At 39.1% G+C, this 72,089-nt stretch overlaps 1 protein-coding gene and 1 non-coding gene across 2 annotated transcripts; one reads left to right on the top strand and one right to left on the bottom strand.

Moving 5' to 3' along the window:
- Positions 1-23,128: 23,128 nt before the first annotated feature.
- On the top strand, positions 23,129-54,547 carry TBX18 (T-box transcription factor 18). The gene is made up of 8 exons (XM_032275346.1): positions 23,129-23,420; positions 24,566-24,770; positions 26,936-27,037; positions 30,081-30,252; positions 39,121-39,288; positions 42,840-42,904; positions 48,585-48,679; positions 49,778-54,547. The coding sequence occupies exons 1-8, from the start codon at positions 23,129-23,131 to the stop codon at positions 50,500-50,502; spliced, it is 1,824 nt and encodes a 607-aa protein (XP_032131237.1). The 3' UTR covers positions 50,503-54,547.
- Positions 40,495-40,600, bottom strand: LOC116549789. The gene has a single exon (XR_004268070.1). It is a non-coding gene; the product is annotated as a U6 spliceosomal RNA (small nuclear RNA).
- Positions 54,548-72,089: the final 17,542 nt, after the last annotated feature.

Below are 72,089 nucleotides of genomic sequence, written 5' to 3' on the forward strand. Positions count from 1 at the left end.
CAACTTTGTTCTTTTTGCTTAGGATTTTCTTGGCTATGTGGGCTCTTTTTTGGTTCCATATGAAATTTAAAGTAGTTTTTTTCAATTCTGTGAAGAAAGTCAGTGGTAGTTTGATGGGAATAGCATGAATGTATAAATTACTTTGAGGAGTATGGCCATTTTTACAATATTGATTTTTCCTATCCATGAGCATGGAATGTTTTTCCATTTGTTTATGTCCTCTCTTATTTCCTTGAGCAGTGGTTTGTAGTTCTCCTTGAAGAGGTCCTCCACATCCCTTGTAAGTTGTATTCCTAGTATTTTATTCTTTTTGCAGCAATTGTAAATTGGAGTTCACTCATGATTTGGCTCTCTGTCTGTTATTGGTTCATAGGAATGTATGTGATTTTTGTACACTGATTTTGTATTCTGAGAGTTTGCTGAAGTTTCTTATCAGCCTAAGGAGTTTTTGGGTTGAGACGATGGGGTTTTCTAAATATACAATCATGTCATCTGCAAACAGAGACAATTTGACTTTCTCTTTTCCTATTTGAATAGACTTTATTTCTTTCTTTTGCCTGATTGCCATGGCCAGAACTGCCAATACTATGTTGAATAGGAATGATGAGAGATAATATCCTTGTCTTGTGCCAGTTTTCAAAGGGAATGCTTTCAATTTTTGCCCATTCAGATTGGTGGTGATATCCCCTTTATCATTTTTTATTGCAACTATTTGATTATTCCTTCCTTTCTTCTTTACTCCTGGATTCATTCATTTTTTTTTTTGGTGGCATTTAATATAATTCACCAACATCTCTTTCTTGAAATTCTGTTTTCTTGAACACGTTTTTGTCTGGTTCCCCCTTCTGAAACATCCTCTCACTAGTTTTTCTGTTAATTCCTAAACGAGATTTCCTAAGGTTCCTAAATTTTCTTTGTACCTGTGCTCATGGTTTTAATTGTTCATTTCACCAGCTCTCGCAGCTCTAAGCATCATACATATATGACTGACTTCCAAGTCCCATCTTCTCCCCAGAACTTTCAATTAGTAAATCATTTTGTCATTAACACCATTTGTTAGGGACACTACAGGAAAAAAGATAAACATACCATCAGGAGCAGATAATAGAAATTTACAAAACACTTGTATGACATTAAACCTTCATGTTTTATGGGCATTATCTCAGCATTCCCCAACTTACTAAAATCACCTTTCTTCCTAAACTTTATTTGCTTTTTGAGTCCAGTATCAGTTAAAAGTATCATCATCTACATTGAAACTATCTGACTCCTCATTTTCCTTTATCCCACATACCTGCCCAATACCAAAGTCTTCTGTTTTCTATAAAAACATGTCTCACATGCATCTCCCTTCCTCATGGCTGATATCTTGTGTCCCGTTCTCAGCTATGCTGTAGTAGATTCTAGTATATAATGGACTGCAGGAGATTACTACCTGTTTTTCCATTCTTTTCTCCATCTAATATATCTTTCACAGTGTTGTCTGACATATTTCTCATATTTAAGTCCCTAATATTTAAAGTCACATCATTACTCTGCTTAAAAACACCCAAATAAACAAATGAAATACTTTAATGCTCCAAAGTGCCCACAAAGACAAAATTCATAAATGAAATGCTTAAAGTTCTAAATGTAGCTTTAAATTCTCCTTTCCTTTCCAACCATGTGTCCCAGCCTCCCTGGGCTACTTCTTGGTGCCCCAATATGCCATGCACTTTCACTCCCCCATGGCTCTCCTAAGCTCTGTCCCTGCATGAAGTGACTTCATCAACACTTCTGGCAGTATCCCACATCAGGACCCACCTCCAAAGTCATCTTTTCTGTGAAACCTTTTCCACCTCTCCTAATAATGATGCTCCAGTAGGAGATAATAGCTCCTCTTTCATGTTCGCAGACTGTGTTATTGATGTCACTAATAATACCTCACTGGATTATACACAACTTGAGGGCAAGGATTGTATTAATTTACCTGTGTACCCCTGGCAGCTAGCTCAGTGCTTGGCACATTAGTAGGTGTTTAGTAAATAGAGCTTGCATTGATTTATCCCAGTTTAAATATGTTTGGTTTCCAGATTGCAGCCATCTGGAAGCAGAAAAATTTTGAAGGATACCTTTTAGACACAGGCACACTGAAAGTAGAAAGAGGCAGAGCTGACAAGGAAAACAGAACCTAGAAGGCACAGTCCTCAGAAGCAGGTAGCTGTGGGGAAGCCAGCCTTTTATGCCGCGGTATACTCAGGTCTCTAGGATGAAGACACTATGTAATTGTGACTCCTCATGGTGAGGCTTGTTAAGCATTAAAAGATTAAACTGCATTTTCATCCTGTTTAAGGATTAGGGAAATAAACCATGTCTAGTCAAATAAATATTAATTGAAGTATCAGGATTTTAAAATTGGTCTTTATTTCACTTAGGATCAGCTTTAGCAAATAAATGAAATACCAAATTAACATTGGCTTTAAAAATATGGAAACTTACTGCTTTCCCACATATACACTGGACTGTGGTGGAAGGCATCAAGGCTCCATATATCCTGTTGCTGTGCTTTACATGGCCTCCATTCTCAAGACACCTAACCATATAAAGCTGGAATGTCCACATTCCAGTTATTTTCCTTTCAGGAGGCTTCCCAGAAGTTTTCACACTGAGGTAGCTTAGAGAGGGTAGTCATAGCATCCCTTAAAGGGGCACAAGCTTGCATATTGATGGAGAGAACAAACTGCTCAACAGTGCACAAATTGCACCCTGGATTTATGGCTAGAACTTCCTGCAACAAGAAAGTAAAAGGGCAGAGGGAAATCCTCATATTCATTCAAGGGCAGAAACCCATGATTAGCGTCCTTGGACTGACCTATGTTCATTATAATAATAAAAAAACAGACCCCTGGGTGGATAATTAAATGTTAATGAGACATGTGATGTATGTACTAGTATGTACAGCAATAGCATGTGCACATCCAGGAGACCACCCACAATATACTTAACAACAATAACCATCCTCATCTCTTTATGAATAATCATGCAAGATTCCCATAAAGGAAGTATCCTCAGTGCCGGATGGTGTTCTCTCATTCTAGAACAGTCTGCCCTGACCCAGCTATCAGAGTGTATTTTGACTTTGCAATAAACTTCTTTACCTATCTTCTCCTTGGACTGGCTCTCAAATTTCGTGTGGTGAAGTCAAGAACCTGAACCAGCCCACTGAAAACACCGCTTCTGCTTACATCCTATTTTCCAGAATTTAGCACATAACTGCACCGACTGCAAGGAATCTGAGAAATGTAGTTGTATTCCAGGAGTTATGAGTCTAGCAAAAGATTATGGGTTCCAATACTAAGGAAGAAGGAGGGATAAAAGCTGCAAGACCATCAGCATCATCTTCCCAATGTTTCAAGCTTCCATTCTTGGAGAAATTCCCTAATACACAGTCTCAGTCTCATTCTCCAACAACAATACATAAAGGAAGCATTTCTGTATTTTAAAGGAAAGTGCCCCTCCCACATCAGAATGTTAGTGTCAGAGTAGAAAATACCTTAGAGATCATCTCCAGTGATAGTCTATGAACAGTTTGTTACTAGTCCATACAGAGAAAAGATCATAAATTGGGAATAAACACTTAAAAATTCACAGAAAATTTATAGTTCTGTAACATCTTACATGATCAATATACTCACTTCACTGAATACAGAACAGTTTGAGTGTAATCTAATTCTCTAGGTATATCATGTGGCACAAGCTATGGGCAAGTCATGTATACTAGGACCATGTATCAGTCCAAAAAGAATTGGAAATTTTTAAATTAGCCCTTGACAGAGAGTTTGAGAAGCATGGATCTATACCAATTTAAGGGGCTATCTGGAACCAGAACATGGTGTTTCTGACTTCTGGCCCAGCATTAGCTACGAAGTTCTTAATTCCTCAAATATTGACACTGATGCCACCAATCCACATATCTGACCACCTGGGGGGCTCCAGAGCCATTCCTTATTAGAGCCCTAAACCTACTGCGGGTACTTCTGAAATCCGATTGGCTTCTTTATATCCAGACTTCAGTGTTCCTGGGATGGGTCTTGTACACCTGCATTCTATGAGATACATTCCCCAGCATTTTCTTCCGTTCCTATCTCTTACCTTCAATATCATTGTAGATCCTTTTCCAAATTTCATAAATTGTAGAAAACTGTGACTCTAACTCTTAACCAGTTTTAAAAATCTCCACTGCCTAAATGACATCACTGCAGTATGCTCCCTTCTCTAACACACACACACACACACACACACACACACACACACGCGCGCGCGTGAAGAAAGCAGTTTGGACATAACCCACTCTCATTTGAATCAATAGTCACCTTTACTGGTCTGACCGAGTTGTTAAATAACTAATTCACTGAATTGTTATTGATTTTTTTCAAAATGTTAGTTTTAGTGATTGTTCACATCATTAGTTTTCACAAATGATTTCACAGGTCTGCTCAATTCATTGTAAATTTCCCATGTAATTCACATTTCAGATGCTGAAGCATTTTTCCAGGATTTAACATTTAAAATATGAGCAGACAAACTTTCCTTTAAATACACTTGACTGCCTTCTCTGCTCCCAGTGGCATATGCCCCATCCCTACCTCTGCTTCTGCTAGTGAGAAAGCTTTTAAAACTCTCCTCTTTCTGGTAGAAGGTATTTGCTGGATGGTTAACCTGCAACTGCTAATTTGGCAAACTGATTTTCAGACAACTGATCTAGAGCTACCACCAAGGGCTACCTCCTCTCATAGTTAAATTACACCTTTATTCACAAAGCAAATGTTTTCAACAGCTGGAAGCAAATGTTTGGTGGAAAAATTATTCAGCAAAATTACTGTTTTTACATATACTCAGGATGCTAAATAGCATATCAAAAAATTCCCACCCCCATCCTACCTCTTCAAAATGTATTGCTTCCTGTTGGCTTCTTTCCATGTGCTGAAATGAAGGGTCACAGCAGTTTGTGTGTGGATGTGGGGGTGTGGAGGGGAGAAAGGAGAAAGCAGAGAGGAGAGAATGAGGAGAGGGAGTACAAGAGTAAGGCCTCTCCTTGACTTTACTATGTGGCACTTTACCATCCTAAAGCACTTTCAAATAAATAGTGTCATCCAACCTGCACAATCAGTTAATACATTTGCCAGGGCCCACAATACTCTCTTCATTTTTTGTTTGAGGAAATGGAAGCTCATAAAAGTTAAATAACTTACCCAAGTCATACAGGCAGTAAGTGAGAGAATCCGTACCAGAAACAACCTGTCAATTCTTATGCTTTGCTTTGTCCTGGCTGCTACTTGGACACTTTTTGACATTTTTGCTTAAAAGAATATTAGCCAAATATTTTTACCTCCATTTCTTTTAGATATTATCATTGGTTTGCCTCTGCCTATGCTTTCCTTGCCTTATTAATAGAGCTAATTGATTTTTGATTTGCCACACAGTTTACTCGGCTATAAACTCCTGAAGGCCAAGGGCACATCCACATCTTCTCTGTGGTCAGTATAGTTTGTAGCATATATCTCCTGTCACTCAGTGGGTAGCCATTAAATTATTTTATTTGGCTAGAGGCTTCCTTGGGTACTTTCAACATGGCCAGTGAAGATTAGCCAGTCAAACAGTTTCTAATATTCTGGAGGACTTCTAAGACTCCCATACAAGTTCAGAAATGAGAATAATGTTAAGCTATTTTAAACAATAAATGCAATTGTTCTAAGAACAGACAACACAGATGTTTTTCTAGTCTCTGTGACCCCAAACAGATTAGCCTGCAATGCCCATTGTCTCTCCTAGAATAGAAAGATTTCTGGTTTTTTTTCTCTGCTATACTTATCATCTGGAAAATTTTATGGTACTGGTGTTGAACCAACTATCCTAAATGGTATTACAATATGATGTTCAGTGAGAAGGTAAAATGCAAGACTGTGATTAAAAAAAAAAAAAAAAAAAACAAGAACACTGCAACCACTTTAGAAGTGTAAAACTCCTTCCACAGGGTAGTAGGGACACTAAAACGTCCATCAAAGCACATGAAAATAACATCAGTGGTCTGTTATCCTCTCATAAATTAACCAGACCCGAGCAAAGACATTAGAGAAATGTCAGCCCTTGTCAAACCAATGACAAGATTTGACATCTGTTAAATCATTAAAGATACACATAAAGTGTTAACTGAGACACAGTATGGAGGGAGGGTGCTGATGGCATATATTAGGACAAAGCAAAAGACCAGAGAAGAGGTGATCAAATCCTGGATTTTGGAATATCACTACAGCTTGTTGGTAAAACTTTCCCAAGTTTCAAGTCACTGGCAACTACTGTGGTCATAAAAAGACTATGGAAATCATCTGTAATAGAATGGCTTTGCGGCTTTTAACTCTGATATGGCTGTTACCACAATAAATGGGTATCCCTTGGTTTTTCACATCCTCATCTTCCTGCAGGCACCTTGTTTCAATTCCATGAAATATAATTCTCCCTGACCTCAAAGAGAACTTTGTCCTTGAACCAGTTCCATAAGCGCAAAACCAAATAATGGCCTATAGTATTCAACCTAGTTTTTACACCTGATTAAACAGTAGATTCTACTTTCTCTGTCATTTGAGTCCAGGGGAATACTGGCCTTGGTGTTTCTCCAGCACAGAAAAAATTTTCCCTTCAAAACTCATGACAGAGAGAAAGCTAGATAGTCATCAAATTGTTTTATTTCCTTTTTTTCTGGGCACAAAGAAATGCTACATTTCCCCAGATTCTTCTGCAGGTACATGGAACTTTGTGGATGATGTGTTGCCAGTAGAATGGGAACAGAAGTAACAGTGTCACTTCCAGGCTGAGGTAATTAAGAAAAGGTGTGCTTTCTCTGTACTCTCTCCTCCGTTTCCACTGCAAACATGGAAGTCAAGTTCCAAACAGCATAGCTACAAAAAGGAATTAAATTCTGGGTCCCTGAGTTACCAATTAAAAGAAGAATGGACAGAAGAACCATCTGATCCACTCAAGGCTCTTACATGAGAAGAAAACTACTGAGTTATTTCAAAGTTATTCAGGGATTGTGTTATATTGCAGTTAGCATTAATTTTCATACTAATAACTGCTAGAATGTTGATAGTTTCTAGAATAAATAATCCTAAGATTTTCTTTCTTTCTTTTTTTTTTTTTTTTTTTTTGAGATGGAGTCTTGCTCTGTTGCCAGGCTGGAGTGCAGTGGCGCAATCTCGGCTCACTGCAACCTCTGCCTCCTGGGTTCAAGCGATTCTTGCGCCTCAGCCTCCTGAGTAGCTGGGACTACAGGCGCGTGCCACCACATCCGGTTAATTTTTGTATTTTTAGTAGAGACGGGGTTTCATCATGGCGAGAATGGTCTCGATCTCTTGACCTCGTGATCTGCCCGCCTCGGCCTCCCAAAGTGCTGGGATTACAGGTGTGAGCCACCGCGCCTGCTATCCTAAGATTTTCAAGATTAATGTACTGAAAATCTATCATATAAAGATTTAGATGATTCATGGATGGGAATAAATATACATCCTATTGAGCTCAAGGAAACCTAACTGGCCTGAAGGGAAACAGAGATCAGCTTTCATGTGTGGATACATGGGGACTCCTACAGCTACAAGGAGAGGTACAAAGGAAGGACTATTTCACACCCGCCCCCACCACACCCTTGGACCTGGCAGTAAAGGAAACATCTTCAGCAAGAATGGCCAGAGTGCCTTAGCTCACTGGCAAGGACTTTCACTGCTGTTTGGGGATGGGGATGGGAAGGGAGAAACAGGAGAACCCATAGCAGCAGGAAAAGGCAAGAAAACTGGATCACTTCAGCAGGGTCTCCAACATGCAAGATCCTAGCTTGTACCCAGGCTCAGCAATGGGAAATTGGGTTGACCATGGAGATAGCATCAGTAACAGAGGCAACAGCAAAGCTCAGCAACTTGGTGGCAGTCAGCAGTAGCAGCAGAAGCTCCAGAAGCATCAGTCTTCTAGGGAAAAAGTGTGAATTCTGGGCCAGCTGGCCTAGGCTGATGCTCCGAGGTAGCCACAGCATAAAAGGCTGCTTGGAGGAACTTCAGTTTAAGGTGAGCACAAGGGCCTGATGGAGGAGACAGGGCTGCAGTCCCAAAGACCTCACTGGTAGAAGCAGGAAAAAAAAAGACTCTTTATAGGGATTTATTGTATCCTTTTCTCATTAGGATTACTCTAGAGAGCAGTCTGCTGGTTCTGCCTAAGATTCCGGAATCTGTTACAGGAGATGAATCTAGAGGCATGTCTTCTCACTCCTTTTTTTAAAATCTCCATTTCCAGGCAAGAGTTTTACAGAGTTGGTAAATATGGCCAAGGAAACCATGACAGGAGAAGGCAGGCCTCTCTGGCCATACTGGAGACTAGAAGACATAACTCAGTACTCACTACCTATCTTCATCAAATAAGAAAAAATTTCCCCACCCTCATGTGCCTTTCTCTTTTCTGCCATCATAAAGCCTGGCTCTTTTCTGCCACATTCTATACATTAGCTAAGGGAAAGAGCTGAATATTTGTTCTGGAACATTCAGCCTGTACTCTCCAAACAAAAATAATAAGCACAAGCATTTCTTGGATGTAGCCCGGCTGACATGGAAACAAGACAGTAAGACTTGGCAGAGAAGGAGCTTAGGTACCAATGCCCCAAAGTCTAGCAGTCTGCCAGACAATGGGAGCGAGCTAGCTTGCCCTCTATTTATTTTTATTTTTTTGAAGCAGGGTCTTGTACTGTCACCCAGGATGAAGTGCAGTGGTGGAATCACAGTTCACTGCAGCCTCAACTTCCCAGGCTCAAGTGATCCTCCCCCTCAGCCTTCTGAGTAGCTGGAACTACAAATGCATGCCACCACAACCAGCTATTTAAAAAAAAAAATCAGAGATAGGGTCTCACTATATAGCCCAGGCTGATCTCCAACTCCTGGCCTGAAGCAATCTTCCTGCCTCAGGCTCCCAAAGTACTGGGATTACAGGTGAGAGCCACTGTGCCCAGCCACTGCCCTCTTTTTATATCAAATTAGTGTATATTATAAATAAAGGGTCAGATTTTATTCACTCAAAAGTATTTACTGAGCACAGTTGTGCAAAACACAGAGCTAGCTCTTTTGGAAACACTGATACAGACACCTGTCCTGAACTCATGGGGCTTATGTATAACGGAGAAGATAAGAAATAGTTTGCAGTCACTTTAATACAAGGTAGGAGTGCTATATCTCTTAAAAGAAGAAGACATAAAATGCTATGGCAGTTAATTCAGAGAAAGATTAAGTTACTTTCAGCTATAAGGTAGATTCAGGATAATAAAATGTTGGTGCTATGTGTCACCATTGGGATCATCTTGTCTAAATACTTCAGGTAGAAGCTCAGGATGTTGAGTAGTTACTCAAGTTGATAGAGCCAGTGATACAGCCAACAAGCCTTGGGCACCCTCTTCTGACTCTAAGTCCTTGCCCTCTCTGCTATGTCGCGGCTTCTTGGCAGTTTAGTCATGGGGCTGCATCAAGCTGAAACAAATTGTCTGCTGTTCTACATTTGACCAATCAATAAATAAACATCATGAGGTTTCTGACTGTAGGAAGCTTACAATCTAGTAGAATACATCAAACATGCATGTATACTTCATACTTTTCTAAGATACAGCTGACCTTGGGAAATAAAATATAGAGTCTTAGATACACTAGATTGATATTTAATCCATTATCAACCCATAGTTTTAGCAGGAAGAGAAGGGTAAGAATTTAGTGCTTAGCAGGTAAAAGAAGGGAAGACAGAAGAGGAACAAAAGCATAAGACCTCTCTGGAGGCCAATTGTCTGGATAGTCTTAGGTGGTGGATTCAGAACAGAGAACTTGTCATCATAAAACCTAGCACCAGTGCTGGATCTTTGCAAATACTCAGTTTAAAAACACTGCACAGGAAGTGGCAGGACAAGGAAGGATACGGGGAAGAGAGTGTGACCATTTTTAGGCTGCCCAAATCCCCAATACTTAATACTTTAAAAGAGTACTGACTTTCCGTAGTGACCTGCAAAACCTCCCCCTCCAAAATAATATACTTTACCTCCTTTTAGATATACTTATCTTTTTTTGGAACTAATTTATGCCATGACTCATCCCAATATTAAGGTGATCCCACCAGCTGCGACTCCCACTGGTGACTAGGAGTGGGGCTGCTACAGAGAGCAGCCAGGAACTGGCCCACTCCTGTACTTGCCGGATCCAAGACCCATTTTACCAGCACACACTTCTCTCTCCCAGAAACTGGCTCCACTCTTTAACCACTACAGACACACAGGGAGGGTGAGGGAGCTCAGAGATCTTGCTCATCTGACTGTACTGACATGTCTTGGAGTTCAAATTTTGGCATTCTCCTTTGCTCCAAGGCTCAAAATAAGAAATGCCTTTGAATGCTATGAAATTGTGGAAAAGTAGGAACGAAAGTAACATTTGGGGTACATTGACGGCAATTAAAACAGCAATAATAGCCTAACACTTATAAAAAGTTTCTGATATGTCAGGCTATAGAATCGTCTCTCCTTAAGCTTATAGGATAGATTTTCTCCATTTTATTTAAAAAAGAAAACTGGGTCTCAGAGAGAGAGACTAAGTCCCTTGTCAAGGGTTATAGCAGAGCACTAAGTGGAAGCTGGTACTCTGTACAGATCTGTCCGATTCCAAAGTTTAATTACCAAACTGCCTCTCTGTAGAGAGGCAGCTTTAATCTATGTGTAACAAAGTAAAAATAGCCCCAGGAAGAATAGCTGTGTGTGTTGAGGTGAGGCAGGGACAGTTGGTTTCCCAAATAGAGCAGCATGTTGAACATAATATTGCTACTGCAGCAAATGTCATCATCATCATCATCATCATCATCATCATCACCATCATCATCATCATCATCACCTTAGGGAATATATTACTTTCTGTAAGTAACGGATATGATTTCTTCTTGCCTTTTGATAAGGTCATGTTTTGCTTTTTACTTTTGCTGCTAGGAAGCTCTGAGACAAATTTAAAGTTCCTCTTTAACAACTGTCTGGTATTTCCACGCATATCAGAGTTCTTATTTTTTTCTAATCTTGACTCTGGATTGTGATTTCAGTTTTACCTGGTTTTAATCTTATACCCACCATTTACATATTTATTATATGTATTCTTCAGGGACTTCTCAAAACCTTTGTGGAATAAGGTAAGGTATGCATGAGATTAAAAAGAAAAGTAATTTACCTGGGTAGGGCTTTCATCTGTAGCATCACACAGATTCTTTAACCTTTGAATTCTATTGTTAAAAAAATTCTGAAGAAAAATCAAGACACCATCTGGCTGCCTTTAGAAAGACAGAGGTAATTCGGGTCTTTGATCTGTTCCGCACATGGATTGGGAGAGGGAGAGAGGACCAAATCTCCCTGACACAGACAATCATTTGCTTTATTAAACAAGTGTCTTGTATTACACACAGAGAGTATGCATTATGTGGATGCACACGAAAAAAATATGATGAAAAGTAGATACTGAGCATACTGAGTGCTTTGGGTTTTGAATCATTAACATTGCAGCTGTTTCTAATAATTTTTCTCTAAATGCAAGCTTATTTCCACAACATGTACTAGTGTAACTGTAACTGCCTCGAAATGTTTCATTTTGTAAAAAAATGGAGTTTTAGAAATAACTATGCAACGGAGAGTCCGTAAGCTCTTTAGATCACCACCCTATATACCCTTCCTTTGCATTTATTTATTTATTTATTTAGGCCAGCTGTCATTCAAGATGGGGGCCGTTTGAAACAGTTGATCTATTTACAAACTTGTAAAACGTACCTTTCTAAAGAAAAAAAGGAGAAGGCAAAAATAACTACACTAATGAGAGAAGTCAAAGAAAGTTATAGGTGGTGTGCCCTGGGATTTTAAGTGGAAATGCAATGGAGTTGTTCATTCATCACCCACTGTATGCGGTGATGATAACGGTAACAGGTCGTGGGAACTTGACTGGGAAATATCCCTTAGCTGGCCAGGGCTTGGGGATACTTGGCATTTTGTTTGTCGGTTGGTTCGTTTGTTCCATTAAAATTCTGGGGTTTAGACAGACCTCTTCATCATAAAATAAGATCTGGGGTTACCTCACACTCAAGAGCAAAGAACATGTACGTTAACGTTCCTTTCAGGTCCTTCCTCCTAATTACCTTTATTTTTAATTGTTTCCCTCCATCCACGTGGATGCTCCCTTTTCCAGATGGCTTCGTATTTTTGTGAACGGTTGGGAGACTTAGAGTCTCTCTCGCGGAGGTTTGGCACATGGAGGCCAGTGCCTTCTTTAGGTCGCTTCTGAGCGACTGGAGATGGCCTTCCTCGAGTCCGCAGCAGTGAGCCATCGACAAGGCTTCCCTCTCAGTATGGGTTCCCACGGGGCAGCTCCTGCTCCGGCTCAGAGTGCCGGAGTCTCCCACCGCTGCCGCCTTCAGCCAGGTGGAGGGGTCAGCGCTGAGCCAGGTACCGCGCGCCGCGCCCAGCCTGAGGCTGCGAGAGGTGCCCGGCGAAGCTGCGCCTTCCCAGGCAGGACGCTGGGCAGTACGGTGGACGGTCCCCAGAGGGCGCCACATGTCCCGCGCTCGGTGCCCAGAGGCGCTCACCCGCCCGCAGCCCGCGGCGTACGGCGGAACCTAATTGCCCACGAACGCCTTTCTGCGGGGTGGGGAGATGGGGCGCCGGCCGCGGCCTGAATACCTCCCACCCCACCCCTAAATCTGGGTGGGTTGTGAACAACACAGCGGGATAGTTGTGTCTCTGCCAAGCACGATCCTTCCCCCACCGGGATGTAGTATCCCGCCACCACCCAGCAGGCCAGCCGGGCAAGGATTATTATCCCCGTGGTAACGCAGAGGAGGTTACGGTCGGGACGCGGTCAGGGTCACGAAATAAAAACATGTGGAACCGCGTCGCGAGCTGAGCTCTGCCGGCCTGCCCCGCCCCCGAGTGCTCTGGAGCCGGGCGGGCTGCCTGCCCGAGCGAGGCCGAGGCCCGAAGCCGGGACGTATTCGGGTTTACATCTGCTGGGGAAGGCGGTGGGCGGTGCGGCTGGAGAAGTCAGTGAAGGCCCGGAGACAACCGCGTCCAGATAGAGTCGGGGTGCAGGAAACGCGGAGCCTTGGAGCCGCAAGGAGGCCCAGGCGCTCTGGGACGCGGCCACCGGACCTCCACAGCCAAAACGGCGGGCACTTAGTGCCAGAGCGCTACTGGCAGGAAAGCCGGGACCGCGCCGCCCGGGAGCTGGAGCACCTCGCGGGGACTTCTATTCACTGAACCTATTTTTTAAAAGCAATTTTTTATTCACATATCTAGAAGACAGTGACAACTCCCTCTCCCCTACACCATTCCTGCCGCAGCTGCCCGAGTACTCGACATAGACCGCCTGAGGCGAATCCCCGCGCGCACGCAAGTCCGCGGCGCGCAGTCTCCGGGTTGGCCTCGCCTCCCAGGCTGCCGGTGCAGTGTGGGACGCCGTTTGCGCTGTAGTGCGGTCTTACGAGTTCCAGGGTTTCTGAGGCTTTTGGTGAGCATTACGCGCTCCCCTTAGAGAAGCTGAGAGCCTTTCGGGGCTAGTGGCGTGTGGTGGTCCGGGCTGCGCTCCCTTCTCGGCCGGCGCTGGGAGCCGCAAGCGCAGCGCGCCAGCACTAATCTGTAACCTTGACGGGCTCTGAAACGCAGGGGGGCTGAGAAGCCTTTTCAAGAAAGCCGCCCTGGGATATGATGTATATTTTCTTCCCACTTACTGTGCACTTAGCACCGAGAGGGCTGTGCTTTGCACTTATCAACAGAAACCCGCGTTCCGAGGCCCCTGACTCCCCGTGGCCGCAGAGTGACGCGCCGCAGCCTCAGGCGCGGTTCTTGGGCCTAGGCCTTCCAACAGGTGGCGAGAGCTGGAGGCAACCGGTCGGACGAGCCCCACTTAGCCTGACACCGACGCCTCGGGGGTTCGGGGGCTCCGCCGGCCAGGTCTTTCAAGGGAAGGAGGCGAAGGCTGGGCTGGAGCTGGGATTTGGGGGTGGGGGCTGTACACTGGGAAGTGAATGCCGGCAGCCTCAGAACTCCAAGAAGCTACCCCGCGGTGGTGGAGACCTTCCCTAGGCGTCTTCTTTGATCTCTCTTAAAAGGGCATCATTGTTAATCGCTGAGAGCAATCAGTGGACTCCTCTAGGATCCAGATAAATGCCAAATTACTGCGCTTTTCTTAACCCTCCTCACCCAAGTTTGCCTCCCAAGTCTTTTTTGATTTTACATATACACGCGCCCCACTGGAGAATTCTCGATGATGAATTAATTAGGACGGTGCAGTCTAGCCTTTCTCTCCCAACCCGGCTTTTCCCCAGATGACTCCGAACCCCTGGCCAAGTCCAATTCCTATCCGGGCCCCAGCGACGAAGCCCCGCACGCCCAGGCCCGGCGAACCCAGAGTCTACTGCTCAGCTTTCCTACGCCAACATGAGGCTGATTTACAGTCCGGTCGCTCGCTTGAACCCCAACGCTTTGGCTGGGTTAATTTTTGTCGATTGTTCCTCATCACAGTCAGATAGTTTGCAGCTTGAGACGGATTTTATTTATCACCCTGCACATATGAAATACAGTCAGACATAAAAATAACTGACTCTGGGACTTTGGCGCAATATTGGAGTCGTCGGGGAATAATTTGGCTAACCGATTTGGACATTTCACCTTCTAAACAGAAATGCAACTCTCAGTCAAACTGTAAATCAGATTGTCTTCGGCAATGTTTAAAAAAAAAAAAAAAAAGACACCAAAACCAGAAAGAATGAAACCTAAATGAAAGAAAACGGAGATATTGCCCAAAGCAATATGAACTTCAGAAACCCAGACTGGATTTTAATTTCAGATGTGGAACTTCGTCAGAAATATGAATCCTTAGTATTTTACCAGTGGGAACTGCCCTAGTGATTTTAGGGTGTCCCCGAAAACTGGACCTACTTCTTTCTTTTTTACTGTATTGCGAGTTTTGTTATTAAATAATATCAAGTAATAAATGCTACATAAATTTTTTTAATAATCCCGAACTAAGCTTACTCTTGGATGGAGTCAGGTTGGGGTCCCCTTTACAAAGTTCTAATTATAAATGGAAACAAGGGGAAGCAGCATGGCCCGGACAGGGCTGAATGGGAGCTCAAAAAGCAACGAAAACTTGGAAAATAAGGAAATTCGAAATTTCTGCAGCGCTCTCCTTGTTTCCACCTTTCCGTAGACAAATGGAAAAGAAACGGATAGGTTTTTCTACACCTCATTCGTCTGCCTCGTCTTTCTGGAAGCCCAGAGTATTAAATGCTCTATTCCTCACTGACTCACGGGAGCTGGGAGCCCTGGGCAAGGCAGGAACTGAGAAAGAAGAGAAAACCAATACAGTCGACCGCTTAACAATTGGTGGCAAAGGGGAAATTCAAAACACAACCAAATAAAACTTCTGCATGGGTAGGGAGCATCTGCTGTAATTTTGCATTATTCTTCCCGCAAATCCATTTCATTCTTCTACAACAAAGCGTAGACCAATCTTACGTGTTTCCCTTTGGCTCCACGGGAAATCTAAAGATGGTTTTCTTGAAGTGAACTCACAGCGGACTTACCTGTAGGCACCTGTCTACTTTCAAGATATTTAAGCAGGTATATATTTGGTTGAACCCATTTTTTACCTAGATCATTCAGATAACTTAATTCAAACATTTCTCCCAATAAACTAAAACAAGAGAGCTCTGACTCTTAAAATCTGCAAAATTAAATGTAAATTTAAAGATAACACAGGGCAGTTCAGGTAGAAAATTGGAGTGATTATTTTAAAATCACTTTTAAGGTGAAGGGAAGATATCTTGGTAGTTGATAGTACTTGATATCCATTGATAATACTGAATATGTAATATTACTTTATTATTACAATCAAAATGTGGTTTCAAATGTGTTAAATGAAATAATGGAGTATTTTGATGGAAAAAAATCAGCAAGTACTTGGAATTTTTTTTCTCGAAAGCAAGTTTAATTGGTGTGTTTTTGACATTTGCATGGTCCAATTCTTAATCTGATGGTTTTTATATCAGTCCCAAGCTGGCTTTTCTCAATTGATATCTCTGCTTCTTTGGCTAGGGTACTCAATAAATACAGCATGTCCTGCTGACGTGTACCTCCTGTGTTGTGAGTAATTACTTGCCAATAGATGGCACGATGTCCTTTTCGGTATAACCAGCTAGGAAATAAAAGAAAAATGTTTGCCTTTCCACATATTTATTTTTATTTGTTAGGGTTTTTTTCTTGATTTTTTTTAATAACAACAAGATGAGTTCTATATCTTAGAATCTCAAACCACAAATATCTCCAAAACATATATTTCAAAAATTAAATCTACAGATGTAATACATACTGTGAACCCTATAAAATGCGTTTACAATGCTGACTTGAAGAAAGAAATTTATAACTTTCATATGTACCTTCCTTGTGCAATAGGCAACTGCCATATGTTTCCGACTTCCATAATTCAGTTTTCCTGGACATCTGTAGCAGGTAGTGAGTGCTTCTTAAAGTACATTTTATGTAATTTGAGAAGGAACCCACACTGAAAACTAGAGGTGAACATTAAAAAGCACAAAACTTTCTAGAAATGCTAGTTATTCTAAATTTACATCACCTGTTATGCATAGCCTGAGATAGTTTTTTTTTGTTGTTTTTTTCATTCCCTTCTCTTCCTGTGACTGAAGTTGGAAATTCCAAAACATGTAATTGTTTTGGTGGAGTTTTATTACTACTATTCTTTAGCCTTTTACTTGAAGATTCTTATTTGACTATTTCTGAAAATTCAGCTTGGTCAATATATTCCAGTATGATAAGTGTATTTAAAATAAATCTTAAGAATTCTACATTGAAGTGGGGGGAAAAAAAACCCTAAGGTCTTTCATTTATTTTCATTTTTTCTTAATTGTTTATGCTACACTTTTTAAAGGACAGAAGAATTTACACAACTAAAAGTGCAGACAAAACCAAACCAAAAGTCATGCTGAAAAGTCATAACTTCTTGTCAAACTTTTGCTCATTTGTTTAAATGCAGGGTTCATTCCCAATGCTAATACTATTTTTCAATAGCTTATTTCTTTTTGCACAATTCCAGTGCTGGCTTTAAATTAATCTCTTAAAAGTCCTTTCATTCAGCTGAAACTGAAATGCCTCATCCGTCAATACAAAAATATGAATAAATTCCAGCCACGTTTTTCGTTGTTTATACTTTCAGCAGATTATATGAATGTGCACAAAATTTCCACTGTTTAAGACTGTCGTTATCTACAGATGTAAAATATGAGAACAAGACTTAATTTACAGCCAATTAGAGGGTGTAGTAATTTTTATTAAAAGCTAAACACTAAATCTAGTGACCCTTAAATAGGGCCTAAATAGGAACATTTAGTTCCATTTCCAATTCATTTTGTAAAACCAGCAGACTCAAGGTAACTTTCTGTCTATAAGAAAAAAAAAATAACATTAAATATTTAATTCTAAGAATAGGAAGCTGTGTATTTTAAATACCAATTTAAATATGATTTTATATAGCATAGACTATTAAAATGCTTATTATAACTAATTAGAGAATATTCCCGTTCAGTAGTGTGCTTTAGCTCCAAATCGATCTGTTGCAGCGTTGGTATCAGCAATGTCTAGTTAGGCATCTTCGGGTATTCATTTACATCTGGGTCTTAATTTCAGTACCTCCTTCAAGCCATCCTGTATATCACATATTAGTGACAGAGACAAGTGTGGCCTTCTTGAACATTTCTATTATTGATCCCTCAACACTGTAGTGCTGTGGGAGAAGTGTGAGTCAATAAATGAGGAAGATAGGACAGTGGTTTTTCACCCACGAGGTGAAAAAAATAATTGCAGTATTGTATGGAGGTAGAGCAGATACTACTAGAGAAACACCATGCATGCATCAGGAAGCTCATTCTCTCAGAGGGTGAATTTTCTTCTGGACGCTATCACAGATTCATTACTTCCTCAAAGTCCCTTGACTTGGTGGACCAGAAGCCCCCGTCTCCATTTTCTTTCTTCAAGCTGGAAAACTGGGGGTGGGGGGAAGAGAGGAATGAAGGCAAGCTTACCCTGGGAGTATACTCTCATTTGACACGCCAGAAACCGTGCACCTCCTTTGAGCCCCAATGAGAAATGATCATTGATTGAAAAAAAAAATTAACGCTTAAAGAGAAACTCCGAGGGCTCAGACCTGATTGTGATTCTTCGACCTGAGAACTGCAGAATTGTTTCGTGAGCTGCACAGGTCCTTTGTAGAGGACCTCAGCCTTAGCTAATCGGAATTGAGAAGGACGAATTGTTCAGAGGCAAGGATGGAAAACAGTCGCCAACAAGTGGGGAGGCCAGGTCTGTGTGTGCAAGTCGGCGACAGCAGTTTCGGGGAGGGGGGGTGCGGGGCGCGGGGGAACTGCAGCTCTGGATCGCTTTCTACTTGGGGCCTGAATTTCCAGCTGCAGCTCCAGATCCGGCAGAGAAATCCACAAGAGTGCAGTTGTTGAGCCCTGGGACGCCTGAATTTACTCCTGTAGCCTTTGTAAACTTGTACAGGTTAAAATATTTTCATTAACCCAGATCAGAGGGAGAGGCGAGAAGCAGGGAGAAGAAAGAGTGGGAATGAGTAGTGGCAGGAATGGAGAGGGGAAGCCCTAGCCCCGACGTGCGGCGCTGCTTGGTGACTCCGAGCGGAGGCTGATGTTCAGGGTCCCCAATTAGGCTATGGCTCCTTCCCAGATTAAACTATAGAGGAACACAGCCAAATAAGTATCCCTCTTGGTGTTTGGATTTAGCCCTTGTCCACCCCTACTCTCCCTCCCATTTCTGTTTCTATCTCACTTAATCTTTTACTAAAAATAAACTTCTTTTTATGCCGTGGCAAGGAAGTCTGGATCCAGATTATTTGGAGACTCGGGGCCTATTTAATGTGCCCCGAGATCAGGGGCCAAGAACAGACTCTTGTCTGAACAGACTTCGGGCTTACCTTTTTGAGCCTGAGAAATCAAATATAGGGGTTAAATATGGCGAGTCTAAAAGAAAAAAGAGTCTTTCCAGAGAATGAAGACCGGACGCATAGAGTGTTAACATTTACAACTTAAAAAGAAATAATTGTTTATAAATAAAATGTATTTTATAAATCAGCTAAGATGAAATAGCAAAGTATATACAACTGCTCCAGGCTAAAAAAGCACAGTGGAAGCCGACAGAGAATGAGGGTTGTTTGTTTTTGTTTTTAAGACTATTCGGAACTGTCCAATTTTAAACTGTACCAAGAAAAATAAAGAAGATACCGGATGTGCTTTTTAAAAGTTCATCTCCCGCCCCTGCAGGCCCCCTCCCACCAGTTAGCGTTACTGTCTGGCAGGACATAGATTCCACTGTATACCATTGTCCTAGATCTGGGATCTCAAGGATCTTTTGCCCTTTCCTCTCTCCTCAAGTTCCTGAGACTGTTCGTTCTGATAATATTCTCCTCTGGCTGAATTCTATTTAACATAGAATCCGGCTGATCTGGAGAGAGGCCTGACAGTTTTAGTTTTGTTTCCTCCATGTAGCTCATACTGGGAAAGACATTTTATCTCCTAAAGGATCAGAAGACACACACTCTCAGGTATATAGACCCCAACTGCCAACAGACCCATTTACACTTGAGCAGGTGCACATGCTCACGAACACATGCACACACAGACACGTGCACACGCGCAACTGCACATTGCCGAGTTTTCCCGGGATTACGCGCCCTGTCCCCACTTTCTTTGCTCTCTTGACTTGTAAGACTCAAAGGCCTGGAGCTATCCTGGAAAGGGCATACTGCGCGGTTGGTAAAAAGCCTTGCTAGGGTGACGCTTTGCCTTCACTCATCACTCAAGGATGCCACTTGGCCCATCAAACAACTAGGAATACCCCTCCATTTCCCAGGAGAGTTCGACGCCCCTTCTCTAGAAGCCAAAGTCGAAGTGGGCTACAGTCTGTGACACACTGTCCCTCGGGACCTGGGTTAGCTGGTCTTGCTCAATCCAGTAGCCTGAACCGAACTTAACGCAAGTCGGAGGCTGGGAGCAGTGGTGCGGCTCTACCGCTGTAGTTCTCCTTAGCCAGTACCAGGACTAGAGGGCAAACGCCTTGTCCTGTCCCGGCGCCCTACTCACACTTGAATTGTTTGTCAGGCCAAAGTACTAGCTGACATCGCGAATGTAGATGAGGCCCAGCTTTCCAGACTTTTGCCTAAGCAGACACCAGTCCTCCGGTGTTCGTGCCTTCTGGAGTCTGCTGCCAAGGGTGAAGGTGCAAGAGATAAAGAAATGGCAGAGGAAAAGAGGTGGGCGTGGGGCTGTATGATCCTGAGAGAGCCTTGCAGGCCTGTGTAGCCCTTTCTAAATCAGCTTGCGCCGCAGGACATATACAGGGAGAACTCCTTTACGGAATAGGCTTTGAGTCAGCAAACAGTGTTTGGTTCCAGGTGGTTTCTCCGGCTCCCCCTACCCGGGCCGCTGAGCCCCAGCAGGCCCGAAGGCTCCCACGACGACTCCACCCCTGGGCCACAGCGTTTATGAGTCTCCAAAGCTGTAAGGATGGTTCGGAGAAGCAGTGGGCCGCTGCCTTCCTTGGGTACCCGAGAGCCTGGGCTTGGGGCGTGGCGCTCTGTCCTCACAGGTGGCTGGTACCAGCTTCAGGCACCGTAGCTGAACAGATCTTCGGGCGTCTACACCTGCTACGTTGGCCCCCGTCCTTTCTCACTCCCCCTCCCGGCCCAAGCCCTCCAGACGGTCTCTCAGGCCTCCCCATGGGCGCCCGCCTTGGGCTAAGCGTCAGAAACCGGATTTGCGCTTCCTTTAAAGGGTATAATACCGGCCGAGGGTACCCCGGAGCTTGGAGATCCATCAGGGATCAGACAGCTCTAAACCGGTTCCAAAGCCTTCATTTTGTAAATGCAGAACACCTCCAACCAGTTGAGTTTCTCAGGCGTCTAGAAGAGGCTTCCTCCGCAAGGATATTACAAAATCATTTTTGACCTCAAGGCTGCCAGGTTTAGCTGGGCGGCTTGCTCGTGCCTCTGCTCATGGCCTGCCGGGTTCCTGCTCCTGCTGTGGTGTCCGGCTTCCAGGGAACTCACGTGCCCTTCTACAGTAAAAGGAACAACTTCAGTGGCGAATCTGCTTCCAAATGCTACTCTACTGAATGCTTACAGAGAAATCAGAGATAAAAGGGCAGCCAAAGGTTGCGGAGATTGACTTTGTCGTGTATTTTATTTTTATTTTTGAGATAGAGTCTCGCTGTGTCGCCAGGCTGAAATGCAGTGGCGCGATCTCGGCTCACTGCAATCTCCTCCTCCCGGGTTCCAGCGATTCTCTGGCTTCAGCCTACCCAGCAGCTGGGACTACTGGCGCGCGCCACCACGCCCAGCTAATTTTTGTATTATTATTATTATTGTTATTTTAAGTAGAGCCGGGGTTTCACCTTGTTGGCCAGGATGGTCTCAATCTCTTGACCTCGTGATCCACCCGCCTCGGCCTCCCAAAATGTTGAGATTACAGGCGTGAGCCAACTCTCCCGGCCTGCCGTGTGTTTTATACTAAAGATTGAGTAATATTCATGATTGATTAATTTCATTCCACCAGAGATTTGCTTTATTTATACTAAACTTTTTTTGTTGTTGTTAATCCTAGCAAGAAGTAGAGTTGAAACTACAAAACAAATTGTACATATGTTTGGTGTCATTTAATTAAAAAGCGCTGATTTTATTAAATTTGTTTTAAAGAAATCAGTGGACTCTTTAAAAGCCTAAAATAACGATGGCAAATTGTCAAAAGCAGGACAAATATAAAGCTATGTTAAATCACAGTTTTTCAAATGAGGAATTTTATTGCGTCTTTGTACTTATTTCATTTTGCAAACTTTTAAGGGGTTTTAAAGTTGTCCATATCGTTAAAGACATACAGAATGAAAATTCCATGACCTACGTTTTCAAATAACTACCACTCTTTGTAAGAAAAGGGCGGGGGGGGGTGCCTCCGGAAAGGGCGTGCTTTTTTTCTGGCATTTATATGAGGGACTGAGCGTTAACGTTAACATTTCGCACTCCTAAAGAATTTACATGTTCCTTAACCTGGTATCCCTCAAGAAAAAAAATCACGGAGTAAAAAATAAGCGTAAGCCATATCTGGCGCAGAGTGGGTGCTACCAAACGCAGGAACGTTTAAATGAAAAATGAGGGGCCTGCGAATTCTTCTCACCTTTCCAATATTCTGAGTTGTAGCAACATTAAGTGATACGGAAGTGGGACGGCAATTTACCGAACCTTGAAAGATTCTTAATATTCTAACTTGCTGAACGTCTAGTTTAAAGCCAGGAGCTTCTGCCTTTCCAGGTCCTGATGAGGAAAGCTGGGGGCTACGGGGCAGGACTGAGCTACGGACGTTAGAAAGGGAGATGGAGTTCAGCCCGCGTGGGGCTGACACATCCAAGCCAGACGGCGGCGCTTTTCACTCCTGGTTTTTCGCGACCTTGTAAGGAAGTGGGCGCGGGCTGCGCGGAGTCGGCCCCTCCCGATTGGCCGTCCGTCCGGGTGATGGACAGAGTCCCAGGCTCCACCCCTGCCGCTTTATTGACACTAATGAGCAAGTTCTTCCCACCGCTCTCCTGCCTGGAAGTGCTGACAGATCAAGGCAACAAATTTCAATTACAATCCCTAATTTGTGTCCACAGAGTGCTTTTTACCCCTGTTAGTTCTCTCTGGCGCATCAGTTGAGGCAGACCTCGGAGCAGCTGGAGGTGGAAGGGGTGGGAGCAAAGGAGTGCATCAGTGAGAGAGAGCGTGCGGGAGACCCAGGGAAGGAGACTTGGCCGGCTCGTCGCCGGTTCCTCGGATCCCAACACAAGCGAGAAAGAGGAAACGCCAAATCTGTTTTTGCACGCAGTGGGGAAGGGGGCAGATCTCGGGAGGCCCCGAGAGCCTTTTAGTTTTTGGTGGGGGAAGAGCGAGAGCGCGCGTGTGCCCGAGTGAGTGTATATGAGACAGGGGCGGGCGGGCGCGGGGCGGGGGGGATGGCCGAGAAGCGAAGGGGCTCGCCGTGCAGCATGCTAAGCCTCAAGGCGCACGCCTTCTCCGTGGAGGCGCTAATAGGCGCCGAGAAGCAGCAACAGCTTCAGAAGAAACGGCGAAAACTGGGCGCCGAAGAGGCGGCGGGGGCCGTGGAAGACGGAGACTGCAGCCGCGGCGGCGGCGCGGCCGAAAAGGGCTCTTCTAAGGGAGTCGAAGGCGCTGCGCTCCCTCCGCCGACTGGGGCGGCGTCCGGGCCCGCCCGCAGTGGCGCAGACCTGGAGCGCGGAGCCGCGGGTGAGTTGGCCCTTTCCTGCCTAACTTCTCCCCGGCGCGAACCTGACCTTCTGCGAGTCTGCGGCTGTGTCGGCGCGCCGCGTCCCTACGTGGCCAAGGCCACTCAGCCACGAGCGCGTTGGCCGTGTCAGGAGGAAAGCTCGCCGGGCAAGCTGGTCACCCTCCAGACGGTTAAGATGCCGTTTCCAGCCTCGCTTCGCGGACGGCCGCCGCCCACTCGGCGACCCGCGCCTTCGGCCACGGCTGTTTGCGGCGCCTGGCGGTGCAGCTCTGTGCTTCAGCATCTGCCTCCCTTGGGGTTCCAGCCAATGGGTGCTCTTTTTTTCTTTCCTAACTTTTAAAAGCACAAGGCGGGGAGGAGGGGAGCGACGGCATACCCCACCCCGAAACCGGAACGAATGCCCTAAACCGTTTGTGCAAACCAGGAAGAGGGCGGCGTATTTGCAAACGTGGTTTCCCGAAGGGTAGTTGAGCGGTTCCCTTCCCTTCTCCTCTATTTCTCTGCCACGGGCGACGGCGACCGCGGGCTTGCTTTTCACACTCCTCTCTGCTGGGCTGGAAGCGCAGGGCGGCCGGGAGTTTGGCGGAAGCGGGGTCTGAAGAGCCTTCTAGAAGATGCCTCCGGCCTGGCCCAAAATACGGCGCCGTAGACGCCTCTGGCTTTAGGAGGCCCAGGCTCTTGGTACCAGAGTCCGCACGCTTTTGCTGCGTGTGCTTCGAGGCGCCGGTGGCGTCGGGGTTTGCACTGGGGACTCTGGACTCGGGAGCTCCTCTCAGACCCCGTCGGGCACGCGTCCCAGACCCCGGCGGCGGCGTGAAACCTTCTCTTTTGGGGCCTTGGCCCTGCGGAGGCCCAGCTGGTGGGGTGGAGGCCCAGCTGGTGGAGTGGAGGAGGTCTGCGCGCCTTTCCTGGGCTCGGGACTTGGGGACCAAGTAGGTCATACTGCAGCTCCGAATGCGCACCTTCAACAGGCAGAGAGTGGGTGTCTATCGATTTGGCCTGTTCTTTAGGAGAACTTGATGGCACCAAAGTTTCCCCTTTTCTCCCGGTCCTTTTCCTTTTCTCAGCTACCCGGCAGGCCTGTCTCCTCGGCTGGCTTCCCCTCTGTTTCCCTAATAGGTTCTCTCTCTCTTTTGCTGTCCAGGCGGCTGTGAGGACAGCTTCCAGCAGGGAGCTTCGCCGCTGGCGTCACCGGGAGGCTCCCCTAAGGGATCCCCAGCACCCGCCCTGGCCCGGCCCGGGAGCCCTCTGCCCTCGCCGCAGACCCCGCGGGTGGATCTGCAGGGAGCCGAGCTCTGGAAACGCTTTCATGAGATAGGCACTGAGATGATCATCACCAAGGCGGGCAGGTAAAGGGCAAGCTGGCGTGGACGCCCCTCCCAATCCCAGGCCCTGTCTTCACCCACCTCTCGCTCAGTTAGGTAGAAGGGCCTGCAGTGTAGCGTGAGTTCTGGTTAGCGTTTTCGGACACACGGGAGAAGGTCCCAGACTGTGGTTCACTTCAGAGGATGACTTTGGCCGCTCACTACCACGAGTGCAGTCGGTGCACAGCCCAACTGCCCTCTGGTTGAATGCCAGGGAGGAAATTACTGTCACCCTTAATGCCACAGCTGTCGCAGTTGATGTTCTGCGTGCAGGGTGGTTATAAATTTGAGGTCATGTTTACTCTCGTTCAGGGATTTATTTAGACTCTAGTTGTCAGTTCTGGAACTAGGAAACACATTCTTTTTTTTTCCTTTTTTATTTTTTAAGCAACAGTTTAGTAAACTGTGATTTGTTTTTTTCAGATTTGATATTCCTAAGCAGGTTGATTCTTTATCAGAAGATTTCCTGGCAATATGAGAACATGATCTGTCCTGCCATTTCATATTAAACTGAGAGGAAAAGTCACTGGACTCACCCACAATACATGTTAATCATTTATAGGTGCAAGAATAATTACCCTGATTTTTAAAAACCATCCTGTTTGTAGATTTAGAGTACCTAGTTATTTTTTGTTCAAAGTGGAATCCAACACAGCCTGAATTTGCTGAGGAATACTTGAAATTTTTTTATAAGAAGCTTCATTGTTTTTAAAACTGTGTGAAATTTGCGCACCCATTGGTTAGTGAAATAAATGGATTTGTTGGGTAGATCATATTAATTTGAGGTAGGCACAGGAATATTTGCATTTTAAAGTTTTCAGTTCATTTAGTGCAGTGAAATCTATGAATATGCTTTCTTAACAGTAACTTTTAAAACACACACAACTCTTTCAGGGAGTACACATGGCAAAAACCTGGATAGCATAAAAAGTATCAAAACTTATTAGAAATTACAAAAAAACATATTTATTGAATCCATATGCTACCTTCTACATTTTCACAGAGCTTTTATTAATGATCCAAATTCAGTCTTCACCAACACAAAGCATTAGTTGTCTTATAAAGAATGTAGTTAAAGACCTTTACTCTTTATCTTACAGGTGCACTGAAATAATGCTAAAACAGCCAGCATAATCCGTTCTCATACCTAGTTAAGAGTATTAGACTATTTTTTTCTGGAAGTAGTCTTTCTTGGTATTATTGTTAGAGAAAAAATTTTGGTAAATAACAGTACTAAAATTTCTGTTATAAGGTTAAATTAACAAAAATTAGATTTCCTGGAAGGGACTTAGATGTAAGTCATTAGATGGTTTTTTAAAATTCAAACTGCTATATTTGTTTTTTATATACAATAATTTACTATTGTATTCTTTGCTGCTGTGCCTTTTTAAAAGGATGGGTGCATCTGCTAGCATCTCCTTGGATATACATCTTTGGGAAGCCAGGATGAATGCAAATTTTCATCTGTTTTAATTAGCAAAGTTTTGAGTAAGTGTGGTTAAGTAAGAAAACATTTTCATAGTATGGCGGGGGAAGAAATGATTTGGTAAATATACATCGTGTTTAGTTTCTGCTTTCAATAAAGAAGTTTTACTATACCTTTCAAATTTAGAGCAACTTTTGCACTTCACCTTTACCATGCTGCAGACAGGAAGTCCTGTCTCAATAAAGAACATATTGTTTGGTTATAGCATGGCACATTGGCTCCTTGTGGTTTTTTATAACCCTTTAAAAATTTCACATTATAATGTGTTTTATCACTTTAAGAGATCCAAATTTTGTATTTCTACCATTTGTTACATCTTATTATTTATATTACTAGAGTAAATATGCTTATCTATTTTGTTTAAAGAATAAGGTACTTTCTTTTGTGCCATTACTCCCTCAGTGTAAAATTATTTTACTTTTAGCTGTACTGACATTTCAGTAAACACAGAACACATGTACACAGGGCATAACAAATTACATTTAAAAATTTCAGTTTGGAATTGTCCTGTGTCCTGACTCTTTGAATTACATTTGCAAAGTTAAATCTATATATTTGTTCATATTAAAAATGGAGATTCAAGAGGTTTCTTTGCTTATTCATTTTCCATCCTTAATCACAAACAAAAACCCCAAACCCTCTTTCTCTTCTCCTTTTTAAATAGGCGTATGTTTCCAGCAATGAGAGTGAAAATCTCTGGATTAGATCCTCACCAGCAATATTACATTGCCATGGATATTGTGCCAGTGGACAACAAAAGATACAGGTACAGTGATTAGATACTGAACGATAAGAAAACACTAGGATTTTGCAGGCTAGTGCCTGTTTGATCTGTGAGGACTGTGATCTTTGTTTCCAGAAGCCTATAGAATTTCCAGATCCATACTCCAACGCCCATGAGTTCCAGCGGCCCAGATGGTGTGCCTTCTCTTGCAGCAAATGTGGAAACTTAATTTTTGTTTTGTTTTGTTTTGAGTAGATGCAGAAATGTTTTCAGACATTGAGAACTTTTAAAAGGGGATAGTTTGGTGTTGCTAAAGTAAATGTGTCTTTTATATTGACTTATATTTCAATTCAAATTTCGAGAGGAAATGTTATATAATGTTTATAGATATAAATTATATTAAATAAAATGTTATAATTTCTTTCTGATCTTTTTGTCATATAAATTCCCTTTATCTTGTTACATACGAAACCATCAATATTCGTAGGCTTTTTTTTTTAATTTCAGAAAATTATTTAAGGTTTGCTACAAGTGAGAAAAATAAAAATCTTATAATTTATGTGATACTAAGACATCATTAAACTGGTAACAAATTTTTACCTTTTTTTTTTTTTTTTGGTTAGTGTAATAATTTTTAAAAACCTTTATAATATTTGGATTTTGAAAGAGAACATATTTATGTAAAGATCAAGTAAATTTTGAAAATATACACATTCTTCAGTTTCAAGCTAATCTTTACTCTTTTATTCTGCAAGAAAACAAATCAGCAATTTTCAGTGACAACGCTTTATATTTTTCTGAAGAGTTAAAAACATTAACATTTAAATAAGGATGTTTTGTGTGTTTGGAAGAAAAGAAGATACTGTTTTAAATTTTGCTTGTCTTCATTTCTTTCTCTGTTTTTTTTTCTGTTGCTGTTGTTTGGAACACAGCTTTCAGTAGGTTTTTAAATGAAATCAGATTTGGTTTGTGTCACTTAGCAATTTAGGGAGTAGCTTTTTTGAAACAGGCTTCTGGTATAAAAAGTACACAGATTTTAATTAGTACCTGCACATATGGAATACTACAAAAAGAGCTAATAAAAACACGGTCTTATTATTTGTTTTGTATATAAATTATATTATTTTAATTAAATAAGTCATTAGGGAGTTTTGATAAAATGATCTACCACACAACAGAAGCTAGAAGATATTAAAATTCATCCTTTAAATATACTTGATTTAAAACTCGTATTCTAAATGGGGTTTTGTGCTGAGGGAGATAACATAATTCTTAATAAGCTTAATAATTATTTCTTTCTCTTCTAAATTTGTCTCCTATTTATTTTCCCAGTGTCTTCCCTTCATTTCGGTTGGTTTTACTTAATTGATTCAAATTTACTCTGATAGAAATTAAGGAATTTTCAGAAATTAGTATTAAGATGTCAGCTTTTAAAACATCAAATAGTAAAACATAAATTTGTTTTCACTTTTCTTGATTCCCAAGAAGAAATTTATTTGTATTTAGAATGCTTTACAAAGAATGTGTAACTTGTAGCATTTATTCTGTCAGTTGGTGTGTTTTGACTATTCAAAATGCATACTTTTTCAAGGTTTTGATAGAGCATATTATTCTATTTGAGTTGGTAGTAAATCAAATCATTTCCACAGTACAATTTTTCTTGAATTTCTAAGATTTTCATTTCATTTTCCAATGTTTTCAGCAATATTAGGGAAAAAAATTTTCAGCTAATTCTCTGATGTTAGAGTGGTATTTGGACAAGTTATTGTCACTTATTAGAATGTAAAATTAATATTCACAAAAGCCCACAATTAGGAACTTATTGAAATTAAATCATATCAATTAAAGGAAGGTTTCTAAAAGAGTATTCCAAATTTTATGATTGTATATTTTTTCCTAAGAAAAGGAATGAAAGACTAGAAGGCATATTGAGCCCAAAATGAAATATTTGACAAAGAGTTGAAACAAAGGGCCTCATTAGAGGTGTTCTGAAAATATTTTATGCTCTTATAAAAAGAAATATGTATATAATACAGGTAGAATTTTCTAAGACTATTTGCAAATTATGACTTTAAATTGTATGCTATATTTTAACACACAAATGGTAGGAAAATATCTAAGTATATAATTTTATAATATTTTCTTCATTGTTATACTAGTTTCTAGTTTTTAATTAGCTTATTTTAAATTATTAATAAATCGTAATCTTAATATAGTTAAATATTAATATTTTTGTTTTGAAGCATTATTTAAGTGTATTCTTACTGAGTCAATATATTTGACTTTTAAAGGAAATAGAATAGGATGTTTTGTTTCCTAATTTAAAAAGTAATATTACACATACCATTATTTTCAAAGTTTGACTTATTTTTTGATTAGTAACATTTGAAAATGATTTGAAAGGAGTTTTTATAGGGATGAAAGAAATATAGGAGATGAATAAAGGCCTACATTTTATGATAATGCAAAATTTTGCAATTAAACTGAATATCCTCAAAATACGGTGTCATAGTATTAAAAAAATAGTTCCAAATGATAACAGATGAAACATTTTTTCCTATTAAAATAAAAGTTCCTAGAAATTCTGACAATTTTCTCTTGCCTTTCTACTGTCTGTTCCATAAGCCTGTACATAGTCTAACGTGGGAAGTAATCTTGAAGGAAGCGGAGCACTTTAAGATATAGTTCTCAAGTGTTTTTGAGAGTTACTTAAAGATGAGCTTGAAAAGCTATTTGTTTTTTCATGCTGACGGAATATTTAGAAGAAAAATGGAAAATATCAGAATAGAGATGGCTGAATAAATGTCATTCATAAGAATGAAAATACTTGCATTTATGGTGGTGGTGGTGTGCATATTTTTCACTAAGCTCTTAACACACCACTTAGTCTGAATTGTCAGTAGGCCACTGCTGCCTTAAAAAGGTTTTGAAAACAAGTATTTGAAATCTTATTTTGAGTGTAGAAAGGAAATCGATCTGTTTACACCTGAAACAAAATAGGAACACATTTTGTCTGATTCTACTGAGATGGAAGTTCCAAGATACAAATAGACAGTATACTGAACACCTGGTCATTGCCTTCTAGGTATGTTTACCACAGCTCTAAATGGATGGTGGCAGGTAATGCTGACTCCCCTGTGCCACCCCGGGTGTACATTCATCCAGACTCGCCTGCCTCGGGGGAGACTTGGATGAGACAAGTGATCAGCTTCGACAAGCTGAAGCTCACCAACAATGAACTGGATGACCAAGGCCATGTGAGTAGATGGCCTCTCTAATGCATCTGTAGATGGCACAGCCAAATCTACACTGTGCCTGACTGAAGGAAATGGACGCTTCTAAGATCATAATATTCATTGCCTGATTGATCAGTATTGTACATAATCTTCTCAAAATCGTGTTTATGTTTGCACAGAATGTGCCTGTTGCCAGAGTTACCCTATGAGGCATTTAATAGGTTAAAACTAAATACTGCATTTGTATTGGAATGAAAGTACTGGAAGCAGAGATGTTCTTAGGTAAAACATTTGGGTGAAATCCCATGAGGTGCTAATTATTATACTGTTAATATAAACACTTTGGAGTTGGGTTAATAAGGTTAATTATTTATTGTGTCCTGCCAGCATCCAGCTCTTTTTCAGCTGAGGCTCATTGCTTCTCAGTAATTCCCCAGGCTTATGCTGTTTGTGTGTTCCATCTGCAAGGCCCTAGTTGTTTTGTAATGACATCTAATGTGTGAAAATGTTACAACAGTCATTCCTTTTATTCTTAAAACTGCTGAAACATGATACATAAATCAGAGTTCGGCCATTTCAATAATGCAGTCATTTTTAACACCTTATTAATTTTTATGCAGTTTTGTTCCCAGGCAAGATTTCTACATTATTTTAATAAATAAGTAACTGGATACATGCTGATTTCTGTTTAAAGCTTGCATTTTTAAAATTAGGTTTCTGTTGTTGAAGAGAGTTTTGATTGAGAAAGGATTAAAATGCCTTTTGAAGAATGTATCATGCATAAAAGAAATACCAACTTGTTTATTTCTTGAAGGCGTGATATAAAGATAGCATATTTATGAGAATATCTTTTAAAACAAAATGCCATAAACTAGTAATATTGTGATAACAAGACACGGTTTGGAAGTTGCTAAACAATATCTTAAGAAATTGACCTGAATGAAAACATTCCAGTACAAATTTCACTGTGATACAAATGCAGTAGGTGGATTTTTAAGATACAACTAGTAAAATCTCACACTGCCAGTGTTTTTGTTTCTTGATTATTGCCTTTTATGACTTAAAACAGAAATAAAAAATAGCATAGTAGATTTATTTTCTGCATCCAGCTTCATGTCCTATATTATTTATTTATTTGTTTATTTATGTATTGAGATGGAGTCTCCGTCTGTCACCAGGCTGGAATGCAGTGGCATGATCTCGGCTCACTGCAGTCTCCGTCTTCCAGGTTCAAGTGATTCCCCTGCCTCAGCCTCCTGAGTAGCTGGGACTATAGGTGCACACCACCACACATGGCTAATTTTTTTGTATTTTTAGTAGAGACTGGGTTTTGTCATGTTGGCCAGGATGATCTCGATCTCCTGACCTCGTGATCCTCCCACCTAGGCCTCCCAGAGTTTACAGGCATGAGCCACCACCACACCCGGCCCATGTCCTGTATTTTAGTGCATTACTTCCTTACTTTTCTTATTTTTATTCCTTATTTTTACAATTTAACACAGTCAAGTTGTAACAATTATTTTTCACAGGAATTCAGGAAAAGAACACTGATTTCTTCTGTGTCATTAAGCAGCTGACTGTGAAATATGCTCAGCACATTCATTAAAACACTTTGTTTTTGGAATATAAAATTTTAGACTTAATGTTCTTAGTGTTACTTATTATCAAAACCTTAAGTACAATACATTTTTTTGTGAGTTCTACAGTTTAAAGAATATATGCTCTAAAGAGATAAGTGGGGTTAAAAACTGTATACCCTCATGTACAAGTTATAAACTTCTTAATAATTTAAATCAATGTAATCATTTTACAGTTCTAATTTTTTCCATGCAGATTACTGGCTTTCTATCTAATATCTAACAGATATTAAATATAGATCTAGTAAATTTTCGACCTGTATGATATTAACTTTGTGATTTCAATAGACTTTATATAAAACAACATTCTTCTGAAAATAGGATGTGTGTGTCTGTGTGTGTGTGTGTGTGTGTGTGTGTGTGTGTGTGTGTGTGGAGAGAGAGAGAAAAAGAGAAAGACAGATAGAGACGGAGATAACTTATTTTAAGAAACTTAACCCAGGAAATTCCGGGACCTGACAAGTCCAAAATTTGCACAGCCGGCTAGAGACCTAGGGAAGAAGTGATGTTGCAGCTTGAGTCTGAAGGTAGTTTTCTGACAGAATTCCCCCTTCCTTCAGGCGTCTCAGTCTGTTTTCTCTTACTGTCTTCAACTGATTGGATGAAGCCTACCCACATTGTGAAGAGTAGTCCACTTTTCCCAAAGTTTGCTGATTTAAATGTTGACCTCATCTAAAAAATACATTGGCAGCAACATCTAGACTGGTGTTTGACAAAATATCTGGGTACTGTGGCATAGCCAATTTGCCACATAAGATTAAGTGTCACACAGCATTTGTTTAAAACACAAAATACTATAATACATTGCAAATTGAAATTCAGTTACTTAAACCTAAATAATACTTTACTATTAAGGAAATAAATAACATAGCAGAAAATAATCAAAATATAAAGAAGTATGTTGTCTAACTGCTGAAATTTTTGCTTTAAGATTGTGGCAGAATGTTCTAGTTGAATAAATAGAGGTACTTTGACATGTGGGAAGCAGGGAGAGAGATACATCTGTGCAGTTTGGAAGCAAGTAAATTGCCTTTGGGAATGATAAAAATGTACTTACATATTAATTGATATGAGAGGGAAATGTAGGAGGGAAAGTGCTCTTTCCATTATTCACTTAGAAAACATAATTCTGAAGATGTTACCCAATGTGGTAAAAGATACAAAGCTGGTTGGGCGTGGCGGCTTGGGCTGGGCATGGTTGCTTGTGCTAAGCATGGTGGCTTACGCCTGTAATCTCAGCACTTTGGGAGGCCGAGTCAGGTGGACCACCTGAGGTCAGGAGTTTGAGACCATCTTGGCCAACATGATGAAGCCTCGTCTTTACCAAAAATACAAAAACTAGCCAGGCATGATGGTGCTTGCCTGTAGTTCCAGCTGCTCGGGAGGCTGAGGTAGGAGAATCACTTGAACCCAGGAGGCAGAGGTTGTAGTGAGCTGAGATGGTGCCATTGCACTCCAGCCTGGGTGTCAGAGTGAGACTCTGTCTCAAAAAATAAAAAAATAAGATACCAAAGTCATGATCTGTGTTTTCTGAGAGTTTCTAGCCTAGGTGGGGAGAGAAGAAGCCATGCACACAGATTATCATCCTGCCAGCTTAGAGAAGTACAAATGCCAGTGTCAACTGTCTTCCAGTCAGGAAAGATTGGAAAGGCTTTTTAAAAAAGAATCTGTTTATTTACTCAGCTTAGTAACCCTAAATGAGGCTAGATTAGACATTAGGAATTTGTTTCTAATTCTGTTATTGATTGTGATTCAGGGTATAAGAAGACAATGGTATTGTTATGGTAGGACTATCTAATTCAATAGGCCTTTTGCAGATGCGGAGACCTCTTGGGAACTTACCCTCTACCCTTAGATAGTTGAGGTTTATCCCTTCTGCCCCTGCTAACCCCCAGGCCTTAATTCCAAAAGAAGTAGCATTGATCTCTAATCTAATTAGTAAAGCTTTAGTCTCAAATGAGAGGTGATTTTCTAGCTTGCTTTCTAACTTGCTTTTTTTCCTCTTCTCAGTTTCTAGTTTTACTTTGCCAAAAACTGTGCAAGTGTGCAGCATAGTGTCTTAAGAACTCCATGGAGACCTGGGACTTTTATTAATTTAACACAGAATAACTGCAGGAATCAAATCCTCAGAGTGCTTTGACTGGACGTAGGTACACTTGAGACATGAGATGATGTGACATTGAGGTTTTCCACAAAGTGACTTTTCATTTGTTCAAATATAAGGAATTATTTGGAGAGGAAGAGTGGTGAAATTCCAGAGTGGAAGTGTTCCACCACTCCACAGTTAATCTTTGAATGTTTTGAAGAACTTAATCTCTTCTTGATCCTTGGTGAATCCATAGGGAACTTTATGCTGGCTTTTATACAAACCAAGACTGGTCCTTGAGCCACCCATGTGCAGAGGGGTTAACACGCTTGTGTAGTGTAATTCCTCTCATCATATACATGTTTCCCAATTCCTCTGGAATTTTCCAACTGAAGGAAAACATTTAGATAATCATTCTCATTAAAAATTAGAAGACATTTAACAGGTAGTGTGTACCTTAAGCCTCAGAAGGATTTATAACACGGCGCTGTGGTGCTTTGGAAGGAAGCATGGTCAGGCAGCCACAGTGGGGCCTGTGGGAGGACCTGTACTTCCAGCTGCTGAGGACTCTGTGATACTGATGCCTTGACCCTTTCTCGTTTCTCCATAAGAAGCAGGTGTGGAAGCAATATGTTATAGTGGAGGTTGCAGAGGTTTCCCTGGTGGAAGGACCTTACAGTTGCTTAGAAGTATGACACATTTGTGTTTGTGGGCAAGCCACTTTCACTCTGAGCATGATTTTCTCATGGATTATATTGGAATCAGAGAACTTAGAGTGAACCAAATGAGCTGATGAACTCAAAAGTACATATTTATAAATAGTCCATCATGTACAACATCATACATTAAACAAAAAGAAGGCTACCTTGCTGTCGAGTTTGTGGTTAATTGTTATAGCCTAGACTCCCACCATTTAAAGTGAGTCAGTATGTGGTGTTACCAAAAAATGCAGGGAGCCAGGTTTTTGTTATCTGTTTCTCGTTGGACCCTTGATTGACTAATTTCATCACGAGAATTTAGGTCATCTGGAAAATTTCCAGTCAGCAGGGAATGCTTTCTTATTGAGCTATCCTGTAAGACTAGAGGCAGTTTGCCTGCCTGTCAGATCTTAAGCTCTTTCCACTCATCAGATCAGAAATAAACAATGCTGTGCTTTTTGTTTTTGACTCACAATGTATTAGCCTGTACCTGCAAAACAGTCTGTATTTATGGACTTGGTGTGACTATGCTGCTAGCTAAACCTCAAAAAATAATCCTTGTAAACAAATCAGAGAACATTGAACATTGTACATCACATAGAATTATTTGTGTTTTGGAGATGGACATCATATTGTGTCTTCTTGTTTATAAGGCCAGTGGTTCTCCTGGTTCTATTTGCTCTATTAAATAAGCAAAATTTTATTGAGGATTCATGATTATAAGTTTGACAGTTAATAATCAAATTTTTCACCCCTTCTGCCCCTGCCCACATCAGAGCCCCCAATTCCAAAGGAAGTTAACACTGACCTGTAATTAGTAAAGCTATAGACTCAAATGAGAGATGATTTTCTAGCTTGCTTTCTAAATTGCTTTTTTTCTCTTCTCGGTTCCTAGTTTTACTCTGCCAAATCTCTGCAAGTGTGCAGCATAGTGACTTGAGAACTCCGTGGAGACCTGGGACTTTTATTCATTTAACACAAAATGATTGCAGTAATCAAATCCTTGCAGTGATTTGACTGAACCTAGGACCATACGAGATGTTAAAAAGCACATAATGCTGTCTTACAAAGAAGAACTGAAGCTTCTCAGTCCCCCCCAAAATCCAGGGATACATGAAATTCTTGTAGATAATACTGAATATATATTATTTTCCTTGAGCAATCTTCAGATTACTATCGATAATTACTCCTTAACATGCAAACAAAGACATACATCAGCCATTTCTGTATCCTCTCCAATATACCCCATTTGAAGTCTTTTTTGAAGGGTAAGGATATTAAAAAAGTAACTTTAAAATAATATATGACTATATGGAGAAATCTGCTTGAGAAAACAATCTTCATAAAACAAGAACCCGCTTTTCATTGACTAGTAAAAAGAAACACAAATGAAATTTTGTTTCTTTCGTAACAACTCAATCCAATCTTCTGAAATTGGCTATGCATTTATTTTTGTTTGTTTAATGTAAAGTAGGCATTCTCCAGTTTTTCTTCTGCGAGAAATTTGTTTCTAAAAGATATACTAGTCTCCCTGGGAGTTTAAATTTCATTGTTTCGTTCCTTGTTGTTTGCTTACCAGTGGCATTTTGTTTCTTAACTTGGAGAAGAGGAAGAACTCTCCTTTAAACTCCTCTACTCCCCAAGATATCAAGTGAATATTACTTTCTAATGAGAGAAATTAATTAAGAAATAGGGAGGGGGAAAAGCAGAGTTAATGTTAACAGTTGCTATGATATGATTGGTCATATGCTGTTTTGTATTTTTATATAAAAAGAGCATGTTAAAGAGTATGTTAACTGCTGAGACACCAGATGGGGCTTAGTTAACTGCTTCTATAGGTTGAGACCCTTTTTTTATGTTTCTTTTGTTGGGCCTTGCCCTGTGATGATGCCTGCCCACAAAATATGAATTCATACTGAATCCACATGAATATGGTGGTGGGAGGATGAGCCATGAGCCATGGGCCATGGGACCCAGCTTCTAGGTTCAGCCTTGAGGATTCAGAATTCTCTTGCTTATGTAGACGTTAGCTTCCCATCTATAAGTTGGAGTATTAATGTCAGTTTTTTCAGACTTAACTATGTCTAACGTAATGTCACACAGAACTCTGCTTATCAAGCAGGGAAGGGAAGCACCTCTAATTGGAGGGCAGCAAACAGACCTTAGAATCCATCTCGCCTACTCCTTTTTCCTAATATAGTTCTGAAATAGAGTAACTGCTGGGTCCAAATGTCCACAAGATACATTTCAACCCTGCGGAGATACTGTGCTTCCAAGAATATAAACTTAGATTTAGATTATACCTTTTTAAATGAGGATTAGTGAACATATTACTCACATAATAGACAAAAGTAATGGGAATAAAAATATTCTATATTCACTAAAAATCTGTTTAGAGGGTGCTGATACTTAGTATCATTAGAATTAAATGTTGCTTCTGTGTTTTTCAAACCTTCTACCTAACAGCAAGATATGCATTTTATTTTCTACTTATTAAAAAAATTTCTGGTTGCAACCCTTTATGTTGATTTGGTGAGTCACTAATGGGTCATTACAATTCTACCCTTTACATAGAACAAAGAGAAATTTCCAGAATTTCTGGAAAGAGAATTTTCCTGAGGTTGAAGATTTGCATGCGTCCCCAGGTGATGATGAGGGCTGGTTTCCCCTCTTGTCCTTTCTTCATACTCATGCTTTCTCTCCTAGTGTATCTGGTTGGCATGATCATTAGATGTGCTATCCAGGCATTTCTTCCACTGATAGAAGGAAAACTGTAGGGTGAAAAAGAATCTTGGCCACAGTGCTGTTTGTTGCTGGAAGGTAAAGAATCTTGTGGCAGCAAACACACTTTCCAGATATAGGACAGTCTGTGTTTGGACTGAGCAAATATTCTGAATGTGTCTTTTTAAACTGCCCACATCCTAAACACAAGACAGGCCATCCACTGCATTTTTCTAAGACTTTTCTCTAAGCATTTGTTTTCCAAATTCATGATGTCCCAGAAACTGAATTCAAACCTTACAGCCCAGGAAAAATGCAGGTTTCTTATGGAAACTCCTAAATGAATACCTGAATATGGAATCCCAGCAGCCAGCATAAAATCCCACTGGTTGAAGCTATTTCTTCACCCTACCCCATCAGCCTTTAAAGCATAGAACATATAAAGAAGAAAAAGTTCACTCACAATTCCACCATCTAGAGCCAATCACTGTTGGTATCTTTGTATGGGTCCTTTTTACTTTATGTAGTTGTGACAAGTTTATAAACAATTTAGGTCATTTTTAAAATTTAAGATTTTAAAAGTATCATTTAATTATATGGTAAAAAAAGTGCTGTATTTCTTTGTGTGGGTTTCATTCACCTGAGTTACTTATGTTGGATATGTAAGTGGTTTATAGGCTTCTACTGTTAAAAATAATGCGATGCCCATCTTTGTACATGAAAAGCTTTTCTGAATTTGTAATATTTTCTTAGGATAAATTCTCAGATGTGGACTCCTTGGGTAGAAGGTAGTTGAACCATATTATCAGATTTCCCCAACAGCATCTGAGAGGGCCAGCTTGTCTGTTCTCTGAAGTCGGAGTGATGAAAGCCTCATTGTGATGGAGGCACAGACATTGGGCACTCCCAACCAGAGACTTTGTGAGCCATGCAAAAAAACAGATGCTAGAGAGTCCTTAAAATTCCCTTTGCCCTTGAATAGACATATGTAGTCACGAATTGGGAAAAAATTTCCTCTGAAAAAAATCTTGTCTGCAAATGCTTATTTTTTAGGGTATGGGTGTGGTGCAATTTAAATAATGATTTCAGTCTCATTTGTAGTTTTATTGGTTTGGACTCTGTGTTCTGTTGGGCTCATTATAAATAAAATGTGTATTAATTTATTCCTGTGGCTTTAGCAATAGAAAATTTGTTGTTAAGTTCACATGGTTGCACACACAGTTTCACTAAAATAGTGCTTTTTATTTATTTTTTTTTTTTGAGACGGAGTTTCGCTCTTGTTACCCAGGCTGGAGTGCAATGGTGCCATCTTCGCTCACCGCAACCTCCACCTCCTGGGTTGAAGCAATTCTCCTGTCCCCTGCCTCAGCCTCCCGAGTAGCTGGGACTACAGGCACGCGCCACCATGCCCAGCTAATTTTTGTATTTTTAGTAGAGACAGGGTTTCACCATGTTGACCAGGATGGTCTTGATCCACCTTGTGATCCACCCGCCTCGGCCTCCCAAAGTGCTGGGATTACAGGCATGAGCCACCGCACCTGGCCTTTATTTTGTATTCTTATGTACATTTTACAAATAACTTCTTAGCCTTTCCTCTCCAGTTCTGATGTACCTTATTAAATTGATACCTCTGCATCCTTGAAAATAATTACCAATCAGAATTGATTGTACACATTAAATATTTAGTCATGGTGTTGAGATTGGGCAGAGGCTCCTGATAAATTTGCCTTTTCTTTATTTGATATAGATTATTCTTCATTCTATGCACAAATACCAACCGCGAGTGCACGTCATCCGTAAAGACTGTGGAGATGATCTTTCTCCCATCAAGCCTGTTCCATCCGGGGAGGGAGTAAAGGCATTCTCCTTTCCAGAAACTGTCTTCACAACTGTCACTGCCTATCAGAATCAGCAGGTATTGTTCTCAGAATTGGTATCTTTGCAGACTTTGATTTCAGGGGAAGTGAGGAAGTTAGCTGTCATTCTCATTCTTAATGTTATGAATAAAGCATTTGCCATATATGACATTCAATGTGTGTATATATATATATATATGAACAACAGTTTCTTATCCATGATTCCCCAAGTAAGGCTACTCTAATGATGATGACAAACCATGTCTTGTGACTGACAGTGTAGGTTTACTTTCTATTTTGAGCTATGAAATTATGATATCGTAATTAAAACTATAGTGTATTTGTATTGCCTAGAAAATAGATATGCAAAATATTAAAAATGAATTGTATAATAGAGCATAAGACTTGATAAGTCACTTTATTTCAAAACCACAGTCTAAAAATATTTCAGAAGAATTCAACCTCTAGAGTCCTTTTGGTACATATACAAAAGGGATGTTTCTTTCAAGACAGGCTTTAATTGTGATAGAGGATGACAAACATGCTTGTAGTCTTGAGAGATCAGCAATGGTAGAATAAGCATTTCATAAAGTTAGACATAATTTGAGAAGTGAAATATTTCTTTTCTATATGGGTAAACATGCATATTTAAGACTATGTCTATATGTGTCAGTTAGGTGGAGAATTGAATCAGAGGCAATATGTAATCCATGGTGGAATTCCAGCCAGTTTCAAGAAATATCCATGTGATGTAAGCCAATGTGGTCTGTGGTATATTTTTTAAATTATTGTTTCAGTGGTCAGCAGAATTGTTTTAGGTCTCCATTTCTCTTTACATTTAGATACATTTTAATTACAAATTTAAAGCTTTTTAATCTCTCTATTGTGGTTTCTGTTGTTATAAAGCTTCTTAGAAAATTTGGATCCTAGCCCATGTGTTCTTTGGGCCGAGAGGCTCAATAACTCTTATCGGTATGGAGTTATTATATACATCAGTCCCACAGCTGAAGCTGTTCTGTCCTCTTACACTTATGTTGCCACTCTTTTATAAACTTTTAGGAAGGAAGAAGAAATGCAAGTTTTAGAAGGTCCAGAGATAATATATTTAATGCTATATTAAAATATATTAATATATATTTAATATATTAAAATATATTTGATGTATATTAATATATTACCAAATATATCAATATTTTAATGCTATGTAAAATATATTTACTATAATATATTTAACAATATATTGAAATATATTTAATGTTATATATATATTTATGGAATGCTTCATGAATTTATGTGTCATCCTTGTGCAGGGACCATGCTGATCTTCTCTGTGTTGTTCCAGTTTAGTATATGTGCTGCCAAAGTGAGCACAATATGTTTAATATAGCATACTTAATGTATTATAATATATATTTATAATTATATATTTAATACATATTTATAATTTTATATTAAATATATTAAAATTATAAATATAAATATATAAATTGTATAATATGCTATACAATAATATATAATATATTAAATATAATTATATTAAATATATTATTATATATTTAATATGTTTAAACATATTAGGGCAGAGAATGATTTTTGGGGAGAAAAAGCAATGCATGAGGAGAAAATAGCAGAGGCACTTAGTATCCTTTTAATAATCTCAATTCATCGTCTCTCTCTTTTTCCATCTCCTCTTTTTGTCTCTCTCTCACACAAGAATTAACTATGCTCTTTGTGTATTTTCTTCCATCCTCTGTGGTACAGTAAATGCAATGCATTCAGCTTTTGGCATATGTTGTGACTAACACTAATTAGTGAACATTGAGGAGTTGATTAAGATGGTGAACAGATTAGAGGGGAAATTGATAATGGTAAAGTACAATCATATTTACTTTTTAGTTTCCTGGCAACTGTTTTTAAGAACTTATGGAACATTGTAAGCAGACTAGTGGTTAATAGCATGAGCTCTGCAGCCTGTGGGTCTGGGTTACTTAAGCTTCAGTTTAAAATAAAACACAAAACTGAGACAATACCTATATATGAGTTGCTCTAGTAATTAAATGAGTAGTATACATAAAACTAAGCACAGCGTACATTTTATGCACTCAATACATATGTTAGTAATACAAATAATGATAGTAATTGTGTTATATTTTTGTTTTGACAAGGCATCATTATATAAATCTGTACTTTTTTAAAAACTATTTTAAATGAACATTTACATTGCTTAATGTTTTTTAAACATTATTTTTATAAACAGAAATTGAGCTGTATTGACCTATAAAGAAGAATTCCTTCAATGACAGAGTGGCAGACATGATGACTTTAATTAGCAAACCCTTTCATTATATCATTTATAATGTAGTTTTATCCACATACTAAGATAACATCATATGGAACACATGTGTCTTAAGTGTTGCGTGGCCGATTGGAGAGTGTGCACAGGCAATGCAGGGGGACTGCAGATGCCTCTTATCCAACAGTTTTTGTCCTTAGCCAAGATGGTGCAATTAGAAGTATGTTCATTAACTTTGTAGAGTTCATTAAGCCCAGGAATTTAGAAGGCAAAACATGATGTGTCTCTTAGAAAATAGGCTGTAAATTCCTGTGAGCAAAGTATAGATCTGATAATAAACAGATGGGATGTTATTTATTAGTGTCAAATTCAGGATGGCACAACTAAAAAAAACCAAAGTATTAATGGAGATGATTAAATCATTTGTAAAAAATTTCCCCCTAACTCTTGGTGTCTTAGTGGGCGAAAAGCTGATTATGAGTCAACAAATTAGAACTTCTGTTAAAACTAAAACATCACATATAGGAACCATTTCACTACCTACATATCTCATAGTATGTTGTATACCTCAATATAATACAATACAGTTTATTTTGAAAGAAAGTTAAAAAATAAAATTAAAGCGTAATTTATTTTTATTCCATGTAGTTTGAGATTTGATGTCATTAGAACCTTCAAGTAGCGGTTACCTCTGGTTGGACATTCACTGTAGTGCTCTGACTAGGTTAGGACTCCACAGATAAAAGAATAAGACTTTCATATAAGAGCCACAAAGAATATTAAAGGAGAGACAAAGAAAAACACAGAGGCAGAAAATTAAAGGGGTGTGTATATTATTACCTAATTTTGAAGAAGAGAAAGCCGTGTAGGAGCTTAACATTTAAATGGCTGTTGAATAGAAGTTGAATAGGAGTTATACCTCATTACCTTTATTGAGAGAGAAACAGGATTAAACCATGTCTCAGAGTTAAAGGGAAAAACTTCAGTTCACAGGGCATTGTCAAATATAGGGCAAGTTACCAACGGATGATTCAGAATCTCCTTTTCCAGGAATATTAAAAACAAAACAAATTTATATCTATTAATGCAGATTGAAAAGGAATGAAGTATCTTTTTTATAGCAGATGAATGTTCTAGATGATTTCTGAAATTTTCTTTTGCTTTACTGCTAGGATATTTAAAAACTTGAGGAATGAAAGAGGGGCATACGATAGAGTCCTGTAACAGTTAATTTTTGAGTTATTGTAGTTCTGCAATCAAGTAAGAACCTTACTTGACATTTATGTAAGATTTGTTTTTTTTTTTCCTACTCTGCAGATTACTCGCCTGAAGATTGATAGGAATCCATTTGCTAAAGGCTTCCGAGACTCTGGGCGCAACAGGTGGGTCTTAGTGAAGACCATTCTGGTTGTGATAAGCATGTTTGGTATTTTATTATGAATTTTCTATTACAAAGTAAATGGCTAAATTTACTAATTTGATAATGAAATCATTTCTGATGAGAACCATTGTGCCTTGAAGGTAACTTATTTTTGTAGTGTAATGGTGCGACCTACCCTAAGGTGAATGTTCATGTGTGATACTGAGCTGAAAATGGAGGCTCTCAGGGTATATACTGCATGCTGTTTCTGAATGGGGCCTTGAAGAAGCCTGCCCTTACAGGCACAGAGGCTTCAGTATCCCAATTAAATATCCTCTGCCTCTACTGTTGGTTTAAAATTTCTTTGGTGATGATGCAGCTATCTATAGTGTCTGTGGAGTATGATAGGTTCTTTCGTTAAGTCATATATCCAGCTGGAATATGAAATTACTCTCCGTTGCCAAGAGAGCTCATGTTTTTTAGTTTTCAAATTTATCTTGGCTCTGCTGACAGCCACACACTTTATTTTTTCTGTTTCACATTTTGTGGTGTTTGTACTAAGTGGTAGAGCCACAATGATGAATTCCACTCTATTACTTTTATCAAAAAGTGGATCACCTAATCTATGTGCTGAAGGGTTTTTGAATTTATTGATATGACTCTACTCCAGTATAGTTCAATATAACATTTTCTAAAATAACTGTTAGTAAGTAGTAAGAGAAAGTAATAATAGACTACACTTCTGTAAATGCCTTTTTAGAGTAATCCTTCTACTTAAACGTGTTTAAAAGTAGCTTATTTTTTAAAAAGAGTGTTTTAACAATCTTTATGACTTTATTCCTGAAATTATTCCAATAATCATTGAAAATCCCCAATTATTTTAGAAACAGTTCCATTTGAAATTTTAGAGGGAAAACAATCCAGATTCTTAGTTCTTTCAGTTGATTAATTAGACAAGATGGGGGACAGAGTTTGTCTCAGAATACACTCAAGGGCTTGCAGAGACGTGGTGCCATTTTCATATGCGGTGGCATCATTGAAACACCATGCAACATGAGAACTGAAATGCAGCTAAAATGCACTAAGAGTAGAGTAGCCTTCAATTTAGTGCAGGTAAATCAGGGAGACTTAAATCAGGGATTTCCTCTGAAATTTTTCACTCTGTAGGAAACTTTATAGATATTCCTAACACATAAAAGTTGTTTGCTGTATTGAAATTATTTTGTTTTTTAGATGTCTGTTTCAATGTAGAGAAAAAAAAATTATTTGGCTTTTGTTTTGTTACATTAGCCCTGATTAACCTTGTTTTTCAGAGGTGTTTCTGAAAATTAGATGAAATCGAGCCATCATTTAATAACTGGAGATGGCCATGTAGTGAGGTGACTGAAGAGAACCTTTGGGATGACTCCTATTCTACCTTGACAAATGCTTTGATGTAATTATTTTGTGATTTTTGTTACAGCAGAATAGTATTTGTCCATTTAAGGGTCTTGTATTACTTTCAGTTTTTTTTCTTAAGTAGAAAAGGAATTTATTAAAACACTGAAATTCCAGGAGAGAAATACTCAGGCTTGAAGAATATACAACCAAAACTATATCCAAGCTATCAGTTGCTCTAGCAAAGACTTCACTGCTACGGACTCAGGGGTCACATACTTGTGTACAGTCAGTTCATTTTTGAAAGGATAAATTTTAAATACTTTTAAAAGTATATTTTGAACAGATAATAGTGAATGAATTTATTGATATGACTCTACTCCAATGTAGTTCAGTACAACAATATAGTGCAGTGGAAGTCGTTCAAAGGCATATTGTATACAAGAAGTGAGATGATAGATGCATATGACAAGTTTTCAGGAAGAATTCTAGATATTCAGCATAGTGAAAATACATTTGGTTACTTAAGTTTGGTCAGTGAAAAAGACAGTGGTAATGTTGACTATAAAATACTAGGCCTGTTGTTTGATATGGTGACGTCAAAATGCTAGCTTTGGTATGGATTTTACTATCCCTTTGGCTATTTCAGGAGTATGTACGCATGACATCCATGGTGCTTGTTACTATTTCTTTCCTGACTCTAAAGCTTTAAAAGTTTTGGAGGAACATACAGAAGACAGTGAATTATGTTTTAATGCTTTTAAAATTTTGTTAAAATTTAAAATTTCTATTCTTTCCAAGTGTTTAAACAATATTATAGTACATGAAAAGCATATTGAGCCTATATGTGGTTTTCTTGCTAGTGAAACAAAGTTTCAACTTTTTTCCTTGCTGAAACTCTCTTGCTTATTATAGATAAGCTATTTACTAGTACTTCTCACTTTGGAATGCTAAATATCTATAAATTATTATTCCTCTATTTAAAAATCTGACTGTAACATTTCCCATTGACAAATGCAAAAGACACATTTGGAGAAGAGATAATTCAGTCACCTGTGAACATTTCTAACTTATATATTAGTTTCCTTTAAAAAGACCAAGTTATATGTAAGGCTTTATGGAGGGCACAGTGGTTTGGGGAGTATGGGCATGGAGGGGCATGATTTTTAAAATATATTGGTAGAGAAGTAAGACTATGAAAAAAAGTTTAACATACCCCTGGTTCTATTGTGCTGTTATTAGTGTTTTTTAAAACAAATTCTATTTTTATTTCCCCTACCCTGTATATGAAATATGCAAATTGACCAGGACAAGAAATAAACATAGACTTGTGATTGTTTAAACTTTATAAAACAATTTGCCTTAATTAAAAATTATCCTTTTCTGGCTATTTATGGCTCCACAGCCTATTTTACAGGAATCAGTAGCTTCGGCCCTTAAAAGCTCTCCTGCAAGACGTTTGCTATGTGAGAGAGAATTTATGTGCTGAGAATAGTTTCATTCTTCAGTTAGGCCTTAGGTTTAACCCTATAAAATTTTTTACTCAGGAAGGTACAAAAATTTCTTCTCTTTAAATACTTCAGGAAAAACATAACCATTTAACTAAATAAACTTGGCCATTTGATAGCATAAATTAGGGTGGTGATAAAATGTGGAAATTGTTCAAAGGCATCTTGTATAAATTATCGCCTTGGCTGCACTCCTGCAGGAGGTGCCTTTTATCTTTTCTTTAACTAGCTGGGAAAGGTCTCCATTACTGGAGAAAATGAAGGCTTTTTTAAAAATGTCCAGATTCAGCTAATAAATACTTTATAACTGTTTCCTGCAAAATATCTGAAATCCTTTCTGGAACTTGCAGTGTGAAACAGCAGCCTCAGAAAAAATATTGATTGCTCCATATCAGATCATTTGTAGCTATGTCACCTTCAGAGCATCTCTTTAAAGCTTAGGGTTATATATTTACAATGATCAATAACTTCTCTCTAAGAATTTAGTTTATGGATTTGTATTTGAATCATAATAAAGTTTATACTGCCAAAGCGAATGATGCAGTAAGATACATCTCTATAGTCAATCAGTTTCTAAGTCCAGTGGATGCTTGTTAATCATCTTAGTAAACTCCCCTCAAGACCGCTCTATAATCACCTTAGTACCTTTGATATTTAAAACAGCAATTACTCAAACTCATCTGTGTGGTAATAAAAAGCTGTTTTATATTAAGCTGTGTCTTAACAATCTTTTGCATTTAAAATCATCTTATTTCTAGAAAGTCACAAAATTTAGTATTGGGATAAACTGAATAGAGGGTAATCAGCTAAACATCACCCAGAGTTCAACAGTCCAGTGTTAAATACACCCATAGGCAACATGAGGTTTGGAACTGACCACATCTGCCAAACTGCCCAGAAATCAATACACCGGTACAGAAAATATTATCGAGTGGCATGAACTTGGATTTGGCTTGTAGTTTGGCCATAGATACAATGCCTTGTTTGGAAAAAAATCACTTAGAATGAAACAATGTTAGGACTTATAGGGGTAATCTCATCCTCTCTTTGAGAGAAACTGAAGTCCAGGGAGATTAGCAAATTTACTTAAGGTCAGACAATGAGTTTTAGTGAGTTGCAGTGCCAGCCTAGTCCTTCTGACCCCAATCTAGTGTCCTTACCCCTAAATAATTCTCTCTGTGCACATTGATTATATCAGAAGCCAGATTTTGTTCTCTCTCAGGGTAGCCCAGGTGGAGCAGGTGCAGGTCCCCTCTGTGCTCTGCTCTTTTCTTTGGCAGCCCTGCACTATCCCCTCTGTGGGGCTACAGACATCTCTTTGAAGTGCTCCCAGAGCTGCACCCCCAGAGCCTGTGACTTAGAGATGAGTCAGGTTTATGTGCAGCCTCATGAGGTGTGTTCATGCATGCAACCCTGTGTATGTATACACATCTCCCCTCCACACATGTAGAGCTACACATTCTGTCACTAAGATGGGGTAGATATATTCCTCCAGAGTGAGTACAGAAGTCAATTAACAGACCTTATACTCTGAACACTCTGGAGAAGCAAATTCTGTGTGTGAAGCCTTGGAACAGATGGACAAGTAGTGTAAGATAGTTTTGTCTGCACAAATCACTTACCTCTGGTGTTTAGAGAGGTTTCATTATATTGTGTGTATGGTATGACTCTCTGGGGTGGTTTCCTCTAGCCTTAGTTTGCAGGTTATGACTTGAGGTGCAGGGACTTAAGAGGAGGTAGCACCTTCAGTCAAGCTATTAAAGATACCTGAAATCACACAGGAGACAGCTGAATATCATTGGAAATCCCAGGATGCAAGTATTTTCTACAGTGGAGCCACAGGTTTTGTGAAAAGTAATGTTATCTAGATCAACAAATTGCTTAGGGCTTAGGTGGTTGAAGAAAGAGTGATGAGGTCTCAGGTGTGGCTGTCTTGAAACTGGTCTAGTTGAGTGAAGGGCCTCATTCCCAGAACCCAGAGGACTTAGCTTGCTATACAAAGGGGAAGTTTGAATCATTCATGGTAGGAGTTGGTTGATATATGTAGAGTAGTTGGCCTTGTTTTAAAATATACGTACGTCATGTGTCAAACTTATCCTGTCTCTTTAAGTATCCATTCATTAAGTGTATTTCAGGACTTTAAAATAATTTGTGATGTTAATAGTAACCCCATATACCAGATAGCCCTGTAAGGTCACCTTCCTGTTCTCCTCCCACACACTGCAGGGAGAGGCCAGTGCCATCTCTTCATGGCCCTCCTGTTGCTGGTAGAAGCCCAGCCTGGCTACACTGTGTGTGGTGGAGATTGTGCTCCTGAGAAAGAAGTCAGTCTTCTTTGGATGAGTGATCCCCTGAGCTGGCTGCTGAGGCACCAAATGATGAGCAGTAATGCCTCTTGGAGAAGAGCTGGTTTTCTAGGAATGTGCTTTTGTGGCAATGCCTTCCTCACTTAGAAGGAGAAGTAGCTGGACAGGGATAGAGGGTGTATTCCAGATCACAGCAGAGCCTTGGACTCACAGCAGCCAGGATGTCACCTCCTTTGCCCAAGGGAACAGCTTTTCACCCCTCAGGTCAGCTGAGTTTTCCTGAGAATGTTAACAGTCATCTTGGGTGGGTGGTTTCAAGTCTGTCCTGCTGCTGGTGACAGAATGTTAGCCCATTGCTGAAGCATTTCTTCTTGCTTGTGGCAAGCTCCTAACCTGACAGTGTGGGGAGTACTGTCAGTGCCACTGTTGTTTTGAGATGCTGCTGGTGATAGCTCCAAATGTTCCTAACTAGACTTCTTTTGTCCACCTCTATCCTAACCCTTCCATTTAGAATGGGTTTGGAAGCCTTGGTGGAATCATATGCATTCTGGCGACCTTCACTACGGACTCTCACCTTTGAAGATATTCCTGGAATTCCCAAGCAAGGTAACTTACAAAGTCTCCTGGGTCATATAGAAAGCCTATGCCTGCCTAGAAGCTCAGGCAGTAAAAGTATACAAGTCATTATTTATACTTATAATAACGACCTCATCACCAACATTGTTCTACAGATTCCATCTGTCTTCTGCATGGTATGGAGATGGATCAGGAAAAAATGGCTGTCATGGTCACAGATTAAATCTTAGATATCTTAGACTGTTTATATATTTCATGACCTTTACCTCATCCTTAAATCTCATATTAATATTAGAGGTGGACTTGTGGGCCCTGATGCCAGGTGTACTTCACAAGAAATTGTTGATGGTGGCCCCAGTTCACCCTTTCTTCACATCTTGTTTATTTTCTTTCTTCAGCAGAATTGCCACTGGGCAGGGTTCTTCTGTTGGGTTAATGATGAGAAGGTCAGGCACATTCAGACAGACCTCCCTGGGCTCATCTCGGAATATTTCTCAGCAGCACAGGGCTGGTTTCTTCTCAGAGGGAGCTGCATGGAAAGAGATGTTGCTTCCTCTCTGGTCTGCTCCATAGATAACACTCTGAGCTCACTTCTACATTCAGGCTTTTTACCACCATCCTGCCCAGCTTCCAGTGAGAATTTACCATGCTGGAATTCAGACAATTACCATTGGTTGGACTGGGCTTTTAGATTATTTTGAGGCACTGTATAAAACACCATCACTAGAGCAATGTAGGTTTTACAACCTGTCCAGCCCTTTGGAATTCTTCTCTCCCCTTAATTTCTGTCAAGTTTACAAACATCAATCTGCGAGCAGATCCAGACGGCACCATCGCCACCATTGGTCGGACAGACAGAGGGTTAACTACCGTCTCTAAGTTTCACAGGACTGTTTATTTGTTGGACCTCTGCAGTTGTGTTAGTGTGTGATTCAACAACCTGTTTTCTAATTGGAAATGAGATTTTCCAACCAGATAATTCCTTGAAAGCTGAGACCATCTTCTTTTCATCTTTGTAGCGTTCCCCCAACCTTTGCCTTGTAACAAGCTGTGTCTAGCTCACATTTACAAAATTGAAAGGAAAGGATGACTATGGAGTCGTTCTTTACATTTCAACTTCTTTTGTAGGCAATTCAAGTTCCTCCACCTTGCTCCAAGGCACTGGGAATGGCGTTCCTGCCACTCATCCTCACCTTTTGTCTGGCTCCTCTTGCTCCTCTCCTGCCTTCCATCTGGGGCCCAACACCAGCCAGCTGTGTAGTCTGGCCCCTGCTGACTATTCTGCCTGTGCCCGCTCGGGCCTCACTCTCAACCGATACAGTACATCCTTGGCCGAGACCTACAACAGGCTCACCAACCAGGCTGGCGAGACCTTCACTCCACCCAGGACTCCCTCTTATGTGGGTGTGAGCAGCAGCACCTCCGTGAACATGTCCATGGGTGGCACTGACGGGGACACCTTCAGCTGCCCGCAGACCAGCTTATCCATGCAGATTTCAGGAATGTCCCCCCAGCTCCAGTATATCATGCCATCACCCTCCAGCAACGCCTTTGCCACTAACCAGACCCATCAGGGTTCCTATAACACTTTCAGATTACACAGTCCCTGTGCATTGTATGGATATAATTTCTCCACATCCCCCAAACTGGCTGCCAGTCCTGAGAAAATTGTTTCTTCCCAAGGAAGTTTCTTGGGGTCCTCACCAAGTGGGACCATGACTGATCGGCAGATGTTGCCCCCTGTGGAAGGAGTGCACCTGCTTAGCAGTGGGGGTCAGCAGAGTTTCTTTGACTCTAGGACCCTAGGAAGCTTAACTCTGTCATCATCTCAAGTATCTGCACATATGGTCTGATGAAGCCTTTAAGTTAAACAACATTTGAATCTGTCTAATGTATTTTCTTTCTTTTTCTTTTTTAAAAGCAATGTGGAAAGAAACTCTCTGTAGCTTATGAAATGTACGTATAATAGAAAATGAAGGCTCACTGGTTTTTTTTTTTTACTTTCTCATGGTGAGATTGTAATTAAATATATGTATGCTGTATATACATAGCATATGAAGTATCACAGCCCCTATTGTTCCCCCTGCTTCATCCAGTTGCTCAGAGTATTGGCATGACTGTAGTATGTTTAAGTTCTCAGACTCTTTTAAAAACAAGATGGTAAACTTAAAACTTGGTAATAATACTATCCAGATGAACACTTATAACTTAATTTTTCAGAAAAATGCTCTAAATGGTTTCATACTTCAGTGTTGATAACCAGCAATAACCAGAATGTAGAGTCTTGTGATTTCTGTTATTTTTGGACAGTGTGAGTTAAAATCTTAGTTTAGTTCTGGGGTATTTGTAATCATGAAGGATCAGCTTTTTCATTCCTACTTATTCTTATTTACCACAGATACTGTATGACCTTGGGTCTATAAAAAATCATAACCCATAACAATTATTATTTTCTTAAGTAAAGTAAATGAGAGGCTTGTGATTTTTATTGTTTTGCACTTTCCATTGGGAACATAAGAGGTTCTTACTCATCTGCAGAGAACAAATTTCTAGGATTTTGGATTTTTTGCTTATTTTACTTATTAAATAGACCATTAAAGAATGTTCTGCAAACATTTCTAAATTCCAGTTTTCAGGCCAGGGGAGGAATATGTGATACGAGTGGAATGGCAAAAGGAAAATAAATCCACCTCAAATTTATTGATTCCAATGAGAAATGTCTGTCTTTTAAATCAAGAGTAATAATATTATTAACTATAACTTATGTTTTTGTATAGTTTGTTTTTAAACTGAGAATATTTTTTTCCATTTTGCTTTGAGCTTCCTGACCCATGGTGTATAAGTAAAGAAAAATGCATTTATGCTAGTTATTTATATCTTGTAATTCCTATACATTGAATTCTTTTCACCTCCTTAACTTTGTCCTTCTGCCTGTGTTTTTCCCAAAACAGATAGTTCCTAGGCCTGTATGGTGTTAAATAACTCGGTAAGGAATTTCAGGAGGTTATCTCCAGCAATCCGTCTTTTTCGAGCTGTGGTGCAAAGGCCAAGGCCCATTACTATAAAGGCCCTCTTGGAGGACTAAGGAGGAAGATACTAATTATGATAAAGGAACTATAAAACCATTAACCTCAATAGAATTTGTAACCTCAGAACTGGAGAAATTAAAATCAGTATTACATTTTTTAATTCCTAAAATAATATATGCATGGTTGAAGAGTTAAAAACAAGTAACTTTGATAGCACATTATAAGATAAATTAAAAAGGCTAAGAATACTTGATGAGGCACATTCCCCTTCTGAGGAGAAAGCAAAATACAATGTCTGTGCATTGACCCATTACATTTCATGTATTGTAAGCGAAAGAACATGATTTCCTCTCATTGCTAAACAGAATTGCTTTAACTCATCCCTGGATCTGTTACAGCTCCTGATTTGCTGTTTCACTTTGAAACAGCATGGTTTGTTAGATATTTAGGGTGATATACTATTGAATTTACACAAGATGGGACTCTTTTTATACATATTAACACATTTCCTTATGGATTCCGTAGCAGTTCATCAAATTAGTAGTCATTTTTAAATTTAAAATTAGCTTGAAGGGGCATGAAATATTTGAAATAGGGAAATATTTGAATTAGGTAGATCTCTATAAGATTTTTGTGTATGGCATTAATAGCTTGACAAAGATTTGGGAAAAGGCATTTTCCTCATGAGAATGAGTCCATCTCAGCCATAGTGCTTGATATATAATTCAAGAACAGAGAGTTTTCCATCTTGAGAAAACAAGGAAAGTAATGCTCTGTGCCCATATGTATTAATAAGAGTATTTTCCTTTTTGTTGATAATTTCAGATGATACCATAATATGAGTATAATTTTTTATTAATCTTTTTTTCTGGTAAAATTTTAGCAATATTGTACAAATGCTATTTCTTTTAGTTTTTACTGTAAATATTAATCACCATGTCACTTCAGAGCCTAGCCTTTTATTGCTGAATTAAATGACATACATTGATAATTATACATCTGTATTTTATTAAAAATTACTTAAAATTATATTAAAGTGTGTCATTAAACGCTTTTATAATTTTGGAGGGTAATCATTTGAGTGTCTAAAAATATTGTTCCAAGAATAAGTATACACATGCATACCCCAAACACAAGTTCTGTACCTCTCAATTACGTGGCAGAAAGAAATGGGCCTACTGTTCATTTTTCATGTGTTAAATATAATTTCTTGGTGTGTTGACCATGTCATTGAAGGTGAAGGCCCTGACAAATGTTGAACACATGAAAATTTGAATGTGAGAGGGAAGGGATGGGGTGGTATGTTTTGTTTTGGGTCGAGGGGAGAAAGGCAAGGTTACAAGAATGAGTGACTTGCACCACTGACTAGTGATGACAGATTACTTCTATGCCCAGTGACTAGTAAACATTCCAAGAGACATTGTGATGGGGTGAGGTTGCCACTATCAAGACCAGTCACATTTTGAAAATTAACACTTGCTTCCTTACAAGCTCCCTTCCAGAGGTCAACAGCTTTTCACAAGTGAGGCACCCAATTGCTGACCCTTGATTTCTGGAATGTAGGAGGTCAGGAAACCTTGGTGGCCTCCAGAGGTGGTTGGGGCACAGTGTAACCTATATAAGGAAGGATAATACTCACTCTTTATATCAATTAGCAAAATTTTGAGGAAAAGGAACCTCACTTTTAAAATATAAATAGCTCTTTGTCACCCCTCCAGACTTAATCCTACCAGTAACTCACACCTTAGTGTGAAAGCAATAAATAGCAGCTTTGGAGATAGCTGGAGGTTTGATTTGGAGGGGCAAAAAGGAGTAATTTTTGTAGCAAGACAATTCTGGAAAGATTTGCATGAGAAAAGGTGTAAGAAGAGACATCCCTAACTAAATTCTGCAGTATCCCATGAAGTCCTGGTATAGGGCCATTAAAAATTTTCATAACTTTCTTCAGGAGCCTTGGTAGAGCTGGTGGATGCTACTCTGATGCTGTCTCTAGAGAGGTTTGTAAAGAATCCTTTGTTGTAAAGTGTAACACGGTGTTGGATTTCCTCATGAGAAATGTATTGGCTCATCTACATGAAGGTTTTTCTAAGCTTTCCCTTAGGAATTAATTTTATTAAATTATTACTATGTTGTGTTTTACTCTCATCGTTCATCCTTTCTAAAAAGAAGTGCTCAGGTAAGTTGAGAGTAAGGTTAAATATGTGAGTGAAGTACTCAGACATGATTACAGTATTCTAGGAGCTCAAAGCTTAAAAATTATCAGTGATAGAAATGAACAAATATATTCAAGTATAGAAACATTCAACCGATACATAAACTTAGTATCCCCCTACGTGCTGATAGATTTTCAATAATGTGCTTTCTTCTCATTGAACTTTGGTATGACAAGAACATCATTGCCTTGGGAATTACAGAACTTAGTTTCGAACTATGGATTTCTCAATCATGATTTTGGGTAAAAAATTAGCCGCTTTATGTCTCAATTTTGGTATGTGTGAAAGGAATGGCTAGAATGAGAATTGTTACTATTCCTTTTAGTTTCCAATTCATATGATCCTAGTGTATAAATATTTAGCTTAATATTTGGAAACTAGTTTTATAAAACTATTATTTTTTGGAATATATTCTGTTTATTTTTGGATGTATATATACTGTATCTATGGCTCTACAAAGAACATAACACTACCAGTGTTATTTTCCATTTGTTGAATGATGGGGAATTTGTCCTTTAAATGGAACTGTGCTTTAGTTATATAAGATAAATTTTACTATTTTAATATTAGAAGGAAACTGCAATTAGTAATGTATTTGCTACTTTATAATGAATAGTAAAAGATATTAATAAAATTTCCTTTTCATGTTGCTCTTAGTTGCATGTCATTAAATTATTTTGTTTTGAAATAAGGATAGCAGTCTTTTATAATATATGGAAATCATTCTAAATCCATTCAAAGTACATTTAAATCCTCGAGAAAACTCTTGAACTTGTCTTTTCGAAGGATTTTATTCATACTGACACTCAGATACAATAATATGAGGCAGTTTATTACTTTGCAATTCACTGAGTTTATACAAGGCTGAATCAACACACACATATCCTATATCCATATTTTTAAATCATATTAATTAGGTCACTAAAATTAGTAAAAAGACCAAGACATTTTTTCTAAACAACACCTATATCGAGATGCAATTCACATGCCATATAGTTCATCTATTTAAATTGAACAATTCAATGGTTTTAAATATATTCACAGAGTTGTATAACTATCACCACAATCAATTTTAGAGCATTTTTATCACTCTGCAAAAAACTCCATTTTTATTGCTCTGCAAAAAAAAATTAACAGTCACCTCCCTTTTCCCTCTACTCCTTCCTTATCACCAAGTCCTAGACAACCACTGATCTGCTTTCTGTCTTTGTAGTTCTGCCTGTTCTGGACATCTATGTCAAGGGAATTATGCAACATGTAGTCTTTGGGACTGACTTCTTTCACTTAGCATAATGTTTTCAAGGTTTATCCATGTTGTGGCAAAAGGATATTTTATCCCTTTTTAATGCTGAATAATATTTTGTTGTGTGAACATACCACAATTTGTTTATCTCTTCGTCAATTGATGGACACTTGGGTTGCTTCCACTTTTTAGCTGTTACGAATAATGCTGCTATAAACATTTATGTTCAAGATATTGTGTAGACATAACATATGCTTTCATTTCTCTTGGTTATATATCTAGGTGTGGAATTGCAAGGTTCTGAGGTTGCCTTTTGAGGAACCGCCAGACTGTTTTCCAAAGCAGTTGCACCATTTCCCATGCTTTCCAGCAATATGTGAGGGTTCTAAGTTTTCCACATCTGCACTGACAGTTGTTATTATCAGTCTTTTTTATTATAGCCCACCTAGTGGGTGTGATGTCTCATTGGCATTTTTTTGTTTGTTTGTTTGTTTGTTTGTTTGAGAAGGAGTTTCGCTCTTGTTACGCAGGCTGGAGTGCAATGGCGCGATCTCGTCTCACTGCAACCTCCGCCTCCTGGGTTCAGGCAATTCTCCTGCCTCAGCCTCCTGAGTAGCTGGGATTACAGGCATGCTCCACCATGCCCAGCTAATTTTTTTTTTTTGTATTTTTAGTAGAGACGGGGTTTCACCATGTTGACCAGGATGGTCTCGATCTCTTGACCTCGTGATCCACCCGCCTCGGCCTCCCAAAGTGCTGGGATTACAGCCGTGAGCCACTGCACCCGGCCCTCATTGGCATTTTTATTTGCATTTCCCTGATGACTAATGACATCGGACATATTTTTCTGTGCTTTATTGGCCATTTGTGTATCTTCTTTGGATAAATGTCTATACAGATCCTTTGACCATTCTTTAATCGAGTTGTCTTCTTATTATTGAGGTGTAATAATTCTTTATATATTCTAGATACAAGCTTCTTATCAGATATATGATTTGCAAATATTTTCTCCCATTCTTTGGGCTGTCTTTTAGTTGTCTTGATCTTTTGCAGCACAGAAGGTTTTAATTTTGAAGAGGTCCAATTTATCTATTTTTAAAAAATTTTTGTTGTTTATGGTTCTGCTGTGAGGACCAAAGCACTTTCATGGCTCTATCAGCCTTTTGACATGGGTAGTAGTAGTAGTAGTAGTAATATAAATGTATTTTGAAAGTGTTTTTCAGGTGTATAAACTTAATAGTAGTTGATAAATTACTTCTTTTCCCAACACACCTGATTATTCTTGGAGAAATAAATGATTCCTTCAGTATCTTAAAGGAAGACAGAAGGATCCCAAAGCATCACAACCTTTTAATTACCATAATAAATGGTTGGCAATTTCAATATTTATTAAATTAACAAGTATTTATGAAGTATTGACTATTTCCTTGGCAACATTTTAGTCATTGGGGATACAACAGTGAACAACACTGTTGGTATAACCAAACATCTTGTCAAAGCTGAAATGCTGGTGTTTGCTGGCCAAAAAATATGAATGAATAAATAAATAAATATATATATATTATATATATGTTCATACCACAGTATATCACAGTTGGCAGAAAAAATTAAATATTGCCTCTTGGCTTTTCTAAGAGTTGGTGCCCTCACCCTTATTACTATGTTACATATCCCAGATGGTCACTGCAAAATGCTTGCTTCTGTGCCAAGGTACAACAGGGATGCATTATCGCCTTAACTCTGAGTTTGTTTTGTGGTTTTCTTTGGAAACCCTAACATCATTTAAAATTTATTTTTTTCAATTTGGCTGTGTCTATAGGACTGTAATAAGATATTTCTCTATTAATAGCAGAAAAGGAAAATTGTGCTTGTTTAGGGTTTTGGAAAACTCCTGCACATTTTTCTTAAAGGTATTTGGTGAAATGAATTGCAGAGATTTGCAGATTCCTATTTCTTAATTTGCCTAAATGAATTTCAGGGGAAAATTTATTGAACCATATGTTTTTCAAACAAAATTGAAGCTCTCACTCAGCAATAATAAAGAGAATCTTAAAAAGTACTTTTATCAAGTAATATTACAAAGCCCTAATTGTCCATTGCCTTGGAGAAGTTTCACCAAAAATAAATGAACATCATGGTGGACCCCTTGTAGCTTTTGCTCATTTTGTCTTTCTAAGCTTGATGACCTTGTTGTATGGGGAAGAAAGAAACTAGAAATTGTATGTGTTTAAATGTTTGCTGTCTACTCAGTTTTACCGTGAGGATACTAAGAAGACAGACAAAAACATAAAAATATAGAACTGGAAGATACTTAGAAACGAAGTGGGAGAGAGTTGTGTGGAGACCCATGTGACCTTCAGAGGTAACCATTGTGACCCATCTACAAGCTCCTGCAACTTCACTGACAGTTCCCTTGGCAGGCCCCATAAAGCACTTTCAAGCTTCCTTGTCTTCACATTTTTTTTTTCTCAGTCCCGGATGTCCTTTCTTACCTACCTTCTCATTTTCTAGGGCTTACTGAAGGACTTCTGTCCTCAGTGAAGACTTTCCCAATTTCTATTTCATCTGCTTTTCTCCAAGAGAAATAAGCTCTCCATCTAAAATATTGTCACAGCACTCTGTGCTCTCTTGAAGAACATTCTTAAATGTCTCCTTTTCGTTTATATCAACCAGCCCAGCTATAATGGGAAACCTCTGGGGCAGAAGCTGTATCTCATTTATGTATTTACCACAGGACAGGACCTAGCAAAGATAAAATGACTAATAAAAGAGGGAATACATAAATATGTGAATAAATGAGTAAAACAATGAATTTTGTAGGCTTTGGAAACAAACATCAAATTGGGAGGTCTGGAGGTTTTGCTTGGTCAGCTGCCCATTTACCATATCTGAAGAGACAAAGAGGACTGTAGTTTCCTCACAAAAAAGCAGAAAAGGAAATGCTTCTTTTTTTTCTTTTCTTTCCCCTGCTTGAGAAAAGTCTTATTAACAGAGGGTTGTGGTTGACATCTAAATAAGATACTCCTCCGAAAATTGTAGATATTTTATCATCAATGTCTTCCAAAGCCATTAGGATGTCATGTGAATCTAACAGAGAACTACTCCTAAGGGAAGAAGGTAGTTTTCTATATGCATCTTAGAGATCATTCCAACTAGGGAGAACTTTAGCTTAGTTTCAGGAATTGACAGTTTCTGTTGCAGATACCCCCTAGAGTCTAGTTTAGGAATAATGTCAGGAAAGTGAGGCTTATGTCCCAGGGCATCCAGCTCGTCACAGATGTGTTGTTGATAGCAGTGAGATAGTTAATGTGATAGAGAAGCCCAAGCTTCACAAGAGATGGGCATATTATATCCTGGTAGTTACGGGCTAGGGTCTCTGAAGGGATTGATGTGTTAGGTTACTAACATGGTTACTTCTAGGTTATCTCTGCAAGTGGGTTGATATTGCAATAAATATTTCATCTAGAAAAATGTGCTTGTTTTCTAATATAGAATAATAAAATTATATAAGAGTATCTAGAGAGCCCTCTAATACCTCACAGATTAGTGGTGCTCTGTCAGGCAAAACATTTTTTCCCCTTAGGAAAGACACTTTGGAGATCCAACACACTTTGGAGAAAACCTGTCTTCTGAGGAAAAAAAAAAGACAAAACACATGGGTGGTTGTGGACCCAGAAACTGGGACTATATGAGGGTAAGTCCTTTAGATGAGCAAGGCACTCTATATTGGGCCATGCAGGCTCATTCTTGCTTCTGCCTCATTCCCATTTCTCTGGAACATATGGTACTACTTTGGCTTAGTATTTCCTCATGTTCTTGTGGTAAGAGCACCTAAGAGATTGGGGATGAAATAGGCATAGACCGAGAAGAGTAGGTATAGAGTAGGAAGGAGGCCTTTGAGAGTTCCTTACCCCAGCTTTTACTATAGCTCTGTTTTGTGGGTACCAGATATCTACCCAGATTGATAAAATTGTACATTGTTTCTACATTTTTTTTCGTATTCTTCATGTGTGTGATGTATCAGAATTTCAGTGGGAGAGGTATGAATGACACCTTGAGTTCCTAATATGTGTTTGCTTGTTTACTCGAAGTTCAGTCATTTGTGCATCCCTGCATTTAGCATTTGTTGAGCACTTGCTAAGTTCCATATTCTGTTGCTGGAGATGTGGTGATGAGCAAGGAAAAGTTATTCTTTTGGAAAATTTTACACTCATCAGGTTGCATGTGCAAACACAATCATAATACAATGTGGTAAATGTACCAAGAGAGGTGTATTAGTTTCTTTTCTATTCCTTATACAGAATACCTGAAACTGGGTAATTTATAAAGAAAATAAATTTATTTCTTACAGTTATGGAGGCTGAGAAGTTCAAGATCAAGGGGCCACATTTAGTAAGAGCCTTCTTGCTGATGAGAGCCCTCTGAAGATTTCTGAGGCTTTGTAGGGTACCACTTGGTGAGGAGGTTGAGTGTGTTGACATGCTAGCCCAGTTATCTCTTCCTCTTCTTAAAAAGCCACTCATTTCCTTCCCATGATAACCGATTAATCTTTTAATCCATAAGTGGATTAATCCATTCATGAGGACTCTACCCTCACTTCTGTTTTTTTTGTGTTTTTTTTTTTTTTTGAAATAATAACACATTTGTATTTTGTTGTGAACTTAGCAGAAATTTTATGTTCACAAATTTGACAGTCTTGGGGTTTTTTGCCATAATTTTAAAAAAAATTTTACTTTAGGTTCTTGGGTACATGTGCTGAACATGCAGGCTTGTTACATAGGTATACATGTGCCATGGTGGCTTGCTGCACCTATCAACCCATCATGTACGTTTTAAGCCCCATATACATTAGATATTTGTCCTAATGCTCTCCCTCCCCTTTCCCCCTACCCCCTGACAGGCCCCGATGTGTGATGTTCCCCTTCCTGTGTCCATATGTTCTAATTGTTCAACTCCCACTTATGAGCAAGAACATGTGGTGTTTGGTTTTCTGTTCCAGTATTAGTTTGCTGAGGTTGATGATTTGCCCATGTCCCTGCAAAGGACATGAACTCATTCTTTTTTATGGCTGCATAGTATTTCATGGTGTATATGTGCCACATTTTCTTTATCCAATCTATCATTGATGTCTGCCCTCACTTAAAGGCTCCACATCTCAATATTGCCACATTGGTGTTTAAATTTCAACCATAGTAAGAGGTAGATACAAAGAACGGTAGTAAAAGTGGAGATTGTGACTATGGTTATATGGGGGGAGAGGTGAGGGATCAAGGGTCAAGGAGAGTTGTGAAGATGAGGGACCATTAGCTAATGGCTAGGGATGGGTGATTGAAATGATGAGTCTTCTAGAATAGTACTATTCAGTAGAACTTTCTGCAGAGATGTAAATATTCTTTGTCTACACTGGCCAGTACAGTAGTCACTAGTGCATGTGACTACTGGGCAATTGAAATGAGACAAGTCTGCCTGAGGGTCTGAATTTAAAATTGTATTATACACTAACTAATTGAAATTGAAATTTAAGTTTAGCTTTGTGTGGCTAGTGGCTACCATGTTGGGCAGTGAAGCTTTAGAAACTCTGCAAAACAGAAATTGATGTGCACCCTAAGAGAAATATGAATGACGGGCAATGGGAGGACAGTTTCCTCAATGCATAGCTCACCCACTGTATGGATGGATGCTTTTGGAGGATTGCTATGAGTAGGCATGGGTCTGTGACCATATGAAAACTGACTAATGATGCCAAATGACTCTGCCAGGCAACGCCTTCATGACAAATAAGTGTATTGAATGCCTAAGCAGTTCTGTCCTCTATAGTTAGTCTCATCATACAATGAGATCCAGCAATGACCCAGGACACATGTCATTCCTTTCTATAAGGTAGCGGCCAAAAAGTTTCTTCAGAGGACTTATGCATTGTAATCTCCTTTGACAAGATTTGTTTTGGGAAGAGCAGCTATTAATTCTGAAGAGGAGAGACTGACACAGAGCATGTAGAGTACTGACATCCTAGATAAGGAAATGCTGATGCCCTGGCTTCTTCTCCTGGCCCTATGCTCATTCCCTCCATATAATGCCCACTGTTGAACCACTGGAGAAAAGCTTCTCTGCTGTTGCCTCAGCCTCTTCCCTTCTCAAACCAGAACAAAACCCAGTGAATTATTTGCTGGTGAATATGATTCTTTCTCTTGCCTTCCCGTAATAAATTAAATGCATTAAGAAGACAATGCCTCCAAAGAAAGATGGGGAAAAATGCACAATTTCCCTCATATTAGTTATTAAAAAAAAACCCACTAGAGTTTACACAGCATTTTATATTACACACCACAGATTATCATACATTATTTAATTTTGTGTTTTCAGCAATCCTGTGAGATGTTTTTATCCAAACTTTATAAGTAAGAAAACTGAGACTCACAGAAGGTAAAGACTTACCCACAATCACTTGGCCATCAAGGGACAAATTGGGACTCAGCATAAGTCTTCTGAGGCCTGAATGGTATCTGTAAACATGGAAGGAAGTAGATTAAGGCAATAATAATTATTAGGGAAATAATTCTGACTGGTAGAGCAGGAGGGAGAAGAGAAGGGAAGGGAAGAGGAGAGAGAATAAAGGTTCTTGCTAATTTTTTCTATCTTGATGGAGATCCAAGACACCTTGGAGAAACTCTTCTTTGCTTTGAGAAAAACCATGTGGATGGCTCTTGACACAGCAGCTAGTGGATGCCATCTTAGGGGTGAAGTTCCTATCTGGGAAAGCATTGATTGGCAGAAGCAATCACCAAAGCATATCCTTTAATAAAACTTCCCTTTCTCTAGCCGCTTACTTCCATCCAGTGAGCAACACCCTACCATGAATGGGGAGTTGAGGAATTCAGAGCTGGAGTGTAGCCAGTGGGAAAGTCTTGGTGATTTTTTAAGAGTTTACCATTAGGAATTGGAGGAAATGAAACTGTCAGCTTTTGCTCTTATGATGTTAGTTCCCCAAGAGATACATGTATATAAAACTTCGAAATGCTATGAGAAATTATTTCTAATGGTGAGGTCTTCAGAAAAAAATTCTTTTTTCCAGGCCTCTGTAAACATTTTTATTTCATTGTGTTTTGTTTTATTTATTTATTTTTTACTTACTTATTTACTTACTTATTTATTTATTTGAGATAGGGTCTTGCTTTCTCACCAAGGCTGGAGTATAGTGACACAGTCATGGCTCACTGCAGCTTCCACCTCCTGGGCTCAAGCTGTCTTCCTACCTCAGCCTCCCAAATAGCTGGGAGTACCACTGCAAAGCACTGTGCCTGGCTAGTTTTTGTAGAGATGGCATTTAAACATATTTTTAAATATGTTGAGATGGTAAAGATAAAGATAATAATATAAATGTATTTCTAGGAGGTTAATCTTATGATTGTTGACATCATTGACTAATAATATTCTTATAATATGAATTGTGACCCTCCTTAATATGTTTTAATTCCCAAAACCTAAATAAGGATGGTATTGTTTAGTATGACTTTATAAATATGTGATTAAAACAAAAATAAGGGATTGACCTACCAGGGCTACCCAACTAGAAAGGAGCAAAATCAGGATTTGAACTCAAGTCCATCTGATCCCAGAATTGCTTTCACTGTGTTGCAAAACATGATACTAGCTAACAAAAGAAAAATCAGATAAACTGGACTTCAAATTTAAAATCTTCAATGCATCAAAGGACACTGTTAACAAAGTGAAAAGGTAACCCACAGAATGGGAGAAAATACTTGCAAATTATATGATATGAAATGAATATCTGGAATATATTAAGAAGTGCAACTCAACAACATCAAAAAATGAACAACCCTATTTAAAAATAGGAAAAGGACAGACATTTCTCCAAAGAAGCTATACAAATGGCTGGTAAGCACATAAAAAGATGCTCACCGTCACAAATCATTGGGGAAATGCAGATCAAAATCACAATGAGATACCACTTTATACCCATTGGGATGAAATGCAAACAACCTAGAAAATAACTTTTGGTGAGGATGCGGAAAAATTAGAGCTATTTTGCATTGCTGCTGGGAATGTTAAATGATGCAGCCACTATGGAAAATGATATGGTATTTTAATAAATGAAAAATAAAATTACTATATGATTCAGCAATTTTACTTCTGAATATACAACCAGAAGCATTCAAAGCAGGAACTTGAATCAATATTTCTACATTCACGTTTATAGTAACATTATTCTTAATAGCCAAAATTTGAAGAGACTGAAGTGTCCATCAATGCATGTGTGAGTAAGCAAAATGCAGCATTCATATCTACAAATTCTTCATCCATGGATTCAACTAACCATGGATCAAAAATATTTGAAAAAAATAAAAGGATCTTGGCATCTGTACTAAACATATAGACCTTTTCCCTTATCATTATTCCCTAAACAATACAGTGTAACAACTATTTACATAGCATTTACATACATTGTATTAAGTATTATATGTAATTAGAGATGATTTAAAGTATGTGGGAGAATGTGTATAGGTTCTGTGCAAATACCACACCATTTTTTCTAAGGGACTTGAGTATCTGTGGATTTTGGTATTCAAGGAGGGTCCTGGAACCAGTCCCCCAGGGATATCAAGTGATGGCTGTACGTACCTCAGAATATTACTCAGCCTTAAGAGGAATGAAATTCTGGCATATTACTACATAAATATGCTTTGAAAACATTATGCTAAGTGAAATAAGTCAGGCACAAAATGACATGCATTGTATAATTCCACTTACATATACCTACAGTAGTCAAATTCACAAAGACGCGAAGTAGAATGGTGGTTGCCAGGGATTGGAAGGAGAGGGGAACTGGGAGTAAGTGTTTAACGAGTGCAAAGTTTCAGTTTGGGAAGATGAGAAGGTTCTGGAGATGGTGGTGATAGCTGCACATCAATGTGAAAGCACTTAATTCAATAGCACTGTACACTTAAAATGGTTAAAATGCTGGTACAATCAGCACTGTGTTAATTTTAGTAAGAGACTTAAAATAATATTCATGGCTTTCAGAAAGTAAATTGCACGATAATCTATTAATGTTTTCAATCTGTAACAAATATTTATTGAACATCAACTATGAATCAGGTATTATTCTAGACATCAGAAATATTGTGGTGGACAAGACATAGAACTTCTCTACACACATCTAGTGACAGAAACAGATAGTAATCAAATAATAACTCAAATAAATATATAATTACCATAGTATAAGTGTTTACCATGAAAATGGCATTGATGGTGCTATGAGAACAAATGCTAGGGAGAATGTGATTGACGGAAGAAACACTTTCTAGGTCTTGATTCTAAACAAGACATAAAAATGTACACTTGTGTCCTGGACACACTGTATTGCTGCCCCTAATATAATATGTGTAGCAGTGTTTTCTTGAGTCCCTCATTTCTGCAAGCCAAGTATATTTGTGACATTGCTTTACTAAGAAAGCAAGGGAAATGTTCCTTGTGTGACTGCCAAAGCATGGCGTTAAAAACAGAAGCCTGATACACAAATGCAAGTGGTATGTATTTGATCCTCACCTAAGTAGCATTTAATTTTCCTGGCAATCAGTCTATCAACATTCTTTAGTAAATCTCTATAGTCATTTCTGTTAGATTGTAAGTAAGTAAGAAAGGGGAGTCATTTGATTTTATGTATAGGTAAGAGGACACAGGAAAATTCCATCATTTCTGTACTTAAATGTTGCTCACCTATAAGATGAAATTACATACTGTATATATATACAGTATATATATGTAATTTCAGCTTTTTCTATACAGGGGGTACATACTTAATCATTTGAAAAAGTATATAAGGAGGTATGTAAACTTTATCCAGACACTCTCTATGTTAGAAAGGAGAGCAGGGACAACTTATTTACCAAAAGAAAAGGAAGTCCCTTATAAATGGGTCGCTGTAGCCTCCCCCCAAAAAAGAACTGAAAGTCAAGCTTTTTCACAATTCTCCATTTTCCTGTTTGCTTATATATTTAATTTTTTGAAATCTATGTCATTAGTTTTTGAACCATGAAGAAAATATGATGCCAATTAAACTTGATACAATGCCTTTTCCATAGTCCTGTGCAATATATAATCAGTCACACCAGTCCCTCATTACTTCTGCTTTCCATTGCATTATTATTATAATATTATTCAGCCTTAAAAGGAATGAAATATTCTGCTTTCCATTGCATTGTTTGGCATGTAATAATCTATCCTTTTGCATGTGTCTCAAACTTAAGTTGATTTCTCCTAGTTTGATTCCATAAAGTGCTTGGTTGTTGCTTTGTAAGAAAATGTGGAATTGACACCATTCCTTCTGTGACCTCCATTAGTGTCAAGTTTATGCCTCACCTTTTTCTTTCTAAACCTTATGTGCACAGTAGTCTCTTTTGTAATGTAGCCTTGTTGAAGACATTTTATTTGGTAAACTCAATCTTTGTTGTACCAACAGTGCAAATAACTTAGTGAAAGTGATAAAAATTGAATGAGCATGCTGCCTGCCCTATAGTGATTGTAAGATGTTATCAACTCTAAAAAGGATTCCTGTCTGAAAGAGTCTTGAAATTATTTTAAAAATTACATACTCTGAGGCCAGGTGCAGTGGCTCACGCTTGTAATCCTGGCACTTTGGGAGGCTGAGGAGGGCAAATTGCCTGAGCTCAGGACTTCAAGACCTGCTTGGGCAATATGGTGAAACCCTGTCTCTACTAAAATACAAAAAATTAACTGGGCATGGTGGCATGTGCCTGTAGTCCCAGCTACTTGGGAGGCTAAGGCAGGAAAATTGCTTGAACCCTGGAGACGAAGGTTGCAGTGAACCATGCCACCGAACTCCAGCCTGGGTGACAGAGCGAGACTCCATCTCCAAAAAAAATTACATCGCCTCAGACCTTTGAAATATAGCACATTATAAATTATTTAAAATATTTTACAGAATATGTATGCAAAGGCTATCTGATGGAAAGTGAAATGGAAATGAAGTCATGTGACATCTAATCTCAGTTTACTTGCTCCATGCTCCACCTTCACTTTGCCTCTCAAACTCAACAACTCTTTTCTTCCCTAAGAAAACAGTGGCTTTGCAGATATAGTATCTTTGGGGTAGTGTCATGAGCTTAAACCTGCTATTCATATTCTTGACTAAGCTCAGTGAGAGAGATACCTCCAGTAGAGGCTAAGCAGCTTTTCTTCATGATCTGTGGACACTTGGCAGAAATGCTGATGACAGTTGCAAGAACATGATGCACAGCAGTATTCTTTACAGCAGTTTAATCTGTGTCATCAAATCCCCAGAAACCATGATTAATAGCAGCACTTTAGTTTGTTCTCAAGTTGTATATTTGACAGTGGTGAACTTTGATCTACAGTCTCACTTCACAGAATCATTTTGAAAAAAATGTTTTCTGTAATTCTTTCATCTCATTAAGCACCCACCCCACAAAAATATCAAATAGGGGACATAAAAGCTATTTCTGTAAGCTGTGTGCTTAGTATACCATTTAAGTACTTTAAAAAATGTTTGAGACTCAATTATTTATTATATTTGCATGCCAGATTGTGCTATCCAAAAATGTGGATCTCAGATCATGTAGACATAAATGTATGCATGAATGAATAAAATTATATCTTCTGTACACTTCTGTTGGATTACTAAAGGGGCAAGCAATGTGTTATGTCCAGACATTGAGTAGTCAACTTCACACAGAGCAATCTTACCACCCAGAAGTGGCCAGTGAAGGATTTCTCAAGGTCACATTTAATGAGGAACATGGAATAGAAAATTAACCCTATGAGGATTAATTTTCCATTCCATGATTTAGTCTCAGATAAAATTATTTTTCTTTAATGCAGTTAGCCTAGTTAAAAGTATTTTTTCATTATTTCCCCCTCTAATAGTTACCCTCTGCATTCTAGTTGTAGAAAATATTCTTTTTTTTTTTATTATTGCATTTTAGGTTGGGGTACATGTGAAGAACATGCAAGATTGTTGCATAGGTACACACATGGCAGTGTGATTTGCTGCCTTCCTTCCCTTCACCTATATCTGGCATTTCTCCCCATGCTGTCTCTCCCCTCCTCCCCACCCCCGTCTCTCCCCCATTTCCCCCCAACAGACCCCAGTGTGTAGTGCTCCCCTCCTTGTGTCCTTGTGTTCTCATTGTTCAACACCCGCCTATGAGTGAGAACATGCGGTGTTTGATTTTCTGCTCTTCTGTCAGTTTGCTGAGAATGATGGTTTCCACGTTCATCCATGTCCCTACAAAGGACCCAAACTCATTGTTTTTGATGGCTGCATAATATTCCATGGTGTAAATGTCCCACAATTTCCCTGTCCAGTCTATCATCAATAGGCATTTGGGTCGGTTCCAGGTCTTTGTTATTGTAAACAATGCTGCAATGAACATTCGTGTGCATGTGTCCTTATACTAGAACGATTTATAATCCTTTGGATATATAACCACTAATGGGATTGCTGGATCAAATGGAATTTCTAATTCTGGGTCCTTGAGGAATCGCCACACTGTCTTCCACCATGGTTGAACTAATTTACACTCCCACCAACAGTTTATAAGTGTTCCTATTTCTCCACATCATCTCCATCATCTGTTGTCTCCAGCGTGAGATGGTATCTCAATGTAGTTTTGATTTGAATTTCTCTAATGACCAGTGATGATGAGCATTTTTTCATATGTTTGTTGGCCTCATGTATGTCTTCTTTTGTAAAGTGTCTGTTCATATCCTTTGCCCACTTTTGAATGGGCATGTTAGTTTTTTTCTTGTAGATCTGTTTTAGTTCTTTGTAAATTCTGGATATCAGCCCTTTGTCACATGGGTAGGCTGCAAAAATTTTTTCCCATTCTGCTGGTTGCCGATTCACTCTAATGACTGTTTCTTTTGCTGTGCAGAAGCTGTGGAGTTTGATTAGGTCCCATTTGTCTATTTTGGCTTTTGTTGTCAATGCTTTTGGTGTTTTGGTCATGAAGTCCTTGCCTACACCTATGTCCTGAATGGTTTTGCCTAGATTTTCTTCTAGGGTTTTTATGGTGTTAGGTCTTATGTTTAAGTCTTTAATCCAACTGGAGTTAATTTTAGTGTAAGGTGTCAGGAAAGGGGTCCAGTTTCTGCTTTCTGCACATGGCTAGCCAGTTTTCCCAACACCATTTATTAAACAGGGAATCCTTTCCCCATTGCTTGTTTTTTTCAGGTTTGTCAAAGATCGGATGGTTGTAGATATATTGTGTTGCCTCCGAGGCCTCTGTTCTGTTCCATTGGTCTATATCTCTGTTTTGGTACCAGTACCATGCTGTTTTGATTACTGTAGCCTTGTAGTATAGTTTGAAGTCCAGTAGTGTGATGCCTCCTGCTTTGTTCTTTTTGCTTAGAATTGACTTGGCTATGCGGGCTCTCTTTTGATTCCATATGAAGTTTAAGGTGTTTCTTTCCAGTTCTGTGAAGAAGGTCATTGGTAGCTTGACGGGAATAGCGTTGAATGTGTAAATTACTTTGGGTAGTATGGCCATATTCACGATATTGATTCTTCCTAACCATGAACATGGAATGTTTCTCCATCTGTTTGTGTCCTCTCTTATTTCGTTGAGCAGTGGCTTGTAGTTCTCCTTGAAGAGGTCCTTTACGTTCCTTATTAGTTGTATTCCTAGGTATTTTATTCTGTTTGTAGCAATTGTGAATGGCAGTTCGTTCTTGATTTGGCTCTCTTTAAGTCTGTTTTTGGTGTATAGGAATGCATGTGATTTTTGCACATTGATTTTGTATCCTGAGACTTTGCTGAAGTTTCTTATCAGTTTCAGGAGATTTTGGGCTGAGATGATGGGGTCTCCTAGATATACAATCATGTCGTCTGCAAATAGAGACAATTTGACTTCCTCCTTTCCTATTTGAATACCCTTTATTTCTTTTTCTTGACTGATTGCTCTGGCTAGAACTTCCAGTACTATATTGAATAGGAGTGGTGAGAGAGGGCATCCGTGTCTAGTGCCCGATTTCAAAGGGAATGCTTCCAGTTTTTGCCCATTCAGTATGATATTGGCTGTTGGTTTGTCATAAATACCTTTTATTATTTTGAGATACGTTCTGTCAATACCTAGTTTATTGAGGGTTTTTAGCATAAAGGGCTGTTGAATTTTGTCAAAGGCCTTCTCTGCATCAATTGAGATAATCATGTAGTTTTTGTCTTTGATTCTGTTTATGTGGTGAATTACCTTTATAGGCTTGTGTATGTTGAACCAGCCTTGCATCCCCGGAATGAAGCCTACTTGATCATGGTGGATAAGCTTTTTGATGTGCTATTGCAATCAGCTTGCCAGTATTTTATTGAAGATTTTTGCATCTATGTTCATCATGGATATTGGCCTGAAGTTTTCTTTTCTTGTTGTGTCTTTGCCAGGTTTTGGTACCATGATGATGTTTGTCTCATAAAATGATTTGGGAAGGATTCCTTCTTTTTGGATTATTTGGAATAGTTTCAGAAGGAATGGTACCAGCTCCTCTTTGTATGTCTGGTAGAATTCGGCTGTGAACTTGTCTGGACCTGGGCTTTTTTTGGATGGTAGGTTCTTAATTGCTGCCTCAACTTCAGCCCTTGTTATTGGTCTATTCAGGGTTTCAATTTCTTACTGGTTTAGGCTTGGGAGGAGGCAAGTGTCCAGGAATTTATCCATTTCTTCCAGGTTTACTAGTTTATGTGCATAGAGTTGTTTGTAATAATCCCTGATGATGGTTTGAATTTCTGTGGAATCTGTGGTGATATCCCCTTTATCGTTTTTTATTCATCAATTCGGTTATTCTCTCTTTTCTTTTTTATTAATCTGGCTAGTGGTCTGTCTATTTTGTTGATCTTTTCGAAAAACCAGCTCCTGGATTTATTGATTTTTTGAAGGGTTTTTTGTGTCTCTATCTCCTTCAGTTCTGCTCTGATCTTAGTTATTTCTTGTCTTCTGCCAGCTTTTGAGTTTTTTTTTTTTTTTTTTTTTTTACCTTGCTCCTCTAGCTCTTTCAATTTTGTTGCTAGGGTGTCAATTTTAGATCTCTCCTTGCTTCTCATGTGGGCACTTATTGCTATATATTTTCCTCTAGAGACATCTTTAAATGTGTCCCAGAGATTCTGGTATGTTGTGCCTTCGTTCTCATTGGTTTCGAAGAACATCTTTATTTCTCTCTTCATTTCAGTGTTTATCTAGTCAACATTCAAGAGCCAGTTGTTCAGATTCCATGATGCTGTGTGGTTCTGAGTTAGTTTCTGCATTCTGAGTTCTAACTTGATTGCACTGTGGTCTGAGAGACTGTTTGTTATGATTTCCGTTCTTTTGCATTTGCTGAGGAGTGATTTATTTCCAATTATGTGGTCAATTTTAGAGTAGGTGTGATGTGGTGCTGTGAAGAATGTATATTCTGTGGATTGGGGGTGGAGAGTTCTGTAAATGTCTATTAGGTTTGCTTTTTCTGGGTCTGAGTTCAGGCCCTGGATATCCTTGTTAATTTTCCGTCTGGCTGATCTGTCTAATATTGACAATGGAGTGTTAAAGTCTCCCACTATTATTGTGTGGGAGTCTAAGTCTCTTTGTAAGTCATTAAGAACTTGCCTTATGTATCTGGGTGCTCCTGTATTGGGTGCGTATATATTTAGGATCATTAGCTCTTCTTGTTGCATTGATCCTTTTACCATTATGTAATGTCCTTCTTTGTCTCTTTTGATCTTTGTTGCTTTAAAGTCTATTTTATCAGAGATGAGAATTGCAACTCACGCTTTTTTTTTGCTCTCCATTTGCTTGGTAAATCTTCGTCCATCCCTTTATTTTGAGGCTTTGTGTATCCTTGCATGTGAATGGGTTTCCTGGATACAGCACACCGATGGGTTTTGGCTTTATATCCAATTTGCCTGTCTGTGTCTTTTGATTGGGGCATTTAGTCCATTTACATTTAGGGATAATATTGTTATGTGTGAATCTGATACTGCCATTTTGATGCCAGTTGGCTGTTTTGTTCATTAGTTGATGCATATTCTTGATTGTGTTGATGCTCTTTACCATTTGGTATGTTTTTGGAGTGGCTGGTACTGGTTGTCCCTTTATATGTGTAAAGCCTCTTTCAGGAGCTCTTGTAAAGCAGGTCTGGTAGTGATGAAATCTCTGAGTACTTGCTTCTTCACAAAGGATTTTATTTTTCCTTCACTTATGAAGCTTAGTTTGGCTGGATAGGAGATTCTGGGTTGAAAGTTCTTTTCCTTAAGGATATTGAATATTGGCCCCCCACTCTATTCTGGCTTGTAGGGTTTCTGCTGAGAGATCTGCTCTGAGTCTCATGGGCTTCCCTCTGTGGGTAACCTGACCTTTCCCTCTGGCTGCCCTTAGCATTTTCTCCTTCATTTCAACCCTGGTGAATCTGACGATTATGTGCTTTGGGGTTGCTCTTCTTTTGGAATATCTTTGTGGTGTTCTCTGTATTTCCTGGACTTGAATATTGGCCTGCCTTGCTAGGTTGAGGAAGTTTTCCTAGATAATATCCTGAAGAGTATTTTCCAGCTTGGATTCATTCTCTTCGTCACATTCAGGTAAACCTATCAAACGTAGATTAGGTCTTTTCACATAGTCCCACATTTCTTGGAGACTTTGTTCATTCCTTTTTACCCTTTTTTCTCTATTCTTCCCATCTTGTTTTATTTCACTGAGTTGATCTTTGACCTCTGATATCCTTTCTTCTGCTTGGTCAATTCGGCTGTTGAAGCTTGTGCATGCTTCACGAAGTTATTGTGTTGTGTTTTTCAGCTCCATCAATTCACTTATATTCCTCTCTATGTTGTCCATTCCTGTTAGCATTTCGTCAAATCTTTTTTCAAGGTTCTTAGTTTCTTTACATTGGGTTAAAACATGTTCTTTTAGTTCACTGTAGTTTCTTATTACCCACCTTCT

Source organism: Sapajus apella, unplaced genomic scaffold (assembly GCF_009761245.1).
Source record: "Sapajus apella isolate SASKATOON/1434 unplaced genomic scaffold, GSC_monkey_1.0 scaffold6, whole genome shotgun sequence".
NCBI classification, from domain to species: Eukaryota; Metazoa; Chordata; class Mammalia; order Primates; family Cebidae; genus Sapajus; species Sapajus apella.

Bases quoted from the DNA above. Each gene is read 5' to 3' on its own strand.
- TBX18 (XM_032275346.1), top strand. From the start codon at position 23,129: ATGGCCGAGAAGCGAAGGGGCTCGCCGTGCAGCATGCTAAGCCTCAAG. The intron at 39,289-42,839 runs GTATTGTTCTCA...CCTACTCTGCAG, and splicing joins CTGCCTATCAGAATCAGCAG to ATTACTCGCCTGAAGATTGA. The intron at 48,680-49,777 runs GTAACTTACAAA...CTTCTTTTGTAG, and splicing joins TCCTGGAATTCCCAAGCAAG to GCAATTCAAGTTCCTCCACC.